Source organism: Myxine glutinosa, chromosome 1, assembly GCF_964187855.1.
Source record: "Myxine glutinosa chromosome 1, kmMyxGlut1.1, whole genome shotgun sequence".
Classification (NCBI taxonomy): domain Eukaryota; kingdom Metazoa; phylum Chordata; class Myxini; order Myxiniformes; family Myxinidae; genus Myxine; species Myxine glutinosa.
In genome coordinates, this window is record NC_136261.1 from 180,604,235 (window position 1) to 180,676,323 (window position 72,089).

Genomic DNA, 72,089 nt, shown 5'->3' on the forward strand with positions numbered 1-72,089 from the left:
GAAACGATTTACGAAATTAAAAGATTTACTAAATTAAATGATTTACTAAATGAAATGATTTACTAAATGAAAGGATTTACTAAATGAAAGGTTTTACTAAATGAAAGGATTTACTAAATGAAAGGATTTACTAAATGAAATGATTTTCTAAATGAAAGGATTTACTAAATGAAAGGATTTACTAAATGAAAGGATTTACTAAATTAAAGGTTTTACTAAATGAAACGATTTACTAAATTAAAAGATTTACTAAATTAAATGATTTACTAAATGAAACGATTTACTAAATTAAAGGATTTACTAAATGAAAGGTTTTACTAAATGAAACGATTTACTAAATGAAAGGATTTACTAAATGAAAGGATTTACGAGATGAAACGATTGACTAAATGAAATAATTTACTAAATGGAAATATTTACTAAATGAAACGATAAACTAAATGAAAGGATTTACTAAATTAAAGGATTTAATAAATGAAAGAATTTACTAAATGAAAGGATTTACTGAATGAAAGGATTTACTAAATTAAAGGTTTTACTAAATGAAACGATTTACTAAATTAAAAGATTTACTAAATTAAATGATTTACTAAATGAAACGATTTACTAAATGAAAGGATTTACTAAATGAAAGGTTTTACTAAATGAAAGGATTTACTAAATGAAAGGATTTACTAAATGAAAGGATTTACTAAATGAAATGATTTTCTAAATGAAAGGATTTACTAAATGAAAGGTTTTACTAAATGAAACAATTTACTAAATGAAAGGTTTTACTAAATGAAACGATTTACTAAATGAAAGGATTTACTAAATGAAATGATTTTCTAAATGAAAGGTTTTACTAAATGAAAGGATTTACTAAATGGCAGGATTTACTAAATGAAAGGATTTACTAAATGAAAGGCTTTACTAAATGAAAGGTTTTACTAAATGAAACGATTTACTAAATGAAAGGATTTACTAAATGAAATGATTTTCTAAATGAAAGGTTTTATTAAATGAAAGGATTTACTAAATGGCAGGATTTACTAAATGAAAGGATTTACTAAATGAAAGGATTTACTAAATGAAAGGATTTACTAAATGAAATGATTTTCTAAATGAAAGGATTTACTAAATGAAAGAATTTACTTAATGAAAAGATTTACTAAATGAAACGATTTACGAAATGAAAGGATTTACTGAATGAAAAGATTTACTAAATGAAACGATTTACTAAATGAAAGGATTTACTAAATGAAAGGATTTACTAAATGAAAGGATTTACTCAATGAAATGATTTTCTAAATGAAAGGATTTACTAAATGAAAGGTTTTACTAAATGAAAGGATTTACTGAATGAAAGGATTTACTAAATGAAAGGATTTACTAACTTAAAGGTTTTACTAAATGAAACGATTTACGAAATGAAAGGATTTACTAAATGAAAGGATTTACGAAATGAAAGGTTTTACTAAATGAAACGATTTACTAAATGAAATGATTTTCGAAATGAAAGGATTGATTAAATGAAATGATTTACTAAATTAAAGGATTTACTAAATGAAACGATTTACTCAATGAAAGGATTTACTAAATGAAACGATTTACTAAATCAAAAGATTTTCTAAATGAAAGGATTTACTAAATGAAAGGATTTACGAGATGAAACGATTTACTAAATGAAAGAATTTACTAAATGAAAAGATTTACGAAATGAAACGATTTACTAAATGAAAGGATTTACTAAATGAAAGGATTTAATAAATGAAAGAATTTACTAAATGAAAAGATTTACTAAATGAAACGATTTACTAAATGAAAGGATTTACTAAATGAAAAGATTTACTAAATGAAACGATTTACTAAATGAAACGATTTACGAAATGAAAGGATTTACTAAATGAAACGATTTACTAAATAAAAGAATTTACTAAATGAAACGATTTACTAAATGAAACGATTTACTAAATGAAACGATTTACTAATTGAAAGGATTTCCTAAATGAAAGGTCATTTATTGCAAATGAAAGATCTAAATTTTCTAATAATATGTAATGGTGTAATGATGTAAAGGTCTAACAAGGTGTAAAGGTCAAAAAGGTGTGGTCTAAAAATGTGTACGGTAATGATCTAAATTATCTAAAAAGGTGTAAATTGTCTGAAGGGCAAAGGTCTGAAGGAGGTATAAATGTGTAAAGGTCTGAAAAAGATGTTAATCTGTAAAGGTCTGAAAAAGGTGTAAATGGCTGAAAAGGTGTATGGATCTGAAAAGAGGTAAATGTGTAAGGTCTGAAAAGGGTGTAAATGGCTGAAAAGGTGTACGAATCTGAAAAGAGGTAAATGTGTAAAGGTCTGAAAAGGGTGTAAATGTCTGAAAAGGTGTGTGGGTCTGAAAAGGTGTATGGGTCTGAAAAAGGTGCAAAGGTCTGAAAAGGTGTATGGGTCTGAAATGGTGTGAATGTGTGAAGGTCTGAAAAGGGTGTAAAGGTCTAAAGAGGTCTGAGGGGTCTTAAAAGGGGTCTTAGAAAGGGTGTAAGGGGTCTGAATCGGTCTAGAGAGGAAAAGGGTAAGTTCCAATCGTACAATTAATAGACGTACTCATGTCAAACAGTATGTAATTAATAGACATACTTACTGTAAAGTAGATGGCGACTTAACCAGACATCAGCTGTTCAATACCACGTGATTCAGTGACTTTGGTGGATTAATCGATGCTTATACACCGCTTTCTCTTTCAGAATTTCTGATTGGCAGAACGCGCCTGTGTTCGCATGAAACCACGTGGTTTTATCCCAGTAAAATGATAATAAACTCCCATCCAGATTAGGATTCCCCCAATGTGCTATTGACAATGTGTAAACAACCCGGTTTCTGATGTCCAATTCCATTGGAATGTCGATCCAGAGACGAGAATGCCGCGTTTTTACACCTGGCGCGGCTCTGACTTCCCGAGGAAATCACGTGATGTTACAGCTCTCGCTCCCTCTTCCTGTTGTTCTTCATCCACTAAATCCTATATTTCTCCTAACATAAACAACATGAATATATCACATCGGAATTGTTTAATAGCAGAATATGGACGGAGGCTCGGAGCTGCAATGGAGGCGCCGAACGGGAGGACATTTCGAGGGAATTTGGATTTTCCCTGAATCGGCGCCGCTGAATAATAAAGGTGATCCTCATGGAAAAGGATTTTTGAATTATTTTTTAGTTATCGCTTCTCGGCCTTTTGGCTCAGATCAAGTGGAGCTCAAAGTGACCTTGCCTGGTTATCTGTGTGCCAATTGTTGCCATGTAGGGCTGTGCAAGCAGTAAGAGGTCATGTCTCCACCAATAAATGCCCATATATTGGATGTCATGAATCGGAGTCGGTTCGGCATTTTTGGTGGGATTGTGTTTTTGCTTCCTTAGTTTGGAATGAGGTTTTGTGTAAGTTTTTGTGCAAGTTAAAGGTTAAGTTTACTTTAAGTTGGGAAATTATTTTGTACGGTCCGTTTGGCAATCAATGTAAACCGAAACAAATCGTGTTCTGGAGAATACTGAATTGTTTGAAAATGGCCTTGTGGAAGGCGAGAGTCTCAGCATGTTATGGAATGCATAATTTTTCTATGAATTATGTTCTTGCCTTGTTTAAGAGAGAGATGTTTCTTTATGTGGATTTACGGAATATGTTGTAATTGTTGTGGAAGATCTTCAATTGAGCAATTGTGACTTGATTTGATGGTTGACACTTGTTTGCTGGTTTTAATTTTAATAAAAAATCGTCGTAGTATCTGTTCTTATTAGTTTAATAGCTGATATGTCCTGCAATGCGGGACTCGTCTATTAAATGGATTTTTGGTATCGGGAGTTGGATTTTAGGGGCTTGCTCCGTCCGCTCCACGTATCGACCCGGTATTGCAGTACCTCCGGGAATGGTGCACCCCCTTGGGGAAAATTGAAACAAAGAAAAGATACTGATGAAATGGAAAGTGTTTGTTGAAGTCTTTGTTTGTAATTAGCCTGCCCACAAGGAGCGAAAACTCAGTTAAGCATTCAGGTGCGTATGCAATACATGTCTGCATTTTAAAAATCATTTTCTCTGCAACTGTTGGCCCGATTGGCGCGAAATGTTACCATCGGAGTAACTCAGCTTGTATAATAAAAAAATGAAAAATATTTTTATTACGTCACAGGTCACGTGGTACAGGTGCCATCTTTGAAAAATCGAAAAAAGCTACATCTGTATCTCTGAAACCGCTCCATGGAATACATGGCTCATTGTCAAGTACTCTACGAGGGGAATAAGATATGTTAAGGATGATGCTATCGTTACCTTAATTATGACGTCATTTAAATGAAAGGTTTTATTAGATGAAACGATTTACGAAATGAAAGGATTTACTAAATGAAAGGATTTACTAAATGAAAGGTTTTACTAAATGAAGCGATTTACAAAATGAAAGGTTTTACTAAATGAAACGATTTACTAAATGAAAGGTTTTACTAAATGAAACGATTTACTGAATGAAAGGATTTACTAAATGAAAGGATTTACTAAATGAAAGGTTTCACTAAATGAAAGGATTTACTAAATGAAAGGATTTACTAAATGAAATGATTTTCTAAATGAAAGGTTTTACTAAATGAAAGGATTTACTAAATGAAAGGATTTACTAAATGAAAGGTTTTACTAAATGAAACAATTTACGAAATGAAAGGTTTTACTAAATGAAACGATTTACTAAATGAAAGGATTTACTAAATGAAAGGATTTACTAAATGAAAGGATTTACTGGATGAAACGATTTACTAAATGAAAGAATTTACTAAATGAAAAGATTTACTAAATGAAACGATAAACTAAATGAAACGATTTACTAAATGAAAGGATTTAATAAATGAAAGGATTTACTAAATGAAAGGATTTACTAAATGAAAGGATTTACTAAATGAAAGGATTTACTAAATGAAAGGTTTTACTAAATGAAACGATTTACTAAATCAAAGGATTTACTAAATGAAACGATTTACTAAATTAAAGGATTTACTAAATGAAAGGTTTTACTAAATGAAAGGATTTACTAAATGAAATGATTTTCTAAATGAAAGGTTTTACGAAATGAAAGGATTTACTAAATGGCAGGATTTACTAAATGAAAGGATTTACTAAATGAAAGGATTTACTAAATGAAAGGATTTACTAAATGAAAGGATTGACTAAATTAAAGGTTTTACTAAATGAAACGATTTACTAAATTAAAGGATTTACTAAATGAAACGATTTACTAAATGAAAGGTTTTACTAAATGAAACAATTTACTAAATGAAAGGTTTTACTAAATGAAACGATTTACTAAATGAAAGGATTTACTAAATGAAAGGATTTACTAGATGAAACGATTTACTAAATGAAAGAATTTACTAAATGAAAGGATTTAATAAATGAAAGAATTTACTAAATGAAAGGATTTACTAAATGAAAGGATTTACTAAATGAAAGGATTTACTAAATGAAAGGATTTACCAAATTAAAGGTTTTACGAAATGAAACGATTTACTAAATTAAAATATTTACTAAATGAAACGATTTACTCAATGAAAGGATTTACTAAATGAAACGATTTACGAAATCAAAAGATTTTCTAAATGAAAGGATTTACTAAATGAAAGGATTTACGAGATGAAACGATTTACTAAATGAAAGAATTTACTAAATGAAAGGATTTACTAAATGAAAGGATTTACTAAATGAAAGGATTTACTAAATGAAAGGTTTTACTAAATGAAACGATTTACTAAATTAAAGGATTTACTAAATGAAACGATTTACTAAATTAAAGGATTTACTAAATGAAAGGTTTTACTAAATGAAAGGATTTACTAAATGAAAGGATTTACTAAATGAAATGATTTTCTAAATGAAAGGTTTTACGAAATGAAAGGATTTACTAAATGGCAGGATTTACTAAATGAAAGGATTTACTAAATGAAAGGATTTACTAAATGAAAGGATTTACTAAATGAAAGGATTGACTAAATTAAAGGTTTTACTAAATGAAACGATTTACTAAATTAAAGGATTTACTAAATGAAACGATTTACTAAATGAAACGATTTACTAAATTAAAGGATTTACTAAATGAAAGGTTTTACTAAATGAAACGATTTACTAAATGAAAGGATTTACTAAATGAAAGGATTTACTAGATGAAACGATTTACTAAATGAAAGAATTTACTAAATGAAAGGATTTAATAAATGAAAGAATTTACTAAATGAAAGGATTTACTAAATGAAAGGATTTACTAAATGAAAGGATTTACCAAATTAAAGGTTTTACGAAATGAAACGATTTACTAAATTAAAATATTTACTAAATGAAACGATTTACTCAATGAAAGGATTTACTAAATGAAACGATTTACTAAATCAAAAGATTTTCTAAATGAAAGCATTTACTAAATGAAAGGATTTACGAGATGAAACGATTTACTAAATGAAAGAATTTACTAAATGAAAAGACTTACGAAATGAAACGATTTACTAAATGAAAGGATTTACTAAATGAAAGGATTTAATAAATGAAAGAATTTACTAAATGAAAATATTTACTAAATGAAACGATTTACTAAATGAAAGGATTTACTAAATGAAAAGATTTACTAAATGAAAGGATTTACTAAATGAAAGGATTTACTAAATGAAAGGTTTTACTAAATGAAAGGATTTACTAAATGAAATGATTTTCCAAATGAAAGGATTTACTAAATGAAAGGATTTACTAAATGGCAGGATTTACTAAATGAAAGGATTTACTAAATGAAAGGATTTACTAAATGAAAGGTTTTACTCAATGAAACGATTTACTAAATGAAAGGTTTTACTAAATGAAACGATTTACTAAATGAAAGGATTTACTAAATGAAAGGATTTACTAAATGAAAGGTTTTACTAAATGAAAGGATTTACTAAATGAAATGATTTTCCAAATGAAAGGATTTACTAAATGGCAGGATTTACTAAATGAAAGGATTTACTAAATGAAAGGATTTACTAAATGAAAGGTTTTACTCAATGAAACGATTTACTAAATGAAAGGTTTTACTAAATGAAACGATTTACTAAATGAAAGGATTTACTAAATGAAAGGGTTTAATAAATGAAAGAATTTACTTCATGAAAAGATTTACTAAATGAAACGATTTACGAAATGAAAGGATTTACTGAATGAAAAGATTTACTAAATGAAAGGTTTTACTAAATGAAACGATTTACTAAATGAAAGGTTTTACGAAATGAAAGGATTTAATAAATGAAAGAATTTGCGAAATGAAAGAATTTACTAAATGAAAGGTTTTACTCAATGAAACGATTAACTAAATGAAAGGTTTTACTAAACGAAACGATTTACTAAATGAAAGGATTTACTAAATGAAAGGGTTTAATAAATGAAAGAATTCACTTCATGAAAAGATTTACTAAATGAAACGATTTACGAAATGAAAGGATTTACTGAATGAAAAGATTTACTAAATGAAACGATTTACTAAATGAAAGGATTTACTAAATGAAAGGATTTACTAAATGGAAGGATTTACTAAATGAAAGGATTTACTAAATGAAAGGATTTACTAGATGAAACGATTTACTAAATGAAAGGATTTACTAAATGAAATGCTTTTCTAAATGAAAGGATTTACTAAATTAAAGGTTTTACTAAATGAAACGATTTACTAAATTAAAAGATTTACTAAATTAAATGATTTACTAAATGAAATGATTTACTAAATGAAAGGATTTACTAAATGAAAGGTTTTACTAAATGAAAGGATTTACTAAATGAAAGGATTTACTAAATGAAAGGATTTACTAAATGAAATGATTTTCTAAATGAAAGGATTTACTAAATGAAAGGATTTACTAAATGAAAGGATTTACTAAATTTAAGGTTTTACTAAATGAAACGATTTACTAAATGAAAGGATTTACTAAATGAAAGGTTTTACTAAATGGAACAATTTACTAAATGAAAGGTTTTACTAAATGAAACGATTTACTAAATGAAAGGATTTACTAAATGAAAGGATTTACGAGATGAAACGATTGACTAAATGAAATAATTTACTAAATGGAAATATTTACTAAATGAAACGATAAACTAAATGAAAGGATTTACTAAATTAAAGGATTTAATAAATGAAAGAATTTACTAAATGAAAGGCTTTACTGAATGAAAGGATTTACTAAATTAAAGGTTTTACTAAATGAAACGATTTACTAAATTAAAAGATTTACTAAATTAAATGATTTACTAAATGAAACGATTTACTAAATGAAAGGATTTACTAAATGAAAGGTTTTACTAAATGAAAGGATTTACTAAATGAAAGGATTTACTAAATGAAAGGATTTACCAAATGAAATGATTTTCTAAATGAAAGGATTTACTAAATGAAAGGTTTTACTAAATGAAACAATTTACTAAATGAAAGGTTTTACTAAATGAAAGGTTTTACTAAATGAAGCGATTTACAAAATGAAAGGTTTTACTAAATGAAACGATTTACTAAATGAAAGGTTTTACTAAATGAAACGATTTACTGAATGAAAGGATTTACTAAATGAAAGGATTTACTAAATGAAAGGTTTTACTCAATGAAAGGATTTACTAAATGAAAGGATTTACTAAATGAAAGGATTTACTAAATGAAATGATTTTCTAAATGAAAGGTTTTACTAAATGGCAGGATTTACTAAATGAAAGGATTTACTAAATGAAAGGTTTTACTAAATGAAACAATTTACGAAATGAAAGGTTTTACTAAATGAAACGATTTACTAAATGAAAGGATTTACTAAATGAAAGGATTTACTAAATGAAAGGATTTACTGGATGAAACGATTTACTAAATGAAAGAATTTACTAAATGAAAAGATTTACTAAATGAAACGATAAACTAAATGAAACGATTTACTAAATGAAAGGATTTAATAAATGAAAGAATTTACGAAATGAAAAGATTTACTAAATGAAAGGATTTACGAAATGAAAGGATTTACTAAATGAAAGGATTTACTAAATGAAAGGATTTACTAAATGAAAGGATTTACTAAATGAAAGGTTTTACTAAATGAAACGATTTACTAAATTAAAGGATTTACTAAATGAAACGATTTACTAAATTAAAGGATTTACTAAATGAAAGGTTTTACTAAATGAAAGGATTTACTAAATGAAATGATTTTCTAAATGAAAGGTTTTACGAAATGAAAGGATTTACTAAATGGCAGGATTTACTAAATGAAAGGATTTACTAAATGAAAGGATTTACTAAATGAAAGGATTTACTAAATGAAAGGATTGACTAAATTAAAGGTTTTACTAAATGAAACGATTTACTAAATTAAAGGATTTACTAAATGAAACGATTTACTAAATGAAAGGTTTTACTAAATGAAACAATTTACTAAATGAAAGGTTTTACTAAATGAAACGATTTACTAAATGAAAGGATTTACGAAATGAAAGGATTTACTAGATGAAACGATTTACTAAATGAAAGAATTTACTAAATGAAAGGATTTAATAAATGAAAGAATTTACTAAATGAAAGGATTTACTAAATGAAAGGATTTACTAAATGAAAGGATTTACTAAATGAAAGGATTTACCAAATTAAAGGTTTTACGAAATGAAACGATTTACTAAATTAAAATATTTACTAAATGAAACGATTTACTCAATGAAAGGATTTACTAAATGAAACGATTTACTAAATCAAAAGATTTTCTAAATGAAAGGATTTACTAAATGAAAGGATTTACGAGATGAAACGATTTACTAAATGAAAGAATTTACTAAATGAAAGGATTTACTAAATGAAAGGATTTACTAAATGAAAGGATTTACTAAATGAAAGGTTTTACTAAATGAAACGATTTACTAAATTAAAGGATTTACTAAATGAAACGATTTACTAAATTAAAGGATTTACTAAATGAAAGGTTTTACTAAATGAAAGGATTTACTAAATGAAAGGATTTACTAAATGAAATGATTTTCTAAATGAAAGGTTTTACGAAATGAAAGGATTTACTAAATGGCAGGATTTACTAAATGAAAGGATTTACTAAATGAAAGGATTTACTAAATGAAAGGATTTACTAAATGAAAGGATTGACTAAATTAAAGGTTTTACTAAATGAAACGATTTACTAAATTAAAGGATTTACTAAATGAAACGATTTACTAAATGAAAGGTTTTACTAAATGAAACAATTTACTAAATGAAAGGTTTTACTAAATGAAACGATTTACTAAATGAAAGGATTTACTAAATGAAAGGATTTACGAGATGAAACGATTTACTAAATGAAAGAATTTACTAAATGAAAGGATTTAATAAATGAAAGAATTTACTAAATGAAAGGATTTACTAAATGAAAGGATTTACTAAATGAAAGGATTTACTAAATGAAAGGATTTACCAAATTAAAGGTTTTACGAAATGAAACGATTTACTAAATTAAAATATTTACTAAATGAAACGATTTACTCAATGAAAGGATTTACTAAATGAAACGATTTACTAAATCAAAAGATTTTCTAAATGAAAGCATTTACTAAATGAAAGGATTTACGAGATGAAACGATTTACTAAATGAAAGAATTTACTAAATGAAAAGATTTACGAAATGAAACGATTTACTAAATGAAAGGATTTACTAAATGAAAGGATTTAATAAATGAAAGAATTTACTAAATGAAAAGATTTACTAAATGAAACGATTTACTAAATGAAAGGATTTACTAAATGAAAAGATTTACTAAATGAAAGGATTTACTAAATGAAAGGATTTACTAAATGAAAGGTTTTACTAAATGAAAGGATTTACTAAATGAAATGATTTTCCAAATGAAAGGATTTACTAAATGAAAGGATTTACTAAATGGCAGGATTTACTAAATGAAAGGATTTACTAAATGAAAGGATTTACTAAATGAAAGGTTTTACTCAATGAAACGATTTACTAAATGAAAGGTTTTACTAAATGAAACGATTTACTAAATGAAAGGATTTACTAAATGAAAGGGTTTAATAAATGAAAGAATTTACTTCATGAAAAGATTTACTAAATGAAACGATTTACGAAATGAAAGGATTTACTGAATGAAAAGATTTACTAAATGAAAGGTTTTACTAAATGAAACGATTTACTAAATGAAAGGTTTTACGAAATGAAAGGATTTAATAAATGAAAGAATTTACGAAATGAAAGAATTTACTAAATGAAAGGTTTTACTCAATGAAACGATTAACTAAATGAAAGGTTTTACTAAATGAAACGATTTACTAAATGAAAGGATTTACTAAATGAAAGGGTTTAATAAATGAAAGAATTCCCTTCATGAAAAGATTTACTAAATGAAACGATTTACGAAATGAAAGGATTTACTGAATGAAAAGATTTACTAAATGAAACGATTTACTAAATGAAAGGATTTACTAAATGAAAGGATTTACTAAATGGAAGGATTTACTAAATGAAAGGATTTACTAAATGAAAGGATTTACTAGATGAAACGATTTACTAAATGAAAGGATTTACTAAATGAAATGCTTTTCTAAATGAAAGGATTTACTAAATTAAAGGTTTTACTAAATGAAACGATTTACGAAATTAAAAGATTTACTAAATTAAATGATTTACTAAATGAAATGATTTACTAAATGAAAGGATTTACTAAATGAAAGGTTTTACTAAATGAAAGGATTTACTAAATGAAAGGATTTACTAAATGAAAGGATTTACTAAATGAAATGATTTTCTAAATGAAAGGATTTACTAAATGAAAGGATTTACTAAATGAAAGGATTTACTAAATTTAAGGTTTTACTAAATGAAACGATTTACTAAATGAAAGGATTTACTAAATGAAAGGTTTTACTAAATGAAACAATTTACTAAATGAAAGGTTTTACTAAATGAAACGATTTACTAAATGAAAGGATTTACTAAATGAAAGGATTTACGAGATGAAACGATTGACTAAATGAAATAATTTACTAAATGGAAATATTTACTAAATGAAACGATAAACTAAATGAAAGGATTTACTAAATTAAAGGATTTAATAAATGAAAGAATTTACTAAATGAAAGGATTTACTGAATGAAAGGATTTACTAAATTAAAGGTTTTACTAAATGAAACGATTTACTAAATTAAAAGATTTACTAAATTAAATGATTTACTAAATGAAACGATTTACTAAATGAAAGGATTTACTAAATGAAAGGTTTTACTAAATGAAAGGATTTACTAAATGAAAGGATTTACTAAATGAAAGGATTTACTAAATGAAATGATTTTCTAAATGAAAGGATTTACTAAATGAAAGGTTTTACTAAATGAAACAATTTACTAAATGAAAGGTTTTACTAAATGAAACGATTTACAAAATGAAAGGATTTACTAAATGAAATGATTTTCTAAATGAAAGGTTTTACTAAATGAAAGGATTTACTAAATGGCAGGATTTACTAAATGAAAGGATTTACTAAATGAAAGGCTTTACTAAATGAAAGGTTTTACTAAATGAAACGATTTACTAAATGAAAGGATTTACTAAATGAAATGATTTTCTAAATGAAAGGTTTTATTAAATGAAAGGATTTACTAAATGGCAGGATTTACTAAATGAAAGGATTTACTAAATGAAAGGATTTACTAAATGAAAGGATTTACTAAATGAAATGATTTTCTAAATGAAAGGATTTACTAAATGAAAGAATTTACTTAATGAAAAGATTTACTAAATGAAACGATTTACGAAATGAAAGGATTTACTGAATGAAAAGATTTACTAAATGAAACGATTTACTAAATGAAAGGATTTACTAAATGAAAGGATTTACTAAATGAAAGGATTTACTCAATGAAATGATTTTCTAAATGAAAGGATTTACTAAATGAAAGGTTTTACTAAATGAAAGGATTTACTGAATGAAAGGATTTACTAAATGAAAGGATTTACTAACTTAAAGGTTTTACTAAATGAAACGATTTACGAAATGAAAGGATTTACTAAATGAAAGGATTTACGAAATGAAAGGTTTTACTAAATGAAACGATTTACTAAATGAAAGGATTTACTAAATGAAACGATTTACTAAATCAAAAGATTTTCTAAATGAAAGGATTTACTAAATGAAAGGATTTACGAGATGAAACGATTTACTAAATGAAAGAATTTACTAAATGAAAAGATTTACGAAATGAAACGATTTACTAAATGAAAGGATTTACTAAATGAAAGGATTTAATAAATGAAAGAATTTACTAAATGAAAAGATTTACTAAATGAAACGATTTACTAAATGAAAGGATTTACTAAATGAAAAGATTTACTAAATGAAACGATTTACTAAATGAAAGGATTTACTAAATGAAAGGTTTTACTAAATGAAAGGATTTACTAAATGAAATGATTTTCCAAATGAAAGGATTTACTAAATGAAAGGATTTACTAAATGGCAGGATTTACTAAATGAAAGGATTTACTAAATGAAAGGATTTACTAAATGAAAGGTTTTACTCAATGAAACGATTTACTAAATGAAAGGTTTTACTAAATGAAACGATTTACTCAATGAAAGGATTTACTAAATGAAAGGGTTTAATAAATGAAAGAATTTACTTCATGAAAAGATTTACTAAATGAAACGATTTACGAAATGAAAGGATTTACTGAATGAAAAGATTTACTAAATGAAAGGTTTTACTAAATGAAACGATTTACTAAATGAAACGATTTACGAAATGAAAGGATTTACTAAATGAAACGATTTACTAAATAAAAGAATTTACTAAATGAAACGATTTACTAAATGAAACGATTTACTAAATGAAACGATTTACTAATTGAAAGGATTTCCTAAATGAAAGGTCATTTATTGCAAATGAAAGATCTAAATTTTCTAATAATATGTAATGGTGTAATGATGTAAAGGTCTAACAAGGTGTAAAGGTCAAAAAGGTGTGGTCTAAAAATGTGTACGGTAATGATCTAAATTATCTAAAAAGGTGTAAATTGTCTGAAGGGCAAAGGTCTGAAGGAGGTATAAATGTGTAAAGGTCTGAAAAAGATGTTAATCTGTAAAGGTCTGAAAAAGGTGTAAATGGCTGAAAAGGTGTATGGATCTGAAAAGAGGTAAATGTGTAAGGTCTGAAAAGGGTGTAAATGGCTGAAAAGGTGTACGAATCTGAAAAGAGGTAAATGTGTAAAGGTCTGAAAAGGGTGTAAATGTCTGAAAAGGTGTGTGGGTCTGAAAAGGTGTATGGGTCTGAAAAAGGTGCAAAGGTCTGAAAAGGTGTATGGGTCTGAAATGGTGTGAATGTGTGAAGGTCTGAAAAGGGTGTAAAGGTCTAAAGAGGTCTGAGGGGTCTTAAAAGGGGTCTTAGAAAGGGTGTAAGGGGTCTGAATCGGTCTAGAGAGGAAAAGGGTAAGTTCCAATCGTACAATAATAGACGTACTCATGTCAAACAGTATGTAATTAATAGACATACTTACTGTAAAGTAGATGGCGACTTAACCAGACATCAGCTGTTCAATACCACGTGATTCAGTGACTTTGGTGGATTAATCGATGCTTATACACCGCTTTCTCTTTCAGAATTTCTGATTGGCAGAACGCGCCTGTGTTCGCATGAAACCACGTGGTTTTATCCCAGTAAAATGATAATAAACTCCCATCCAGATTAGGATTCCCCCAATGTGCTATTGACAATGTGTAAACAACCCGGTTTCTGATGTCCAATTCCATTGGAATGTCGATCCAGAGACGAGAATGCCGCGTTTTTACACCTGGCGCGGCTCTGACTTCCCGAGGAAATCACGTGATGTTACAGCTCTCGCTCCCTCTTCCTGTTGTTCTTCATCCACTAAATCCTATATTTCTCCTAACATAAACAACATGAATATATCACATCGGAATTGTTTAATAGCAGAATATGGACGGAGGCTCGGAGCTGCAATGGAGGCGCCGAACGGGAGGACATTTCGAGGGAATTTGGATTTTCCCTGAATCGGCGCCGCTGAATAATAAAGGTGATCCTCATGGAAAAGGATTTTTGAATTATTTTTTAGTTATCGCTTCTCGGCCTTTTGGCTCAGATCAAGTGTAGTATCTGTTCTTATTAGTTTAATAGCTGATATGTCCTGCAATGCGGGACTCGTCTATTAAATGGATTTTTGGTATCGGGAGTTGGATTTTAGGGGCTTGCTCCGTCCGCTCCACGTATCGACCCGGTATTGCAGTACCTCCGGGAATGGTGCACCCCCTTGGGGAAAATTGAAACAAAGAAAAGATACTGATGAAATGGAAAGTGTTTGTTGAAGTCTTTGTTTGTAATTAGCCTGCCCACAAGGAGCGAAAACTCAGTTAAGCATTCAGGTGCGTATGCAATACATGTCTGCATTTTAAAAATCATTTTCTCTGCAACTGTTGGCCCGATTGGCGCGAAATGTTACCATCGGAGTAACTCAGCTTGTATAATAAAAAAATGAAAAATATTTTTATTACGTCACAGGTCACGTGGTACAGGTGCCATCTTTGAAAAATCGAAAAAAGCTACATCTGTATCTCTGAAACCGCTCCATGGAATACATGGCTCATTGTCAAGTACTCTACGAGGGGAATAAGATATGTTAAGGATGATGCTATCGTTACCTTAATTATGACGTCATTTAAATGAAAGGTTTTATTAGATGAAACGATTTACGAAATGAAAGGATTTACTAAATGAAAGGATTTACTAAATGAAGCGATTTACAAAATGAAAGGTTTTACTAAATGAAACGATTTACTAAATGAAAGGTTTTACTAAATGAAACGATTTACTGAATGAAAGGATTTACTAAATGAAAGGATTTACTAAATGAAAGGTTTTACTCAATGAAAGGATTTACTAAATGAAAGGATTTACTAAATGAAAGGTTTTACTCAATGAAAGGATTTACGAAATGAAAGGATTTACTAAATGAAAGGTTTTACTAAATGAAGCGATTTACAAAATGAAAGGTTTTACTAAATGAAACGATTTACTAAATGAAAGGTTTTACTAAATGAAACGATTTACTGAATGAAAGGATTTACTAAATGAAAGGATTTACTAAATGAAAGGTTTTACTCAATGAAAGGATTTACTAAATGAAAGGATTTACTAAATGAAAGGATTTACTAAATGAAATGATTTTCTAAATGAAAGGTTTTACTAAATGAAAGGATTTACTAAATGAAAGGATTTACTAAATGAAAGGTTTTACTAAATGAAACAATTTACGAAATGAAAGGTTTTACTAAATGAAACGATTTACTAAATGAAAGGATTTACTAAATGAAAGGATTTACTAAATGAAAGGATTTACTGGATGAAACGATTTACTAAATGAAAGAATTTACTAAATGAAAAGATTTACTAAATGAAACGATAAACTAAATGAAACGATTTACTAAATGAAAGGATTTAATAAATGAAAGAATTTACGAAATGAAAAGATTTACTAAATGAAAGGATTTACGAAATGAAAGGATTTACTAAATGAAAGGATTTACTAAATGAAAGGATTTACGAAATGAAAGGATTTACTAAATGAAAGGTTTTACTAAATGAAACGATTTACTAAATTAAAGGATTTACTAAATGAAACGATTTACTAAATTAAAGGATTTACTAAATGAAAGGTTTTACTAAATGAAAGGATTTACTAAATGAAATGATTTTCTAAATGAAAGGTTTTACGAAATGAAAGGATTTACTAAATGGCAGGATTTACTAAATGAAAGGATTTACTAAATGAAAGGATTTACTAAATGAAAGGATTTACTAAATGAAAGGATTGACTAAATTAAAGGTTTTACTAAATGAAACGATTTACTAAATTAAAGGATTTACTAAATGAAACGATTTACTAAATGAAAGGTTTTACTAAATGAAACAATTTACTAAATGAAAGGTTTTACTAAATGAAACTATTTACTAAATGAAAGGATTTACTAAATGAAAGGATTTACTCGATGAAACGATTTACTAAATGAAAGAATTTACTAAATGAAAGGATTTAATAAATGAAAGAATTTACTAAATGAAAGGATTTACTAAATGAAAGGATTTACTAAATGAAAGGATTTACTAAATGAAAGGATTTACCAAATTAAAGGTTTTACGAAATGAAACGATTTACTAAATTAAAATATTTACTAAATGAAACGATTTACTCAATGAAAGGATTTACTAAATGAAACGATTTACTAAATCAAAAGATTTTCTAAATGAAAGGATTTACTAAATGAAAGGATTTACGAGATGAAACGATTTACTAAATGAAAGAATTTACTAAATGAAAGGATTTACTAAATGAAAGGATTTACTAAATGAAAGGATTTACTAAATGAAAGGTTTTACTAAATGAAACGATTTACTAAATTAAAGGATTTACTAAATGAAACGATTTACTAAATTAAAGGATTTACTAAATGAAAGGTTTTACTAAATGAAAGGATTTACTAAATGAAAGGATTTACTAAATGAAATGATTTTCTAAATGAAAGGTTTTACGAAATGAAAGGATTTACTAAATGGCAGGATTTACTAAATGAAAGGATTTACTAAATGAAAGGATTTACTAAATGAAAGGATTTACTAAATGAAAGGATTGACTAAATTAAAGGTTTTACTAAATGAAACGATTTACTAAATTAAAGGATTTACTAAATGAAACGATTTACTAAATGAAAGGTTTTACTAAATGAAACAATTTACTAAATGAAAGGTTTTACTAAATGAAACGATTTACTAAATGAAAGGATTTACTAAATGAAAGGATTTACTAGATGAAACGATTTACTAAATGAAAGAATTTACTAAATGAAAGGATTTAATAAATGAAAGAATTTACTAAATGAAAGGATTTACTAAATGAAAGGATTTACTAAATGAAAGGATTTACTAAATGAAAGGATTTACCAAATTAAAGGTTTTACGAAATGAAACGATTTACTAAATTAAAATATTTACTAAATGAAACGATTTACTCAATGAAAGGATTTACTAAATGAAACGATTTACTAAATCAAAAGATTTTCTAAATGAAAGCATTTACTAAATGAAAGGATTTACGAGATGAAACGATTTACTAAATGAAAGAATTTACTAAATGAAAAGATTTACGAAATGAAACGATTTACTAAATGAAAGGATTTACTAAACTAGGGCATGCCCGTACTATATCTATATCTAAAATTATATCCCCCCCCTCTATTTACATGAAATGGTTTGGTCCAAAGCGAACGGCTTCGGAGTTTGGTAAAGAAATCGCCATAGCGTGCCCAAACGCGCAGGAAAGCGAAAGAATCGCAAATTTAAGGAAATGCCCGCACTTCCGTAAGGAAGAGAAAAGAAATGAAAAGGAAAAACATTCCAAACCGCGAGGGAAAACAACACGGCACGTCGACACAACAACGTGTCCTGTGATTGGCCGTACGTCGCTGCCAGTAGCTGCCCCCAAAAAAAAGCTTTCACCGTCCGGCGACTGAATTTAAGGGGAAAAATAAAACGCTCTTCGCTTAAAACAACGCCCTTCGCTCTGACTGAATTGGGACAATGTTTTTATGTTTTTAATTGAATTACTATCCGTAATGGCGCACGCTCTCACGGGAGCTCCGGAAGGTCGTATATCGCAGTTACGATGAATCGCAAATTAGTTTTTATTAGTTTTAAAACATAGTTTAACGCCAACATAGCGCCAACATAGTTTGCAAACGTGAAATAAATGAATACGCTCTCAAATGTGCCGTCCGAGGCAGAGTCTGTTCGCCACGTTCGGCACACGTGATAGCTCGCTGCTCTCTGATTGGTTGAATCGTTTTTTGGACATAGCTCGGTAACTGCTTGTCCGATTAATTTCAAACCTTGAAAAGGCACATCCACGGGTCCCCAGCAATATACCTGGCAAGTTTCAAGTATATCGGACCGGTAGTTGTCGAGAAACAGCGGTCACAGACAAACATACATACAAACATACAAACATACAAACATACAAACATACTGTTGTGGATTTGAGGACTGTATATATTTTTTTGATTGTGTGCTGTATTATTATTATTATTGTTGTTGTTGTTGTGCTGTGCCTCCTGCCTCCGGAGCTGTGTAAGATCAAAAGGGCGTCCCATAGTTCACAAGCATACATGTCAGCCAATCATAGGATATTCATGTTCGATAGTTATATCTTATTCTGTGTATTAGTGTAAGGCTGTGTCTTCCATTAATTGAAATACTCCATTGCACCAGTAAAAGAGATAGATTCCCTTCATTCCCATTCCCACAACCTCCATTCCCCCTTTTCGTCGTTTGGCAATTACCTCCCCTCCAAAACCGCCATTGAACCTGTGCTCGGGTCGGAGAAGAAAGGCATGCCCGCCCGTCGTCATCAAGGGCGGAGCCAGAGGGTCGCGCGACCAACCAGGGCCGAGGTGAGCACCCCCGATGGGCGTGTCCAAAGCGCCGGGGGGCGTGATCGCTGGGGGCGCTATAAAAGGGCGCAACCGGAAGTGAGCTGAGAGAGATGCACTCTGGGTTGGTCGGAGAAAGAGAGAGGAGGAGTTGGTCGCACCGAGAAAGAGAGAGAGAAGAGTTGGTCTGAGTCGGTTGCAAAAGGAGGGTCAGTGGTCACAGTTGGTTGCGGTGGTGAGGAGTCGGTGGTGAAAAGCGAGTGAGACAAGTCCTGGGAACGCAGCGGACGGAGGCCGCAGCCGCAAGACCACCCAACCGCCAAAGGGGGCCTGAACGGCGGTTTGGAGCAGGGCCAAAGAGGAACGGCGGCTGCTGAACGCGCCGGTTGTGCTGCGGGACCCCCTTTGGACCTCTCCCTCTCCCTCCAGCCATCCACCTTCTGCCATTCCTGGCATCCCCCGCGTGAGTCAGCGTTCTGTTTGTTCTGTCCTGGGATAAGTTAAGCCTGTAGGTAAGCTAAATTTGCACTGTCACCTGCGTCTTATGTGTTGTAAATAAAACTTGATTGCTCCTTTTTGCTTGTGTGTGTAAATAATAAAACCCATTACTCGTCTGTACGTCTTCTCGTTTTATTCCTTTTCCTCTTTGCATTCGTCGTTTTTGTCTTTTCCCCTCATTGAGCAGCTGCGGTGCGATCCGGCCAAAGTCTGGGTGAATCGGGTGAGTTTTGTTAGGTCGCGGTCTTACACCACCGCTCGGTCTATAACATCTGTCCGCGACCTGTAACAATTGGTTGTCAGGAGTTGGATTCGAACCTGGGACTAAATTTATTTAGCCCAAATTTTGGAACACCAATTGTACTATTAGAGTAACAATTGGTGTCGAGGAGTTGGATTCGGACCCGGGACTAAATTAGTTAGGCCCAAATTTTGGGAGGGAAAATCGATTCGGAGCGCGTACTGCGCTCGACGAAATCGATCCGGAGCGCGGTTACTGCGCTCGCCGAAATTATAACGAAAAAAAAAAATATATATTTGGATTTGTTTTACGAAACTCGAATTTTGCAAGTCGCGCTATGGCGGATCAAGACGGCTGGGGTCCGGTAGGGGAGAGTGAAGCAGGGTCGGTCCAGGACCAAATTGAGGGACATGAGGAGAGCGAAGCAGTGAGGGCGGCAGGTTCGCAAAATAGCGCCGTCACGCACGAAGTAGCGGGCGCGCAAAATGGCGCGCTCGCTCACGTGGTTGAAGGGTCCCAAAATAGCCGCGCCGCGGAGGGCGAGCCTGCGGTGGCGGCTGGGGACGCTGGGCAAACCGGGTTTGACCTCAGATTATTCTTGACCCAACTGAATGCAAAAATGGATAGGATGGAGGGCCAAATGAGGGTTGATAGTGGGCGATTAGAGGGCCAAATGAGGAGTACCGGTGAGGGATTAGAAAAGAAATTTGAGGGGTTAGACAACGGGATAAAAGAAGTAAAGAATGGGTTAACGGGGGTAGAAAACAGAATGGCCGCTCAAGAGAATCAGATAGAGGGAGTGAAACATGGGTTAACGGGGGTAGAAAACAGAATGGCCGCTCAAGAGAATCAGATAGAGGGAGTGAAACATGGGTTAACGGGGGTAGAAAACAGAATGGCCGCTCAAGAGAATCAGATAGAGGGAGTGAAACATGGGTTAACGGGGGTAGAAAACAGAATGGCCGCTCAAGAGAATCAAATAGAGGGAGTGAAAAATGGGTTAGAGGGGTTAGAAAACAGTATGGAAGGCAAATTGAGGGACATGAGGGACCAAGCGGAAAGGGAAGTTAAACAAATGGAGCAGCAGATAGAGGGGGTCAGAATGGGGGTAGAAACCAAACTGGATGCTCACAGGGAGGAAATGGAGCAGATGAGGGTGGCATCTGGGCAGGAGATGCAAGTGATGGGAGAAGAGATCAGAAGAGGTGTGAGTGAGGAGGTCGGAGGAGTGCGCGAGGAGGTGAGGCACTGTAAGGAGCACATGGAGAAGGAGGTGAGAAAGGGGACTGTAAAGTTACAAGGGGGCATAGAGGTCCTGACGCAGGAGGTGGAGCAGCTGACGGTGGGACAAACGGAGTTAGTGGAGCAGGTTCAAAGGAACACTGCGGTATTAGGAGGTTTAAAAGCGACACAAAACGACATAAAAAAGACTTAATAGCGACAAAGAGGGAATGTCAGATGGTACGTGAGGGACTGACAACGAGGTTGGACGAGGTGATAGAGGTAATGGAGACGAAGGACCGGCAGGTGAGGACGCACCTGGAAACGGTCAAGGTAGCCTTAGAGGATGAGCTTGAGGAGACGTACCGGGGAATAAAAGAGGTGAAGCACAAATTAGAAGAAGTGGAAGAAGGGATGAGCGAAATTAAGAAGCGACGGAGAGGGGATAAGAAAGAGATAAAAGAGGAGATAAAAGAATTGGTCCAAAGTCTGTGTTTGGATCGTGATGATGTGCTCATTAACCGGATGAGGGATTCGCAGGTGATGGAGGAGAAGCGAAGAGGAAGAGGACCCGGTGTAAGTGGTGACCAATATGGTCGTGCGTATGATGCGCCAGGGGATTTAAGAAGCTTGGGGGTCGAGATAGACCCGGGTGTTCGTGAGAGGCCGTTGGTGAAGTGTGCGACAGGTCTGGTGTGCGAAAGAGGAGGTGTGCGAGAAAGTCCGACTCTGGGGTGTGTGAGGAAAAAGTGTGTGCCAAGGAGTGAGGGTGCTGGCGAGAGTGAGTCGGTCGTAGCGCGTGTGCGAGGGAGCACATGGAAGCGGGCTGTGGTGAGTGTTACAGAGGGTGTGACGGGAGAGTGTGCGCGAGGAAGGTGTGTGACGGACAGGTGCATGGGGAAAGGGTGCGCTGTCAAAGGCAAGGAAGAATGCACACCTGTGGTGAGTGTTACAGAGGGTGTAACGGGAGAGTGTGCGCGAGAAAGGTGTGTGACCGACAGGTGCATGAGGAAAGAGTGCGCTGTCAGAAGTAAGGAAGAGTGTCCACCTGTGGTGAGTGTTACAGAGGGTGTAACGGGAGAGTGTGCGCGAGAAAGGTGTGTGACCGACAGGTGCATGAGGAAAGAGTGCGCTGTCAGAAGTAAGGAAGAGTGTCCACCTGTGGTGAGTGTTACAGAGGGTGTAACGGGAGAGTGTGCGCGAGAAAGGTGTGTGACGGACAGGTGCATGGAGAAAGAGTGTGCTGTCAAGAGTAAGGGTGAGTGCGTTGTCACGAGTGGAGGTGAGAGTAGTGAGAGTAGTGAGAGTGACGAGGAGCGTGAGTTGGTTGTGACAGGTGAGCGAGGATGTACACCTGGGATGGAAGGATGCACACCTGGAATGGTAGAGCGTGAGTGGGAATGCACGCTGGAGTTGGTGGTGAGGCACGTGGATGGGTGTGCGAATGAGGGCACACCTGTGATTGTCACAGAGGAGGTGACAGAGGAGGGGGCGCGAAGCGGTGTATTGGTGAGGTGTGCTACCAACGGATGTGTGCCAAAGTGTTCGGTGGTCAGGTGTGTGACCAAGGCTGTGAGTGGAATGGGTGTGCCTGGGTGTGTAAGGAACGGTACAAGGAGCATGGAAACGGCTGGAGGTGTGAGCAAGGAACGGGCTGCGGGGTGTAAGCAAGCAGGTGAAGCATCGACGGTGACCGGGTTAAAGGTTAGGTCGACTTTTAGCCGAAGTGGGCCCTCGGTGCGTGCCGGGTTTCGCGTGCCGCGAGAACCAGCGGGGATCCGAGCCACGGCGGGTTCGAAAGGACCGCCGTGCGCGATCCGTGCTGGGCCTCGCTTTGAACGTCCGTGCTCCACTAGGCGGAGCGGGCGGCCCGATAGAAAGAGTCGTCATGGCGACCACTTTTTGTTGAGGAATTCCGGCAGGTCGAGATCGGGACATTGGATGGTTCCGTGCCGAGAAGGTGCGTGGGATCTCGGGCCTGGTAAACCTCCTTCCCTGCACCGAGTGCCGGACGTATCCAACCGCTGGCACAGAACAACCAGCATTCATGGCTTGGCTTTACGAAGCCTGGCTTTGAACGGGAATTGGCGCACCGAGAGGTATTAGTGAGTAGACTGGGTGATGAAGTTAGTGTTTTGGACCCAAAATTAGAGAAAAACAAAATTTGATGATTGGCAAAGGATTGGCAGTAGTGATTGGCAGATGATGGGTAGTGATTGGCAAATTTTTAATTTGTTGAAATTTGATGTGCAAAAATTGGTAGGAGCGATAGGCCCGGTGGGTAAGGGGGGGCATCCTTGCCACCCTTCCCATGTGGGGCAAATGAGCAATAGCTTATGGGGTGTATGGCAGTGAAAACTAGCCCGGGTGGGTTAGGATATGGTGTGTAGGGATCTAGCGAGGATTGACATTAGGTGACGTTAAGTTTAGTTAGTGACTGATACCTGTAGTGGGGACGCAGGTAGATTAGTATGGATGATAATGACGAGGGAGCGCAATAGTTTAAAAGGGACGACTGGGAAGCGCGAGTTTCAGAGGGGAGTAGTTAGCTGAGATGATGCCGTGTGAGTGAGAATTGAACAGGTGTGATTGCACAGGTGTGCAACTGGACAGGTGTGATTGCACAGGTGTGCAACTGGACAGGTGTGTGGAGCAGTGTGTGAGTAGTGAGTGTGTGGATCAGCGCGAATGCGCTTGGGGAGAGAAGGGTGCAGGTGGCACCAGGTGTGAGAGCACAGGTGTGCAGGTACAGGTGTGTGGAGAGAGTTGGAGTAGGTGGTACGGAGTGGTGTGCATGGTGCGAAGGTGTGGATGGGGGAAGAGTGGACCCCTTTCACGAGTACCCGGGGCGGGTAGTGTAAGTGCTGGGTAGAGGGTACAGGTAAATTGTGGTTGGATATTGGCATCTGTGGTGCGGTTGCAGAATGGTGTTGTGGATGGGTGCATTAGTGTTGTGGAAATGGCTGGGCGTGTAGCCTGTTAGTGTGTGTAGTTGGTTGGGCACTCCACCACTGTGAGGATGTCGGCCAGGTGAGGCCGCAGGTGGGCTCTGGGAGCCGGTAGTTGTGAGTGGGTGCCTGAGGATCCCGGGTGTGGATCGGGCAGCCCAGTGCCAGAGAGGGCACCGAGTGGGGAGAGTGCCAGAGGGCCTTCCCCAGGTAGTTAGGTTAGGGTAAGGAGCAGGTAAGCTCGGAGGCAACTGCAGTGGTGGAGGTGTGCAGGTGGGTAGACCCACTGGGAGAGGTACACGCCACAGCCCAGAAATTGTACGAGGGCACCGGGAGATGAATCGGGGGAGTGAGACCCCAAATTGAAAAGCACCACAGTTTGGCCAATGGGAATTGGTTTTTAGAACCCATAGTGTAAGAGGGCCAATGGTTTGGCCGGAGAAAGACCCCGGGTAGTGTAAAGTGTGTTAAAATCATTTAGAGGATAGTTAGGATGAAGGATCTCCTCGCACCATCTGCATCCACTCACCTGAGGTGACAGGTACTCCACACCATGCCATGTTTAATTATTTTTACTGTGCAAATGTTTGGAATGTGAGACGCATCATGACGTGGGTGTGACATTGTGCGTAATTCCATCTCTTCCTCCTTATGAGGATTGATGATGAATTGATGATGGCAAATTTTTGAAGTAGAGGGATTGTGGTGACGAATTTGGTATAGGGGAAATATGGGGAAGACGTGACAGTAGTGACGAATTGGTAATGTGTAGGTTTTGTACATATGGGGTAAGGGCAAGGGTGGGCTAGGTAACAGGGGGGTGACGTACGGTAGGGACGAGCTTTCTCACTTCGCCCTCCGTACGCATTTCGCCTTGCATTGCCTTATTGATGTGTACCCTTGTGACCTTACCCCTCGCTCAATTGTCTTTCTTTTGTCTCCCACATGACCTGTGCGCCGTTGGGCGCCGAGGGGAGCGTGCGTGGGTCGGCCATTGTGCGCCCGAAATTCCCAGAACCAGCTGTCTGCATCGATGCACCACATTATGGACCACATGCCTGTGGCCGAGCACCACTTATAGACCCCATGGGTTGGGGCATGGCCCCTCTGCTGGAACCGGCCATGAGGGCCCGAAATCTTGCTGGCGGACCTTGGCCACAGGGCACCGATGCCCCACAGGTGAACCACACTAGTCGGCCCTGTGGGCCATAAATAAAATAAATAAGAAGGACACATTGGGCACACTTTATTGCAAATAGGCCGCCAGTAAGCAAAGCAAAAGAGAATGACAACATCTGGAAGACAAATAATAATAACCAGCAGAGGGAGCCGAAGAAGCAAGAGACACCTGCAGGGTTAGGGGTTGTTGAATTTATTTTATTGATGAACAGTGGTGACTGCACTGATTGGTGCTTGAGGGTGTGTTGGTGCGTTATAGGTGCGTTCATGGTGCATTGATGCAGAGCAGACTGTCTCCCCCCCAGAAAGAACAATTACAGGTCCTGGGTTAGTTTTGTAAATAAAAATAGCGTCAGTGTAAATAATGCTCCCCACCGTCAGTGTATAGTTTGAAGACCATTCCGCAATTCGGTTAACTGTGGGCGAAAGTCTGTTAGGCAGGGTGCAATGGAGCAGCGGGACACTTATTTATGTTTAAACTGTCGCACTCAGGGTCAGGTTAAAAATAGAGGGAACTACACCTACGTGTCACGCTAAAGATAAAAGTTGTAGGCCCGGGACGTGCCTAAGAGGAGGAGGGTGCAGTGTTGTGGATTTGAGGACTGTATATATTTTTTTGATTGTGTGCTGTATTATTATTATTATTGTTGTTGTTGTTGTGCTGTGCCTCCTGCCTCCGGAGCTGTGTAAGATCAAAAGGGCGTCCCATAGTTCACAAGCATACATGTCAGCCAATCATAGGATATTCATGTTCGATAGTTATATCTTATTCTGTGTATTAGTGTAAGGCTGTGTCTTCCATTAATTGAAATACTCCATTGCACCAGTAAAAGAGATAGATTCCCTTCATTCCCATTCCCACAACCTCCATTCCCCCTTTTCGTCGTTTGGCAATTACCTCCCCTCCAAAACCGCCATTGAACCTGTGCTCGGGTCGGAGAAGAAAGGCGTGCCCGCCCGTCGTCATCAAGGGCGGAGCCAGAGGGTCGCGCGACCAACCAGGGCCGAGGTGAGCACCCCCGATGGGCGTGTCCAAAGCGCCGGGGGGCGTGATCGCTGGGGGCGCTATAAAAGGGCGCAACCGGAAGTGAGCTGAGAGAGATGCACTCTGGGTTGGTCGGAGAAAGAGAGAGGAGGAGTTGGTCGCACCGAGAAAGAGAGAGAGAAGAGTTGGTCTGAGTCGGTTGCAAAAGGAGGGTCAGTGGTCACAGTTGGTTGCGGTGGTGAGGAGTCGGTGGTGAAAAGCGAGTGAGACAAGTCCTGGGAACGCAGCGGACGGAGGCCGCAGCCGCAAGACCACCCAACCGCCAAAGGGGGCCTGAACGGCGGTTTGGAGCAGGGCCAAAGAGGAACGGCGGCTGCTGAACGCGCCGGTTGTGCTGCGGGACCCCCTTTGGACCTCTCCCTCTCCCTCCAGCCATCCACCTTCTGCCATTCCTGGCATCCCCCGCGTGAGTCAGCGTTCTGTTTGTTCTGTCCTGGGATAAGTTAAGCCTGTAGGTAAGCTAAATTTGCACTGTGTCACCTGCGTCTTATGTGTTGTAAATAAAACTTGATTGCTCCTTTTTGCTTGTGTGTGTAAATAATAAAACCCATTACTCGTCTGTACGTCTTCTCGTTTTATTCCTTTTCCTCTTTGCATTCGTCGTTTTTGTCTTTTCCCCTCATTGAGCAGCTGCGGTGCGATCCGGCCAAAGTCTGGGTGAATCGGGTGAGTTTTGTTAGGTCGCGGTCTTACACCACCGCTCGGTCTATAACATCTGTCCGCGACCTGTAACAATACAAACATACAAACATACACACAGAGATTGCTGGAATTATAGATAGATGAAAGGATTTAATAAATGAAAGAATTTACTAAACTAGGGCATTGCCCGTACTATATCTATATCTAAAATTATATCCCCCCCCTCTATTTACATGAAATGGTTTGGTCCAAAGCGAACGGCTTGCGAGTACGGTGACAATCCCCCCCCTCTATTTACATGCAATGGTTTGGTCCAAAGCGAACGGCTTCCGGAGTTTGGTAAAGAAATCGCCATCGCGTGCACAAACGCGCAGGAAAGCGAATGAATCGCAAATTCGGTTTTATTAGTTTTAAAACATAGTTTAACGCCAACATAGTTTGCAAACGTGAAATAAATGAATACGCTCTCAAATGTGCCATCCGAGGCAGAGTGTGTCCTCCACGTTCGGCACACGCGATCGTTCGCTGCTCTCTGATTGGTTGAATCGTTTTTTGGACATAGCTCGGTAAGTAATTGTCCGATTAATATGAAACCTTGAAAAGGCACATCCTCGGGTCCCCAGCAATATACCTGGCAAGTTTCAAGTATATCGGACCGGTAGTTGTCGAGAAACAGCGGTCACAGACAAACAAACAAACGTACAGACGTACAGAGATTACTGGAATTATAGATAGATGAAAAGATTTACTAAATGAAACGATTTACTAAATGAAAGGATTTACTAAATGAAAAGATTTACTAAATGAAAGGATTTACTAAATGAAAGGATTTACTAAATGAAAGGTTTTACTAAATGAAAGGATTTACTAAATGAAATGATTTTCCAAATGAAAGGATTTACTAAATGAAAGGATTTACTAAATGGCAGGATTTACTAAATGAAAGGATTTACTAAATGAAAGGTTTTACTCAATGAAACGATTTACTAAATGAAAGGTTTTACTAAATGAAACGATTTACTAAATGAAACGATTTACTAAATGAAAGGATTTACTAAATGAAAGGATTTACTAAATGAAAGGTTTTACTAAATGAAAGGATTTACTAAATGAAATGATTTTCCAAATGAAAGGATTTACTAAATGAAAGGATTTACTAAATGGCAGGATTTACTAAATGAAAGGATTTACTAAATGAAAGGATTTACTAAATGAAAGGTTTTACTCAATGAAACGATTTACTAAATGAAAGGTTTTACTAAATGAAACGATTTACTAAATGAAAGGATTTACTAAATGAAAGGGTTTAATAAATGAAAGAATTTACTTCATGAAAAGATTTACTAAATGAAACGATTTACGAAATGAAAGGATTTACTGAATGAAAAGATTTACTAAATGAAAGGTTTTACTAAATGAAACGATTTTACTAAATGAAAGGTTTTACGAAATGAAAGGATTTAATAAATGAAAGAATTTACGAAATGAAAGAATTTACTAAATGAAAGGTTTTACTCAATGAAACGATTAACTAAATGAAAGGTTTTACTAAACGAAACGATTTACTAAATGAAAGGATTTACTAAATGAAAGGGTTTAATAAATGAAAGAATTCACTTCATGAAAAGATTTACTAAATGAAACGATTTACGAAATGAAAGGATTTACTGAATGAAAAGATTTACTAAATGAAACGATTTACTAAATGAAAGGATTTACTAAATGAAAGGATTTACTAAATGGAAGGATTTACTAAATGAAAGGATTTACTAAATGAAAGGATTTACTAAATGAAAGGATTTACTAGATGAAACGATTTACTAAATGAAAGGATTTACTAAATGAAATGCTTTTCTAAATGAAAGGATTTACTAAATTAAAGGTTTTACTAAATGAAACGATTTACTAAATTAAAAGATTTACTAAATTAAATGATTTACTAAATGAAATGATTTACTAAATGAAAGGATTTACTAAATGAAAGGTTTTACTAAATGAAAGGATTTACTAAATGAAAGGATTTACTAAATGAAAGGATTTACTAAATGAAATGATTTTCTAAATGAAAGGATTTACTAAATGAAAGGATTTACTAAATGAAAGGATTTACTAAATTTAAGGTTTTACTAAATGAAACGATTTACTAAATGAAAGGATTTACTAAATGAAAGGTTTTACTAAATGGAACAATTTACTAAATGAAAGGTTTTACTAAATGAAACGATTTACTAAATGAAAGGATTTACTAAATGAAAGGATTTACGAGATGAAACGATTGACTAAATGAAATAATTTACTAAATGGAAATATTTACTAAATGAAACGATAAACTAAATGAAAGGATTTACTAAATTAAAGGATTTAATAAATGAAAGAATTTACTAAATGAAAGGATTTACTGAATGAAAGGATTTACTAAATTAAAGGTTTTACTAAATGAAACGATTTACTAAATTAAAAGATTTACTAAATTAAATGATTTACTAAATGAAACGATTTACTAAATGAAACGATTTACTAAATGAAAGGTTTTACTAAATGAAAGGATTTACTAAATGAAAGGATTTACTAAATGAAAGGATTTACTAAATGAAATGATTTTCTAAATGAAAGGATTTACTAAATGAAAGGTTTTACTAAATGAAACCATTTACTAAATGAAAGGTTTTACTAAATGAAACGATTTACTAAATGAAAGGATTTACTAAATGAAATGATTTTCTAAATGAAAGGTTTTACGAAATGAAAGGATTTACTAAATGGCAGGATTTACTAAATGAAAGGATTTACTAAATGAAAGGCTTTACTAAATGAAAGGTTTTACTAAATGAAACGATTTACTAAATGAAAGGATTTACTAAATGAAATGATTTTCTAAATGAAAGGTTTTATTAAATGAAAGGATTTACTAAATGGCAGGATTTACTAAATGAAAGGATTTACTAAATGAAAGCATTTACTAAATGAAAGGATTTACTAAATGAAATGATTTTCTAAATGAAAGGATTTACTAAATGAAAGAATTTACTTAATGAAAAGATTTACGAAATGAAACGATTTACGAAATGAAAGGATTTACTGAATGAAAAGATTTACTAAATGAAACGATTTACTAAATGAAAGGATTTACTAAATGAAAGGATTTACTAAATGAAAGGATTTACTCAATGAAATGATTTTCTAAATGAAAGGATTTACTAAATGAAAGGTTTTACTAAATGAAAGGATTTACTAAATGAAAGGATTTACTAAATGAAAGGATTTACTAACTTAAAGGTTTTACTAAATGAAACGATTTACGAAATGAAAGGATTTACTAAATGAAAGGATTTACGAAATGAAAGGTTTTACTAAATGAAACGATTTACTAAATGAAATGATTTTCTAAATGAAAGGATTGATTAAATGAAATGATTTACTAAATTAAAGGATTTACTAAATGAAACGATTTACTCAATGAAAGGATTTACTAAATGAAACGATTTACTAAATCAAAAGATTTTCTAAATGAAAGGATTTACTAAATGAAAGGATTTACGAGATGAAACGATTTACTAAATGAAAGAATTTACTAAATGAAAAGATTTACGAAATGAAACGATTTACTAAATGAAAGGATTTACTAAATGAAAGGATTTAATAAATGAAAGAATTTACTAAATGAAAAGATTTACTAAATGAAACGATTTACTAAATGAAAGGATTTACTAAATGAAAATATTTACTAAATGAAACGATTTACTAAATGAAAGGATTTACTAAATGAAAGGTTTTACTAAATGAAAGGATTTGCTAAATGAAATGATTTTCCAAATGAAAGGATTTACTAAATGAAAGGATTTACTAAATGGCAGGATTTACTAAATGAAAGGATTTACTAAATGAAAGGATTTACTAAATGAAAGGTTTTACTCAATGAAACGATTTACTAAATGAAAGGTTTTACCAAATGAAACGATTTACTCAATGAAAGGATTTACTAAATGAAAGGGTTTAATAAATGAAAGAATTTACTTCATGAAAAGATTTACTAAATGAAACGATTTACGAAATGAAAGGATTTACTGAATGAAAAGATTTACTAAATGAAAGGTTTTACTAAATGAAACGATTTACTAAATGAAACGATTTACGAAATGAAAGGATTTACTAAATGAAACGATTTACTAAATAAAAGAATTTACTAAATGAAACGATTTACTAAATGAAACGATTTACTAAATGAAACGATTTACTAATTGAAAGGATTTCCTAAATGAAAGGTCATTTATTGCAAATGAAAGATCTAAATTTTCTAATAATATGTAATGGTGTAATGATGTAAAGGTCTAACAAGGTGTAAAGGTCAAAAAGGTGTGGTCTAAAAATGTGTACGGTAATGATCTAAATTATCTAAAAAGGTGTAAATTGTCTGAAGGGCAAAGGTCTGAAGGAGGTATAAATGTGTAAAGGTCTGAAAAAGATGTTAATCTGTAAAGGTCTGAAAAAGGTGTAAATGGCTGAAAAGGTGTATGGATCTGAAAAGAGGTAAATGTGTAAGGTCTGAAAAGGGTGTAAATGGCTGAAAAGGTGTACGAATCTGAAAAGAGGTAAATGTGTAAAGGTCTGAAAAGGGTGTAAATGTCTGAAAAGGTGTGTGGGTCTGAAAAGGTGTATGGGTCTGAAAAAGGTGCAAAGGTCTGAAAAGGTGTATGGGTCTGAAATGGTGTGAATGTGTGAAGGTCTGAAAAGGGTGTAAAGGTCTAAAGAGGTCTGAGGGGTCTTAAAAGGGGTCTTAGAAAGGGTGTAAGGGGTCTGAATCGGTCTAGAGAGGAAAAGGGTAAGTTCCAATCGTACAATAATAGACGTACTCATGTCAAACAGTATGTAATTAATAGACATACTTACTGTAAAGTAGATGGCGACTTAACCAGACATCAGCTGTTCAATACCACGTGATTCAGTGACTTTGGTGGATTAATCGATGCTTATACACCGCTTTCTCTTTCAGAATTTCTGATTGGCAGAACGCGCCTGTGTTCGCATGAAACCACGTGGTTTTATCCCAGTAAAATGATAATAAACTCCCATCCAGATTAGGATTCCCCCAATGTGCTATTGACAATGTGTAAACAACCCGGTTTCTGATGTCCAATTCCATTGGAATGTCGATCCAGAGACGAGAATGCCGCGTTTTTACACCTGGCGCGGCTCTGACTTCCCGAGGAAATCACGTGATGTTACAGCTCTCGCTCCCTCTTCCTGTTGTTCTTCATCCACTAAATCCTATATTTCTCCTAACATAAACAACATGAATATATCACATCGGAATTGTTTAATAGCAGAATATGGACGGAGGCTCGGAGCTGCAATGGAGGCGCCGAACGGGAGGACATTTCGAGGGAATTTGGATTTTCCTGAATCGGCACCGCTGAATAATAAAGGTGATCCTCATGGAAAAGGATTTTTGAATTATTTTTTAGTTATCGCTTCTCGGCCTTTTGGCTCAGATCAAGTGTAGTATCTGTTCTTATTAGTTTAATAGCTGATATGTCCTGCAATGCGGGACTCGTCTATTAAATGGATTTTTGGTATCGGGAGTTGGATTTTAGGGGCTTGCTCCGTCCGCTCCACGTATCGACCCGGTATTGCAGTACCTCCGGGAATGGTGCACCCCCTTGGGGAAAATTGAAACAAAGAAAAGATACTGATGAAATGGAAAGTGTTTGTTGAAGTCTTTGTTTGTAATTAGCCTGCCCACAAGGAGCGAAAACTCAGTTAAGCATTCAGGTGCGTATGCAATACATGTCTGCATTTTAAAAATCATTTTCTCTGCAACCGTTGGCCCGATTGGCGCGAAATGTTACCATCGGAGTAACTCAGCTTGTATAATAAAAAAATGAAAAATATTTTTATTACGTCACAGGTCACGTGGTACAGGTGCCATCTTTGAAAAATCGAAAAAAGCTACATCTGTATCTCTGAAACCGCTCCATGGAATACATGGCTCATTGTCAAGTACTCTACGAGGGGAATAAGATATGTTAAGGATGATGCTATCGTTACCTTAATTATGACGTCATTTAAATGAAAGGTTTTATTAGATGAAACGATTTACGAAATGAAAGGATTTACTAAATGAAAGGATTTACTAAATGAAAGGTTTTACTAAATGAAGCGATTTACAAAATGAAAGGTTTTACTAAATGAAACGATTTACTAAATGAAAGGTTTTACTAAATGAAACGATTTACTGAATGAAAGGATTTACTAAATGAAAGGATTTACTAAATGAAAGGTTTTACTCAATGAAAGGATTTACTAAATGAAAGGATTTACTAAATGAAAGGATTTACTAAATGAAATGATTTTCTAAATGAAAGGTTTTACTAAATGAAAGGATTTACTAAATGAAAGGATTTACTAAATGAAAGGTTTTACTAAATGAAACAATTTACGAAATGAAAGGTTTTACTAAATGAAACGATTTACTAAATGAAAGGATTTACTAAATGAAAGGATTTACTAAATGAAAGGATTTACTGGATGAAACGATTTACTAAATGAAAGAATTTACTAAATGAAAAGATTTACTAAATGAAACGATAAACTAAATGAAACGATTTACTAAATGAAAGGATTTAATAAATGAAAGAATTTACGAAATGAAAAGATTTACTAAATGAAAGGATTTACGAAATGAAAGGATTTACTAAATGAAAGGATTTACTAAATGAAAGGATTTACGAAATGAAAGGATTTACTAAATGAAAGGTTTTACTAAATGAAACGATTTACTAAATTAAAGGATTTACTAAATGAAACGATTTACTAAATTAAAGGATTTACTAAATGAAAGGTTTTACTAAATGAAAGGATTTACTAAATGAAATGATTTTCTAAATGAAAGGTTTTACGAAATGAAAGGATTTACTAAATGGCAGGATTTACTAAATGAAAGGATTTACTAAATGAAAGGATTTACTAAATGAAAGGATTTACTAAATGAAAGGATTGACTAAATTAAAGGTTTTACTAAATGAAACGATTTACTAAATGAAAGGTTTTACTAAATGAAACAATTTACTAAATGAAAGGTTTTACTAAATGAAAGGATTTACTAAATGAAAGGATTGACTAAATTAAAGGATTTACTAAATGAAACGATTTACTAAATGAAAGGTTTTACTAAATGAAACAATTTACTAAATGAAAGGTTTTACTAAATGAAACGATTTACTAAATGAAAGGATTTACTAAATGAAAGGATTTACTCGATGAAACGATTTACTAAATGAAAGAATTTACTAAATGAAAGGATTTAATAAATGAAAGAATTTACTAAATGAAAGGATTTACTAAATGAAAGGATTTACTAAATGAAAGGATTTACTAAATGAAAGGATTTACCAAATTAAAGGTTTTACGAAATGAAACGATTTACTAAATTAAAATATTTACTAAATGAAACGATTTACTCAATGAAAGGATTTACTAAATGAAACGATTTACTAAATCAAAAGATTTTCTAAATGAAAGGATTTACTAAATGAAAGGATTTACGAGATGAAACGATTTACTAAATGAAAGAATTTACTAAATGAAAGGATTTACTAAATGAAAGGATTTACTAAATGAAAGGATTTACTAAATGAAAGGTTTTACTAAATGAAACGATTTACTAAATTAAAGGATTTACTAAATGAAACGATTTACTAAATTAAAGGATTTACTAAATGAAAGGTTTTACTAAATGAAAGGATTTACTAAATGAAAGGATTTACTAAATGAAATGATTTTCTAAATGAAAGGTTTTACGAAATGAAAGGATTTACTAAATGGCAGGATTTACTAAATGAAAGGATTTACTAAATGAAAGGATTTACTAAATGAAAGGATTTACTAAATGAAAGGATTGACTAAATTAAAGGTTTTACTAAATGAAACGATTTACTAAATTAAAGGATTTACTAAATGAAACGATTTACTAAATGAAAGGTTTTACTAAATGAAACAATTTACTAAATGAAAGGTTTTACTAAATGAAACGATTTACTAAATGAAAGGATTTACTAAATGAAAGGATTTACTAGATGAAACGATTTACTAAATGAAAGAATTTACAAAATGAAAGGATTTAATAAATGAAAGAATTTACTAAATGAAAGGATTTACTAAATGAAAGGATTTACTAAATGAAAGGATTTACTAAATGAAAGGATTTACCAAATTAAAGGTTTTACGAAATGAAACGATTTACTAAATTAAAATATTTACTAAATGAAACGATTTACTCAATGAAAGGATTTACTAAATGAAACGATTTACTAAATCAAAAGATTTTCTAAATGAAAGCATTTACTAAATGAAAGGATTTACGAGATGAAACGATTTACTAAATGAAAGAATTTACTAAATGAAAAGATTTACGAAATGAAACGATTTACTAAATGAAAGGATTTACTAAATGAAAGGATTTAATAAATGAAAGAATTTACTAAATGAAAAGATTTACTAAATGAAACGATTTACTAAATGAAAGGATTTACTAAATGAAAAGATTTACTAAATGAAAGGATTTACTAAATGAAAGGATTTACTAAATGAAAGGTTTTACTAAATGAAAGGATTTACTAAATGAAATGATTTTCCAAATGAAAGGATTTACTAAATGAAAGGATTTACTAAATGGCAGGATTTACTAAATGAAAGGATTTACTAAATGAAAGGATTTACTAAATGAAAGGTTTTACTCAATGAAACGATTTACTAAATGAAAGGTTTTACTAAATGAAACGATTTACTAAATGAAAGGATTTACTAAATGAAAGGGTTTAATAAATGAAAGAATTTACTTCATGAAAAGATTTACTAAATGAAACGATTTACGAAATGAAAGGATTTACTGAATGAAAAGATTTACTAAATGAAAGGTTTTACTAAATGAAACGATTTACTAAATGAAAGGTTTTACGAAATGAAAGGATTTAATAAATGAAAGAATTTACGAAATGAAAGAATTTACTAAATGAAATGTTTTACTCAATGAAACGATTAACTAAATGAAAGGTTTTACTAAATGAAACGATTTACGAAATGAAAGGATTTACTGAATGAAAAGATTTACTAAATGAAACGATTTAGTAAATGAAAGGATTTACTAAATGAAAGGATTTACTAAATGGAAGGATTTACTAAATGAAAGGATTTACTAAATGAAAGGATTTACTAGATGAAACGATTTACTAAATGAAAGGATTTACTAAATGAAATGCTTTTCTAAATGAAAGGATTTACTAAATTAAAGGTTTTACTAAATGAAACGATTTACTAAATTAAAAGATTTACTAAATTAAATGATTTACTAAATGAAATGATTTACTAAATGAAAGGATTTACTAAATGAAAGGTTTTACTAAATGAAAGGATTTACTAAATGAAAGGATTTACTAAATGAAAGGATTTACTAAATGAAATGATTTTCTAAATGAAAGGATTTACTAAATGAAAGGATTTACTAAATGAAAGGATTTACTAAATTTAAGGTTTTACTAAATGAAACGATTTACTAAATGAAAGGATTTACTAAATGAAAGGTTTTACTAAATGAAACAATTTACTAAATGAAAGGTTTTACTAAATGAAACGATTTACTAAATGAAAGGATTTACTAAATGAAAGGATTTACGAGATGAAACGATTGACTAAATGAAATAATTTACTAAATGGAAATATTTACTAAATGAAACGATAAACTAAATGAAAGGATTTACTAAATTAAAGGATTTAATAAATGAAAGAATTTACTAAATGAAAGGATTTACTGAATGAAAGGATTTACTAAATTAAAGGTTTTACTAAATGAAACGATTTACTAAATTAAAAGATTTACTAAATTAAATGATTTACTAAGTGAAACGATTTACTAAATGAAAGGATTTACTAAATGAAAGGTTTTACTAAATGAAACGATTTACTAAATGAAAGGATTTACTAAATGAAAGGATTTACGAGATGAAACGATTGACTAAATGAAATAATTTACTAAATGGAAATATTTACTAAATGAAACGATAAACTAAATGAAAGGATTTACTAAATTAAAGGATTTAATAAATGAAAGAATTTACTAAATGAAAGGATTTACTGAATGAAAGGATTTACTAAATTAAAGGTTTTACTAAATGAAACGATTTACTAAATTAAAAGATTTACTAAATTAAATGATTTACTAAATGAAACGATTTACTAAATGAAAGGATTTACTAAATGAAAGGTTTTACTAAATGAAAGGATTTACTAAATGAAAGGATTTACTAAATGAAAGGATTTACTAAATGAAATGATTTTCTAAATGAAAGGATTTACTAAATGAAAGGTTTTACTAAATGAAACAATTTACTAAATGAAAGGTTTTACTAAATGAAACGATTTACTAAATGAAAGGATTTACTAAATGAAATGATTTTCTAAATGAAAGGTTTTACTAAATGAAAGGATTTACTAAATGGCAGGATTTACTAAATGAAAGGATTTACTAAATGAAAGGCTTTACTAAATGAAAGGTTTTACTAAATGAAACGATTTACTAAATGAAAGGATTTACTAAATGAAATGATTTTCTAAATGAAAGGTTTTATTAAATGAAAGGATTTACTAAATGGCAGGATTTACTAAATGAAAGGATTTACTAAATGAAAGGATTTACTAAATGAAAGGATTTACTAAATGAAATGATTTTCTAAATGAAAGGATTTACTAAATGAAAGAATTTACTTAATGAAAAGATTTACTAAATGAAACGATTTACGAAATGAAAGGATTTACTGAATGAAAAGATTTACTAAATGAAACGATTTACTAAATGAAAGGATTTACTAAATGAAAGGATTTACTAAATGAAAGGATTTACTCAATGAAATGATTTTCTAAATGAAAGGATTTACTAAATGAAAGGTTTTACTAAATGAAAGGATTTACTGAATGAAAGGATTTACTAAATGAAAGGATTTACTAACTTAAAGGTTTTACTAAATGAAACGATTTACGAAATGAAAGGATTTACTAAATGAAAGGATTTACGAAATGAAAGGTTTTACTAAATGAAACGATTTACTAAATGAAATGATTTTCTAAATGAAAGGATTGATTAAATGAAATGATTTACTAAATTAAAGGATTTACTAAATGAAACGATTTACTCAATGAAAGGATTTACTAAATGAAACGATTTACTAAATCAAAAGATTTTCTAAATGAAAGGATTTACTAAATGAAAGGATTTACGAGATGAAACGATTTACTAAATGAAAGAATTTACTAAATGAAAAGATTTACGAAATGAAACGATTTACTAAATGAAAGGATTTACTAAATGAAAGGATTTAATAAATGAAAGAATTTACTAAATGAAAAGATTTACTAAATGAAACGATTTACTAAATGAAAGGATTTACTAAATGAAAAGATTTACTAAATGAAACGATTTACTAAATGAAAGGATTTACTAAATGAAAGGTTTTACTAAATGAAAGGATTTACTAAATGAAATGATTTTCCAAATGAAAGGATTTACTAAATGAAAGGATTTACTAAATGGCAGGATTTACTAAATGAAAGGATTTACTAAATGAAAGGATTTACTAAATGAAAGGTTTTACTCAATGAAACGATTTACTAAATGAAAGGTTTTACTAAATGAAACGATTTACTCAATGAAAGGATTTACTAAATGAAAGGGTTTAATAAATGAAAGAATTTACTTCATGAAAAGATTTACTAAATGAAACGATTTACGAAATGAAAGGATTTACTGAATGAAAAGATTTACTAAATGAAAGGTTTTACTAAATGAAACGATTTACTAAATGAAACGATTTACGAAATGAAAGGATTTACTAAATGAAACGATTTACTAAATAAAAGAATTTACTAAATGAAACGATTTACTAAATGAAACGATTTACTAAATGAAACGATTTACTAATTGAAAGGATTTCCTAAATGAAAGGTCATTTATTGCAAATGAAAGATCTAAATTTTCTAATAATATGTAATGGTGTAATGATGTAAAGGTCTAACAAGGTGTAAAGGTCAAAAAGGTGTGGTCTAAAAATGTGTACGGTAATGATCTAAATTATCTAAAAAGGTGTAAATTGTCTGAAGGGCAAAGGTCTGAAGGAGGTATAAATGTGTAAAGGTCTGAAAAAGATGTTAATCTGTAAAGGTCTGAAAAAGGTGTAAATGGCTGAAAAGGTGTATGGATCTGAAAAGAGGTAAATGTGTAAGGTCTGAAAAGGGTGTAAATGGCTGAAAAGGTGTACGAATCTGAAAAGAGGTAAATGTGTAAAGGTCTGAAAAGGGTGTAAATGTCTGAAAAGGTGTGTGGGTCTGAAAAGGTGTATGGGTCTGAAAAAGGTGCAAAGGTCTGAAAAGGTGTATGGGTCTGAAATGGTGTGAATGTGTGAAGGTCTGAAAAGGGTGTAAAGGTCTAAAGAGGTCTGAGGGGTCTTAAAAGGGGTCTTAGAAAGGGTGTAAGGGGTCTGAATCGGTCTAGAGAGGAAAAGGGTAAGTTCCAATCGTACAATAATAGACGTACTCATGTCAAACAGTATGTAATTAATAGACATACTTACTGTAAAGTAGATGGCGACTTAACCAGACATCAGCTGTTCAATACCACGTGATTCAGTGACTTTGGTGGATTAATCGATGCTTATACACCGCTTTCTCTTTCAGAATTTCTGATTGGCAGAACGCGCCTGTGTTCGCATGAAACCACGTGGTTTTATCCCAGTAAAATGATAATAAACTCCCATCCAGATTAGGATTCCCCCAATGTGCTATTGACAATGTGTAAACAACCCGGTTTCTGATGTCCAATTCCATTGGAATGTCGATCCAGAGACGAGAATGCCGCGTTTTTACACCTGGCGCGGCTCTGACTTCCCGAGGAAATCACGTGATGTTACAGCTCTCGCTCCCTCTTCCTGTTGTTCTTCATCCACTAAATCCTATATTTCTCCTAACATAAACAACATGAATATATCACATCGGAATTGTTTAATAGCAGAATATGGACGGAGGCTCGGAGCTGCAATGGAGGCGCCGAACGGGAGGACATTTCGAGGGAATTTGGATTTTCCTGAATCGGCGCCGCTGAATAATAAAGGTGATCCTCATGGAAAAGGATTTTTGAATTATTTTTTAGTTATCGCTTCTCGGCCTTTTGGCTCAGATCAAGTGTAGTATCTGTTCTTATTAGTTTAATAGCTGATATGTCCTGCAATGCGGGACTCGTCTATTAAATGGATTTTTGGTATCGGGAGTTGGATTTTAGGGGCTTGCTCCGTCCGCTCCACGTATCGACCCGGTATTGCAGTACCTCCGGGAATGGTGCACCCCCTTGGGGAAAATTGAAACAAAGAAAAGATACTGATGAAATGGAAAGTGTTTGTTGAAGTCTTTGTTTGTAATTAGCCTGCCCACAAGGAGCGAAAACTCAGTTAAGCATTCAGGTGCGTATGCAATACATGTCTGCATTTTAAAAATCATTTTCTCTGCAACCGTTGGCCCGATTGGCGCGAAATGTTACCATCGGAGTAACTCAGCTTGTATAATAAAAAAATGAAAAATATTTTTTATTACGTCACAGGTCACGTGGTACAGGTGCCATCTTTGAAAAATCGAAAAAAGCTACATCTGTATCTCTGAAACCGCTCCATGGAATACATGGCTCATTGTCAAGTACTCTACGAGGGGAATAAGATATGTTAAGGATGATGCTATCGTTACCTTAATTATGACGTCATTTAAATGAAAGGTTTTATTAGATGAAACGATTTACGAAATGAAAGGATTTACTAAATGAAAGGATTTACTAAATGAAAGGTTTTACTAAATGAAGCGATTTACAAAATGAAAGGTTTTACTAAATGAAACGATTTACTAAATGAAAGGTTTTACTAAATGAAACGATTTACTGAATGAAAGGATTTACTAAATGAAAGGATTTACTAAATGAAAGGTTTTACTCAATGAAAGGATTTACTAAATGAAAGGATTTACTAAATGAAAGGATTTACTAAATGAAATGATTTTCTAAATGAAAGGTTTTACTAAATGAAAGGATTTACTAAATGAAAGGATTTACTAAATGAAAGGTTTTACTAAATGAAACAATTTACGAAATGAAAGGTTTTACTAAATGAAACGATTTACTAAATGAAAGGATTTACTAAATGAAAGGATTTACTAAATGAAAGGATTTACTGGATGAAACGATTTACTAAATGAAAGAATTTACTAAATGAAAAGATTTACTAAATGAAACGATAAACTAAATGAAACGATTTACTAAATGAAAGGATTTAATAAATGAAAGAATTTACGAAATGAAAAGATTTACTAAATGAAAGGATTTACGAAATGAAAGGATTTACTAAATGAAAGGATTTACTAAATGAAAGGATTTACGAAATGAAAGGATTTACTAAATGAAAGGTTTTACTAAATGAAACGATTTACTAAATTAAAGGATTTACTAAATGAAACGATTTACTAAATTAAAGGATTTACTAAATGAAAGGTTTTACTAAATGAAAGGATTTACTAAATGAAATGATTTTCTAAATGAAAGGTTTTACGAAATGAAAGGATTTACTAAATGGCAGGATTTACTAAATGAAAGGATTTACTAAATGAAAGGATTTACTAAATGAAAGGATTTACTAAATGAAAGGATTGACTAAATTAAAGGTTTTACTAAATGAAACGATTTACTAAATGAAAGGTTTTACTAAATGAAACAATTTACTAAATGAAAGGTTTTACTAAATGAAAGGATTTACTAAATGAAAGGATTGACTAAATTAAAGGATTTACTAAATGAAACGATTTACTAAATGAAAGGTTTTACTAAATGAAACAATTTACTAAATGAAAGGTTTTACTAAATGAAACGATTTACTAAATGAAAGGATTTACTAAATGAAAGGATTTACTCGATGAAACGATTTACTAAATGAAAGAATTTACTAAATGAAAGGATTTAATAAATGAAAGAATTTACTAAATGAAAGGATTTACTAAATGAAAGGATTTACTAAATGAAAGGATTTACTAAATGAAAGGATTTACCAAATTAAAGGTTTTACGAAATGAAACGATTTACTAAATTAAAATATTTACTAAATGAAACGATTTACTCAATGAAAGGATTTACTAAATGAAACGATTTACTAAATCAAAAGATTTTCTAAATGAAAGGATTTACTAAATGAAAGGATTTACGAGATGAAACGATTTACTAAATGAAAGAATTTACTAAATGAAAGGATTTACTAAATGAAAGGATTTACTAAATGAAAGGATTTACTAAATGAAAGGTTTTACTAAATGAAACGATTTACTAAATTAAAGGATTTACTAAATGAAACGATTTACTAAATTAAAGGATTTACTAAATGAAAGGTTTTACTAAATGAAAGGATTTACTAAATGAAAGGATTTACTAAATGAAATGATTTTCTAAATGAAAGGTTTTACGAAATGAAAGGATTTACTAAATGGCAGGATTTACTAAATGAAAGGATTTACTAAATGAAAGGATTTACTAAATGAAAGGATTTACTAAATGAAAGGATTGACTAAATTAAAGGTTTTACTAAATGAAACGATTTACTAAATTAAAGGATTTACTAAATGAAACGATTTACTAAATGAAAGGTTTTACTAAATGAAACAATTTACTAAATGAAAGGTTTTACTAAATGAAACGATTTACTAAATGAAAGGATTTACTAAATGAAAGGATTTACTAGATGAAACGATTTACTAAATGAAAGAATTTACAAAATGAAAGGATTTAATAAATGAAAGAATTTACTAAATGAAAGGATTTACTAAATGAAAGGATTTACTAAATGAAAGGATTTACTAAATGAAAGGATTTACCAAATTAAAGGTTTTACGAAATGAAACGATTTACTAAATTAAAATATTTACTAAATGAAACGATTTACTCAATGAAAGGATTTACTAAATGAAACGATTTACTAAATCAAAAGATTTTCTAAATGAAAGCATTTACTAAATGAAAGGATTTACGAGATGAAACGATTTACTAAATGAAAGAATTTACTAAATGAAAAGATTTACGAAATGAAACGATTTACTAAATGAAAGGATTTACTAAATGAAAGGATTTAATAAATGAAAGAATTTACTAAATGAAAAGATTTACTAAATGAAACGATTTACTAAATGAAAGGATTTACTAAATGAAAAGATTTACTAAATGAAAGGATTTACTAAATGAAAGGATTTACTAAATGAAAGGTTTTACTAAATGAAAGGATTTACTAAATGAAATGATTTTCCAAATGAAAGGATTTACTAAATGAAAGGATTTACTAAATGGCAGGATTTACTAAATGAAAGGATTTACTAAATGAAAGGATTTACTAAATGAAAGGTTTTACTCAATGAAACGATTTACTAAATGAAAGGTTTTACTAAATGAAACGATTTACTAAATGAAAGGATTTACTAAATGAAAGGGTTTAATAAATGAAAGAATTTACTTCATGAAAAGATTTACTAAATGAAACGATTTACGAAATGAAAGGATTTACTGAATGAAAAGATTTACTAAATGAAAGGTTTTACTAAATGAAACGATTTACTAAATGAAAGGTTTTACGAAATGAAAGGATTTAATAAATGAAAGAATTTACGAAATGAAAGAATTTACTAAATGAAAGGTTTTACTCAATGAAACGATTAACTAAATGAAAGGTTTTACTAAATGAAACGATTTACGAAATGAAAGGATTTACTGAATGAAAAGATTTACTAAATGAAACGATTTAGTAAATGAAAGGATTTACTAAATGAAAGGATTTACTAAATGGAAGGATTTACTAAATGAAAGGATTTACTAAATGAAAGGATTTACTAGATGAAACGATTTACTAAATGAAAGGATTTACTAAATGAAATGCTTTTCTAAATGAAAGGATTTACTAAATTAAAGGTTTTACTAAATGAAACGATTTACTAAATTAAAAGATTTACTAAATTAAATGATTTACTAAATGAAATGATTTACTAAATGAAAGGATTTACTAAATGAAAGGTTTTACTAAATGAAAGGATTTACTAAATGAAAGGATTTACTAAATGAAAGGATTTACTAAATGAAATGATTTTCTAAATGAAAGGATTTACTAAATGAAAGGATTTACTAAATGAAAGGATTTACTAAATTTAAGGTTTTACTAAATGAAACGATTTACTAAATGAAAGGATTTACTAAATGAAAGGTTTTACTAAATGAAACAATTTACTAAATGAAAGGTTTTACTAAATGAAACGATTTACTAAATGAAAGGATTTACTAAATGAAAGGATTTACGAGATGAAACGATTGACTAAATGAAATAATTTACTAAATGGAAATATTTACTAAATGAAACGATAAACTAAATGAAAGGATTTACTAAATTAAAGGATTTAATAAATGAAAGAATTTACTAAATGAAAGGATTTACTGAATGAAAGGATTTACTAAATTAAAGGTTTTACTAAATGAAACGATTTACTAAATTAAAAGATTTACTAAATTAAATGATTTACTAAGTGAAACGATTTACTAAATGAAAGGATTTACTAAATGAAAGGTTTTACTAAATGAAACGATTTACTAAATGAAAGGATTTACTAAATGAAAGGATTTACGAGATGAAACGATTGACTAAATGAAATAATTTACTAAATGGAAATATTTACTAAATGAAACGATAAACTAAATGAAAGGATTTACTAAATTAAAGGATTTAATAAATGAAAGAATTTACTAAATGAAAGGATTTACTGAATGAAAGGATTTACTAAATTAAAGGTTTTACTAAATGAAACGATTTACTAAATTAAAAGATTTACTAAATTAAATGATTTACTAAATGAAACGATTTACTAAATGAAAGGATTTACTAAATGAAAGGTTTTACTAAATGAAAGGATTTACTAAATGAAAGGATTTACTAAATGAAAGGATTTACTAAATGAAATGATTTTCTAAATGAAAGGATTTACTAAATGAAAGGTTTTACTAAATGAAACAATTTACTAAATGAAAGGTTTTACTAAATGAAACGATTTACTAAATGAAAGGATTTACTAAATGAAATGATTTTCTAAATGAAAGGTTTTACTAAATGAAAGGATTTACTAAATGGCAGGATTTACTAAATGAAAGGATTTACTAAATGAAAGGCTTTACTAAATGAAAGGTTTTACTAAATGAAACGATTTACTAAATGAAAGGATTTACTAAATGAAATGATTTTCTAAATGAAAGGTTTTATTAAATGAAAGGATTTACTAAATGGCAGGATTTACTAAATGAAAGGATTTACTAAATGAAAGGATTTACTAAATGAAAGGATTTACTAAATGAAATGATTTTCTAAATGAAAGGATTTACTAAATGAAAGAATTTACTTAATGAAAAGATTTACTAAATGAAACGATTTACGAAATGAAAGGATTTACTGAATGAAAAGATTTACTAAATGAAACGATTTACTAAATGAAAGGATTTACTAAATGAAAGGATTTACTAAATGAAAGGATTTACTCAATGAAATGATTTTCTAAATGAAAGGATTTACTAAATGAAAGGTTTTACTAAATGAAAGGATTTACTGAATGAAAGGATTTACTAAATGAAAGGATTTACTAACTTAAAGGTTTTACTAAATGAAACGATTTACGAAATGAAAGGATTTACTAAATGAAAGGATTTACGAAATGAAAGGTTTTACTAAATGAAACGATTTACTAAATGAAATGATTTTCTAAATGAAAGGATTGATTAAATGAAATGATTTACTAAATTAAAGGATTTACTAAATGAAACGATTTACTCAATGAAAGGATTTACTAAATGAAACGATTTACTAAATCAAAAGATTTTCTAAATGAAAGGATTTACTAAATGAAAGGATTTACGAGATGAAACGATTTACTAAATGAAAGAATTTACTAAATGAAAAGATTTACGAAATGAAACGATTTACTAAATGAAAGGATTTACTAAATGAAAGGATTTAATAAATGAAAGAATTTACTAAATGAAAAGATTTACTAAATGAAACGATTTACTAAATGAAAGGATTTACTAAATGAAAAGATTTACTAAATGAAACGATTTACTAAATGAAAGGATTTACTAAATGAAAGGTTTTACTAAATGAAAGGATTTACTAAATGAAATGATTTTCCAAATGAAAGGATTTACTAAATGAAAGGATTTACTAAATGGCAGGATTTACTAAATGAAAGGATTTACTAAATGAAAGGATTTACTAAATGAAAGGTTTTACTCAATGAAACGATTTACTAAATGAAAGGTTTTACTAAATGAAACGATTTACTCAATGAAAGGATTTACTAAATGAAAGGGTTTAATAAATGAAAGAATTTACTTCATGAAAAGATTTACTAAATGAAACGATTTACGAAATGAAAGGATTTACTGAATGAAAAGATTTACTAAATGAAAGGTTTTACTAAATGAAACGATTTACTAAATGAAACGATTTACGAAATGAAAGGATTTACTAAATGAAACGATTTACTAAATAAAAGAATTTACTAAATGAAACGATTTACTAAATGAAACGATTTACTAAATGAAACGATTTACTAATTGAAAGGATTTCCTAAATGAAAGGTCATTTATTGCAAATGAAAGATCTAAATTTTCTAATAATATGTAATGGTGTAATGATGTAAAGGTCTAACAAGGTGTAAAGGTCAAAAAGGTGTGGTCTAAAAATGTGTACGGTAATGATCTAAATTATCTAAAAAGGTGTAAATTGTCTGAAGGGCAAAGGTCTGAAGGAGGTATAAATGTGTAAAGGTCTGAAAAAGATGTTAATCTGTAAAGGTCTGAAAAAGGTGTAAATGGCTGAAAAGGTGTATGGATCTGAAAAGAGGTAAATGTGTAAGGTCTGAAAAGGGTGTAAATGGCTGAAAAGGTGTACGAATCTGAAAAGAGGTAAATGTGTAAAGGTCTGAAAAGGGTGTAAATGTCTGAAAAGGTGTGTGGGTCTGAAAAGGTGTATGGGTCTGAAAAAGGTGCAAAGGTCTGAAAAGGTGTATGGGTCTGAAATGGTGTGAATGTGTGAAGGTCTGAAAAGGGTGTAAAGGTCTAAAGAGGTCTGAGGGGTCTTAAAAGGGGTCTTAGAAAGGGTGTAAGGGGTCTGAATCGGTCTAGAGAGGAAAAGGGTAAGTTCCAATCGTACAATAATAGACGTACTCATGTCAAACAGTATGTAATTAATAGACATACTTACTGTAAAGTAGATGGCGACTTAACCAGACATCAGCTGTTCAATACCACGTGATTCAGTGACTTTGGTGGATTAATCGATGCTTATACACCGCTTTCTCTTTCAGAATTTCTGATTGGCAGAACGCGCCTGTGTTCGCATGAAACCACGTGGTTTTATCCCAGTAAAATGATAATAAACTCCCATCCAGATTAGGATTCCCCCAATGTGCTATTGACAATGTGTAAACAACCCGGTTTCTGATGTCCAATTCCATTGGAATGTCGATCCAGAGACGAGAATGCCGCGTTTTTACACCTGGCGCGGCTCTGACTTCCCGAGGAAATCACGTGATGTTACAGCTCTCGCTCCCTCTTCCTGTTGTTCTTCATCCACTAAATCCTATATTTCTCCTAACATAAACAACATGAATATATCACATCGGAATTGTTTAATAGCAGAATATGGACGGAGGCTCGGAGCTGCAATGGAGGCGCCGAACGGGAGGACATTTCGAGGGAATTTGGATTTTCCCTGAATCGGCGCCACTGAATAATAAAGGTGATCCTCATGGAAAAGGCTTTTTGAATTATTTTTTAGTTATCGCTTCTCGGCCTTTTGGCTAAGATCAAGTGGTCGAGGATGGAGGATCGTGGTGGTGCGATCAATGATGCAATAACGGTGGCAGCTGCGGACGAGTCGGTGTTGCCAGCTGGGATATCGGAGGCATTTAATGAGATGTTGGAGACTTTGAGTGGAGAGACCTCGGAGGTGGTGGAAGAGTTTTCTCAAGACTCTGCTCGGATGGTGGTGGTGGATACTCCCGACTTGCACGTGCCCCAAGATAATTCCGGTGCGGAGGCTGCGCAGGGTGAGAAGGCGAGGGCGTGGTCGGACCAAGTTGTGGTGGAGGATTGGGGGAGCATGGAAGTGGAGTCGGCGGCGGAGGGCACCTCGGTTTTGGCGGATGGATTGGGAGCTTCCCAGCCGGAGCCGGCAGTGGCCGGTCCTTCGGGCCTTCATAGGGAATCGTGGCGGAGTTCTGCTGGATTTTGGGAAGGAGGTCGGGTGAAGGGAAAATTCCCAATCCCGTGTTCTGGGGAACCTGCGGTTGCGCCGCGGAGCGATGTACACATCGACGGGAGTCGCGGTGCGAATGCCGGGACCCGCCTTCGTGCGGATACGGAACGCCCGAGTCGTGGGGAAATTCCGGTGCCGAACCGGCAGGGAGCGGCGAGTGGAGCAGCCGTGCTTGGTGGAAGAACTCGGCGTCCGGCAGGGGCGGCGGCACAATGGTTTCAGCCTGCAAATGTTCCCAGGAAGAACGCGGTCCGCTTTACCATTAAAGAAGACTTGGATTTTGATATGGACCAACTTCGGTTTTGCAAGTTGGTGTTGATCCAAGAGTTGGGATTCTCAGCAAGCCAGTTGGATTTTGTTTTCGCTTTACCAGGGGGGAAAAGTTTTGAGGTGGTTTTCACGAACATTGTGATTTATCTATCCTTTTGGGAAAAGTGGGAAAAGGTGAAAAGTAAAAAGCCACTTTCTTCCTTTTGTGTGGAAAGTTTGTGTGAAAGGGGAGTAGTAAATGTTACCATCCAAATGTATTGTGAGAGTGTAAAGGGTGAGGATGTTGTATTGTGGTTGAGTAGGTTTTGTAGGCCTCTAGGGTCCATCGACAACGTTAAGAATGCGTTGGGGATCAAGACTGGGGCAATGAGGGTGAAGGCGCAGCTGCGGGATGACCTGAGCAAGCCTGGCAGCTTTGTACACATCCCCAATCGGATTAGTATTGGCCCTTTTCGAGGATTCGCGTTCTATCCCGGCCAAGTCCGGAGGTGCAACAGATGCAATGAGGTTGGACACCTCAGCTCTGGCTGCCTGAACCCTCGATGTCCTCGCTGTGGGCAGGTGGGGCATGTGGTTCGTGACTGCATGGAGAGTGTCACCTGCAACTTATGCGGGGGAGCAGGGCATGTGTTTAGGAACTGCCCCAAATCCTTTGCAAATGCCTTGAGGCGTTCCCAAGATGACAGGGAGGGGGAACGGAGAACAGCACCGAGTGGGCAAGTGGCGGAACGGGCCACTGTGAGTGGGCAAGTGGCGGAACGGGCCGCTGTGAGTGGGCAAGTGGCGGAACGGGCCGCTGTGAGTGGGCAGGTGGCGGAACTGGCCGCTGTGAGTGAGAAAGTGGCGGAACGGGCCGCTGTGAGTGGGCAAGTGGCGGAACGGGCCGCTGTGAGTGGGCAAGTGGTGGAACGGGCCGGTGCGGCAGAACGGGCCACGGAGGGGGAACAGGGAATAGCTGAGCCGGCTGGAGCATTGAAGGATGCTGGGGTAGGGTGGGGGCTGGTATCTCCAGTATTGGAGGTGAAAGGGGGTTTTGGGACACAGGAAGGTGCAGAGGAATTGGAGGAGCAGATGGACAAGGGGAATGAACCCGATCCAATGAGGGTGGTGCGGCGAAAGGGCAAACGGGCGGCAAAGGTAACCCCTGTGGGTATCGTGAAAAAGACCTGGCTAAGTGGTGATGGTCAATCTATTTTCGATGAGCGGATGTTTCAAAAGGCAGATAAAGGGAAGTGTGTGAGGAAATCGCTCCGGGTTTCCGCAAAGGTGGATCCATTGGAGAGAGACCTCACTTCGGATGACGAAGGTTGAATTGAGGGTGGGGTCGGTGAATGTGAGGAGTATTCTTGGTGAGAGTCGGTGTCAGCGCATATTTGCTGAGCTAAAAATATGGAATTTAGACGTGTTATTTTTGCAGGAATGTTTTTTGCCAGGTGGTGCTGAGTATAAACAATGGGAGCAGGCATGGGGGGGTCTGTGCCATTTTTCAGGTAGTGGGAAAAACAAAAATGATGGTGTGGCGGTGCTCTTTGGGGGTAGATTAGCATGGAGGGTGGTGAAGGTGGTGGATGTAGAGCCAGGGAGAATCTGTATCGTGGACGCAGAGATTCAAGGAAAGCACTTTCGGTTCGTCAATATGTACCTCCCTCAGCAGCCGTGGGAGAAGAAGAAATTGCTGGAGCGGGTGAAACCATGGCTCTGCACCAACAAAGTTTTGGTTGTGGGTGGGGATTTGAACATCTCATTGGAGGAACCTACCAGTCGTGCAGTGGCAAAATGGGTGACGGAATTAATAGAGATTTTTAAGTTAAAAGATGTCTTTTGTGACTTCTTTAGTGGAGATCCGGGGTTCACATGGACGAATGTGGGGGGCTCACAGCTGTCAAGATTGGATTACGTGTTTGTTTCCAGCGAAGTAACAACGGTTGAAGCGCAGAGGATTTGGAACAGTTTTTCTGATCATTGTTTACTCAAAGTAGTTTTTTCGTTTGATGAGTTTTTATTTGGAGGTAAAGGGGTTTGGAGGCTAAATACCTCATTGTTGAAGAGTCCTGGGATAAGGGAGATGATTTCTGGCCGAATTAAAGCTTGGAAGGAGTTGATTCCTCTTTTTAGTTCAGTGAGGGAATGGTGGGAAGAGGTGAAACATCGGATTAAGGATATGTGTCAGAGGGTCTCAAGGGTACAGAGTGAGAGGGCTCTCAGGTCCTTTCGAGCTAAGTCGGCGTGCTTACAGAGATTGGGTAGGCTTCGTGTGCATGGGTTTGATGTGGGTGGAGAGATAAGTCAGTTGAAGCAGCAGATTAATAAATTTTTTCTGCAGCAATTTAACAGGGTTCAGTTTAGGAGTGGTTTGAGGAGGGAGAGGGACGAGCCTTGCTCGTCACCGTTCTTTCGGAAGTTAGTGAAGAACAAGATGGTTATGAAGGGATTGCTCAATGAAGGGGTATTGTATGAGTCGTGGTCAGGCATGGAGGAAGTCGTGAAGAGTTATTTTTCGGATTTCTTTTCCCAAGTTCCAGGGGATCTGGATAGGAGGGAGGTGTTCCTGTCAGGTTGGAATCATGACCCTGTGAATGGGGAGCCACTCACAGCTTTCTCTATTGAAGAGGTGGAGCGGGTGGTTCGAGATGGGAAGAAGGGGTCTGCTCCAGGGCCAGATGGATTGCCCTTGGAATTTTATAGGTGTTTTTGGGAAGAGCTAAAAGACCCACTTGTCGAGTTGTTTAATGAGGTTTTACTTGAGGGTGAGTGTCCAGCCTCTTGGGCCGAGTGCAATATTGTCTTGATACCCAAAAAAGGGGATCTGCACTGCTTGACTAATTGGAGGCCGATTTCACTATTAAATGGGGATTATAAGATTCTGGCGAAGGTTTTGCTGGGGAGGCTTCAGGTAGCTTTAGGAGATCGGTTGGGTGGGTTCCAGAGATGTGGAGTCAAAGGGCGAAGGACTACGGACGTGTTGCTTCTCCTTCGGGATTTGATTACGTCGGTGGAAATCAGGGGACGTTCAGCAGGGTTTTTAAGCTTGGACTTTGCGAAGGCGTATGACACTTTATCCAGGGAATATTTGTTCTCCATTCTAGCAGAATGGGGTTTTGGAGAGTCTGTGGTCAAGTTGATCAAAACACTGTATACCACTTCAGTTGGGCGAGTGAAGGTGAATGGGCGGTTATCGCGGCCGTTTGCGATTTCCCGGGGGGTTCGACAGGGATGTCCATTATCCCCCTTGTTGTTTGTTCTTGCGTTGGATCCCTTGCTATATAGGTTTTCTTTGCGCGTTAGCGGGGTATTGGTGCCAGGTTCGGGGGGTTCTAGGGTCCCATGTTTAGCTTATATGGACGATGTGGTAGTTTGTGTTGCTCAGAGTGGGGAACTGGAGGAGATTATGCGGGTGTGCGAGGACTTTGCAAGTTCCAGTGGACTGCATGTGAATTTTGATAAATCAAATTTGTTGGTGGTGGGAGGGGGGTCATGGGAGGAGGCCCTCTTGCAAAGATTTCGGGTCGTGGAGGGTTGCCTCCAAGTGCTGGGAGTGTGGCTGGGGACCGGCAGCAGTATAGCAAAGAATTGGGAAGAAAAACTAAGTTTGGTTAAAAATTTGTTGAGTGAATGGGGGCAGAGAACCCTCTCGTCAGTGGAGAGGGGCACTGTTGTTAAAGGGCAGATTTTTCCTTTGCTTCGGTTTTTAGCAGAGGTGTTCCCTCCAGCAGAAAGAATTGCTGCAAGGTTAAGGAGTTTGGTTTTTCAGTTTATGTGTAAGCCATGGTTTTATCGGCCTTCTCAGCACCGGCTAGGTGTCGGACAACTGGAAGGGGGAAGGGGCGGCCCAGACTTGGTAGCTAGTTTAAGAGCAGCCTTCGTGGCACTGCACATGACGATGGCGGGGAAGGCATCAGACCTTTTCTCTGCAGCCGTTGGGTATTATATTCTGCCTGAGTTGAACAGGGTTCGGGGGAAGCGTGTGGGGTTGGGTAGACCATATGATTGGAATCCCAAGTATCCCTATTCGGTATTGAAAGAATTTGTTCGGGAGGGTAGTTTTGGGGATGATTTTGAGTGGAGTTTTCGTAACTTGATGAAGGAGAAGAAAGTACAAGAGGTGTTACCGATAGGTGGTCTTCAAAGGGAAAGAACTTTGGCGGTGTGGCGGAATGTTTCGTCCCAGGCCCTTACTGGAGCTCAAAGTGACCTTGCCTGGTTATCTGTGTGCCAATTGTTGCCATGTAGGGCTGTGCAAGCAGTACGAGGTCATGTCTCCACCAATAAATGCCCATATATTGGATGTCAAGAATCGGAGTCAGTTCGGCATTTTTGGTGGGATTGTGTTTTTGCTTCCTTAGTTTGGAATGAGGTTTTGTGTAAGTTTTTGTGCAAGTTAAAGGTTAAGTTTACTTTAAGTTGGGAAATGATTTTGTACGGTCCGTTTGGCAATCAATGTAAACCGAAACAAATCGTGTTCTGGAGAATATTGAATTGTTTGAAAATGGCCTTGTGGAAGGCGAGGGTCTCAGCATGTTATGGGATGCATCATTTTTCTATGAATTATGTTCTTGCCTTGTTTAAGAGAGAGATGTTTCTTTATGTGGATTTACGGAATATGTTGTAATTGTTGTGGAGGATCTTCAATTGAGCAATTGTGACTTGCTTTGATGGTTGACACTTGTTTGCTGGTTTTCATTTTAATAAAAAATCGTCGTAGTATCTGTTCTTATTAGTTTAATAGCTGATATGTCCTGCAATGCGGGACTCGTCTATTAAATGGATTTTTGGTATCGGGAGTTGGATTTTAGGGGCTTGCTCCGTCCGCTCCACGTATCGACCCGGTATTCAGTACCTCCGGGAATGGTGCACCCCCTTGGGGAAAATTGAAACAAAGAAAAGATACTGATGAAATGGAAAGTGTTTGTTGAAGTCTTTGTTTGTAATTAGCCTGCCCACAAGGAGCGAAAACTCAGTTAAGCATTCAGGTGCGTATGCAATACATGTCTGCATTTTAAAAATCATTTTCTCTGCAACTGTTGGCCCGATTGGCGCGAAATGTTACCATGGGAGTAACTCAGCTTGTATAATAAAAAAATGAAAAATATTTTTATTACGTCACAGGTCACGTGGTACAGGTGCCATCTTTGAAAAATCGAAAAAAGCTACATCTGTATCTCTGAAACCGCTCCATGGAATACATGGCTCATTGTCAAGTACTCTACGAGGGGAATAAGATATGTTAAGGATGATGCTATCGTTACCTTAATTATGACGTCATTTAAATGAAAGGTTTTATTAGATGAAACGATTTACGAAATGAAAGGATTTACTAAATGAAAGGATTTACTAAATGAAAGGTTTTACTAAATGAAGCGATTTACAAAATGAAAGGTTTTACTAAATGAAACGATTTACTAAATGAAAGGTTTTACTAAATGAAACGATTTACTGAATGAAAGGATTTACTAAATGAAAGGATTTACTAAATGAAAGGTTTTACGAAATGAAAGGATTTAATAAATGAAAGAATTTACGAAATGAAAGGATTTACTAAATGAAAGGTTTTACTAAATGAAACGATTTATTAAATTAAAGGATTTACTAAATGAAACGATTTACTAAATTAAAGGATTTACTAAATGAAAGGTTTTACTAAATGAAAGGATTTACTAAATGAAATGATTTTCTAAATGAAAGGTTTTACGAAATGAAAGGATTTACTAAATGGCAGGATTTACTAAATGAAAGGATTTACTAAATGAAAGGATTTACTAAATGAAAGGATTTACTAAATGAAAGGATTGACTAAATTAAAGGTTTTACTAAATGAAACGATTTACTAAATTAAAGGATTTACTAAATGAAACGATTTACTAAATGAAAGGTTTTACTAAATGAAACAATTTACTAAATGAAAGGTTTTACTAAATGAAACGATTTACTAAATGAAAGGATTTACTAAATGAAAGGATTTACTCGATGAAACGATTTACTAAATGAAAGAATTTACTAAATGAAAGGATTTAATAAATGAAAGAATTTACTAAATGAAAGGATTTAATAAATGAAAGAATTTACTAAATGAAAGGATTTACTAAATGAAAGGATTTACTAAATGAAAGGTTTTACGAAATGAAAAGATTTACTAAATGAAAGGATTTACGAAATGAAAGGATTTACTAAATGAAAGGATTTACTAAATGAAAGGATTTACTAAATGAAAGGATTTACTAAATGAAAGGATTTACTAAATGAAAGGATTTACTAAATGAAAGGTTTTACTAAATGAAACGATTTACTAAATTAAAGGATTTACTAAATGAAACGATTTACTAAATTAAAGGATTTACTAAATGAAAGGTTTTACTAAATGAAAGGATTTACTAAATGAAATGATTTTCTAAATGAAAGGTTTTACGAAATGAAAGGATTTACTAAATGGCAGGATTTACTAAATGAAAGGATTTACTAAATGAATGGATTTACTAAATGAAAGGATTGACTAAATTAAAGGTTTTACTAAATGAAACGATTTACTAAATTAAAGGATTTACTAAATGAAACGATTTACTAAATGAAAGGTTTTACTAAATGAAACAATTTATTAAATGAAAGGTTTTACTAAATGAAACGATTTACTAAATGAAAGGATTTACTAAATGAAAGGATTTACTAGATGAAACGATTTACTAAATGAAAGAATTTACCAAATGAAAGGATTTAATAAATGAAAGAATTTACTAAATGAAAGGATTTACTAAATGAAAGGATTTACTAAATGAAAGGATTTACTAAATGAAAGGATTTACCAAATTAAAGGTTTTACGAAATGAAACGATTTACTAAATTAAAATATTTACTAAATGAAACGATTTACTCAATGAAAGGTGAAAGGATTTACTAAATGATTACTAAATCAAAAGATTTTCTAAATGAAAGGATTTACTAAATGAAAGGATTTACGAGATGAAACGATTTACTAAATGAAAGAATTTACTAAATGAAAGGATTTACTAAATGAAAGGATTTACTAAATGAAAGGATTTACTAAATGAAAGGTTTTACTAAATGAAACGATTTACTAAATTAAAGGATTTACTAAATGAAACGATTTACTAAATTAAAGGATTTACTAAATGAAAGGTTTTACTAAATGAAAGGATTTACTAAATGAAAGGATTTACTAAATGAAATGATTTTCTAAATGAAAGGTTTTACGAAATGAAAGGATTTACTAAATGGCAGGATTTACTAAATGAAAGGATTTACTAAATGAAAGGATTTACTAAATGAAAGGATTTACTAAATGAAAGGATTGACTAAATTAAAGGTTTTACTAAATGAAACGATTTACTAAATTAAAGGATTTACTAAATGAAACGATTTACTAAATGAAAGGTTTTACTAAATGAAACAATTTACTAAATGAAAGGTTTTACTAAATGAAACGATTTACTAAATGAAAGGATTTACTAAATGAAAGGATTTACTAGATGAAACGATTTACTAAATGAAAGAATTTACTAAATGAAAGGATTTAATAAATGAAAGAATTTACTAAATGAAAGGATTTACTAAATGAAAGGATTTACTAAATGAAAGGATTTACTAAATGAAAGGATTTACCAAATTAAAGGTTTTACGAAATGAAATGATTTACTAAATTAAAATATTTACTAAATGAAACGATTTACTCAATGAAAGGATTTACTAAATGAAACGATTTACGAAATCAAAAGATTTTCTAAATGAAAGCATTTACTAAATGAAAGGATTTACGAGATGAAACGATTTACTAAATGAAAGAATTTACTAAATGAAAAGATTTACGAAATGAAACGATTTACTAAATGAAACGATTTACTAAATGAAAGGATTTACTAAATGAAAAGATTTACTAAATGAAAGGATTTACTAAATGAAAGGATTTACTAAATGAAAGGTTTTACTAAATGAAAGGATTTACTAAATGAAATGATTTTCCAAATGAAAGGATTTACTAAATGAAAGGATTTACTAAATGGCAGGATTTACTAAATGAAAGGATTTACTAAATGAAAGGATTTACTAAATGAAAGGTTTTACTCAATGAAACGATTTACTAAATGAAAGGTTTTACTAAATGAAACGATTTACTAAATGAAAGGATTTACTAAATGAAAGGATTTACTAAATGAAAGGTTTTACTAAATGAAAGGATTTACTAAATGAAATGATTTTCCAAATGAAAGGATTTACTAAATGAAAGGATTTACTAAATGGCAGGATTTACTAAATGAAAGGATTTACTAAATGAAAGGATTTACTAAATGAAAGGTTTTACTCAATGAAACGATTTACTAAATGAAAGGTTTTACTAAATGAAACGATTTACTAAATGAAAGGATTTACTAAATGAAAGGGTTTAATAAATGAAAGAATTTACTTCATGAAAAGATTTACTAAATGAAACGATTTACGAAATGAAAGGATTTACTGAATGAAAAGATTTACTAAATGAAAGGTTTTACTAAATGAAACGATTTACTAAATGAAAGGTTTTACGAAATGAAAGGATTTAATAAATGAAAGAATTTACGAAATGAAAGAATTTACTAAATGAAAGGTTTTACTCAATGAAACGATTAACTAAATGAAAGGTTTTACTAAACGAAACGATTTACTAAATGAAAGGATTTACTAAATGAAAGGGTTTAATAAATGAAAGAATTCACTTCATGAAAAGATTTACTAAATGAAACGATTTACGAAATGAAAGGATTTACTGAATGAAAAGATTTACTAAATGAAACGATTTACTAAATGAAAGGATTTACTAAATGAAAGGATTTACTAAATGGAAGGATTTACTAAATGAAAGGATTTACTAAATGAAAGGATTTACTAGATGAAACGATTTACTAAATGAAAGGATTTACTAAATGAAATGCTTTTCTAAATGAAAGGATTTACTAAATTAAAGGTTTTACTAAATGAAACGATTTACTAAATTAAAAGATTTACTAAATTAAATGATTTACTAAATGAAATGATTTACTAAATGAAAGGATTTACTAAATGAAAGGTTTTACTAAATGAAAGGATTTACTAAATGAAAGGATTTACTAAATGAAAGGATTTACTAAATGAAATGATTTTCTAAATGAAAGGATTTACTAAATGAAAGGATTTACGAAATGAAAGGATTTACTAAATTTAAGGTTTTACTAAATGAAACGATTTACTAAATGAAAGGATTTACTAAATGAAAGGTTTTACTAAATGGAACAATTTACTAAATGAAAGGTTTTACTAAATGAAACGATTTACTAAATGAAAGGATTTACTAAATGAAAGGATTTACGAGATGAAACGATTGACTAAATGAAATAATTTACTAAATGGAAATATTTACTAAATGAAACGATAAACTAAATGAAAGGATTTACTAAATTAAAGGATTTAATAAATGAAAGAATTTACTAAATGAAAGGATTTACTGAATGAAAGGATTTACTAAATTAAAGGTTTTACTAAATGAAACGATTTACTAAATTAAAAGATTTACTAAATTAAATGATTTACTAAATGAAACGATTTACTAAATGAAAGGATTTACTAAATGAAAGGTTTTACTAAATGAAAGGATTTACTAAATGAAAGGATTTACTAAATGAAAGGATTTACTAAATGAAATGATTTTCTAAATGAAAGGATTTACTAAATGAAAGGTTTTACTAAATGAAACAATTTACTAAATGAAAGGTTTTACTAAATGAAACGATTTACTAAATGAAAGGATTTACTAAATGAAATGATTTTCTAAATGAAAGGTTTTACTAAATGAAAGGATTTACTAAATGGCAGGATTTACTAAATGAAAGGATTTACTAAATGAAAGGCTTTACTAAATGAAAGGTTTTACTAAATGAAACGATTTACTAAATGAAAGGATTTACTAAATGAAATGATTTTCTAAATGAAAGGTTTTATTAAATGAAAGGATTTACTAAATGGCAGGATTCACTAAATGAAAGGATTTACTAAATGAAAGGATTTACTAAATGAAAGGATTTACTAAATGAAATGATTTTCTAAATGAAAGGATTTACTAAATGAAAGAATTTACTTAATGAAAAGATTTACTAAATGAAACGATTTACGAAATGAAAGGATTTACTGAATGAAAAGATTTACTAAATGAAACGATTTACTAAATGAAAGGATTTACTAAATGAAAGGATTTACTAAATGAAAGGATTTACTCAATGAAATGATTTTCTAAATGAAAGGATTTACTAAATGAAAGGTTTTACTAAATGAAAGGATTTACTAAATGAAAGGATTTACTAAATGAAAGGATTTACTAACTTAAAGGTTTTACTAAATGAAACGATTTACGAAATGAAAGGATTTACTAAATGAAAGGATTTACGAAATGAAAGGTTTTACTAAATGAAACGATTTACTAAATGAAATGATTTTCTAAATGAAAGGATTGATTAAATGAAATGATTTACTAAATTAAAGGATTTACTAAATGAAACGATTTACTCAATGAAAGGATTTACTAAATGAAACGATTTACTAAATCAAAAGATTTTCTAAATGAAAGGATTTACTAAATGAAAGGATTTACGAGATGAAACGATTTACTAAATGAAAGAATTTACTAAATGAAAAGATTTACGAAATGAAACGATTTACTAAATGAAAGGATTTACTAAATGAAAGGATTTAATAAATGAAAGAATTTACTAAATGAAAAGATTTACTAAATGAAACGATTTACTAAATGAAAGGATTTACTAAATGAAAAGATTTACTAAATGAAACGATTTACTAAATGAAAGGATTTACTAAATGAAAGGTTTTACTAAATGAAAGGATTTACTAAATGAAATGATTTTCCAAATGAAAGGATTTACTAAATGAAAGGATTTACTAAATGGCAGGATTTACTAAATGAAAGGATTTACTAAATGAAAGGATTTACTAAATGAAAGATTTTACTCAATGAAACGATTTACTAAATGAAAGGTTTTACTAAATGAAACGATTTACTCAATGAAAGGATTTACTAAATGAAAGGGTTTAATAAATGAAAGAATTTACTTCATGAAAAGATTTACTAAATGAAACGATTTACGAAATGAAAGGATTTACTGAATGAAAAGATTTACTAAATGAAAGGTTTTACTAAATGAAACGATTTACTAAATGAAACGATTTACGAAATGAAAGGATTTACTAAATGAAACGATTTACTAAATAAAAGAATTTACTAAATGAAACGATTTACTAAATGAAACGATTTACTAATTGAAAGGATTTCCTAAATGAAAGGTCATTTATTGCAAATGAAAGATCTAAATTTTCTAATAATATGTAATGGTGTAATGATGTAAAGGTCTAACAAGGTGTAAAGGTCAAAAAGGTGTGGTCTAAAAATGTGTACGGTAATGATCTAAATTATCTAAAAAGGTGTAAATTGTCTGAAGGGCAAAGGTCTGAAGGAGGTATAAATGTGTAAAGGTCTGAAAAAGATGTTAATCTGTAAAGGTCTGAAAAAGGTGTAAATGGCTGAAAAGGTGTATGGATCTGAAAAGAGGTAAATGTGTAAGGTCTGAAAAGGGTGTAAATGGCTGAAAAGGTGTACGAATCTGAAAAGAGGTAAATGTGTAAAGGTCTGAAAAGGGTGTAAATGTCTGAAAAGGTGTGTGGGTCTGAAAAGGTGTATGGGTCTGAAAAAGGTGCAAAGGTCTGAAAAGGTGTATGGGTCTGAAATGGTGTGAATGTGTGAAGGTCTGAAAAGGGTGTAAAGGTCTAAAGAGGTCTGAGGGGTCTTAAAAGGGGTCTTAGAAAGGGTGTAAGGGGTCTGAATCGGTCTAGAGAGGAAAAGGGTAAGTTCCAATCGTACAATAATAGACGTACTCATGTCAAACAGTATGTAATTAATAGACATACTTACTGTAAAGTAGATGGCGACTTAACCAGACATCAGCTGTTCAATACCACGTGATTCAGTGACTTTGGTGGATTAATCGATGCTTATACACCGCTTTCTCTTTCAGAATTTCTGATTGGCAGAACGCGCCTGTGTTCGCATGAAACCACGTGGTTTTATCCCAGTAAAATGATAATAAACTCCCATCCAGATTAGGATTCCCCCAATGTGCTATTGACAATGTGTAAACAACCCGGTTTCTGATGTCCAATTCCATTGGAATGTCGATCCAGAGACGAGAATGCCGCGTTTTTACACCTGGCGCGGCTCTGACTTCCCGAGGAAATCACGTGATGTTACAGCTCTCGCTCCCTCTTCCTGTTGTTCTTCATCCACTAAATCCTATATTTCTCCTAACATAAACAACATGAATATATCACATCGGAATTGTTTAATAGCAGAATATGGACGGAGGCTCGGAGCTGCAATGGAGGCGCCGAACGGGAGGACATTTCGAGGGAATTTGGATTTTCCCTGAATCGGCGCCGCTGAATAATAAAGGTGATCCTCATGGAAAAGGATTTTTGAATTATTTTTTAGTTATCGCTTCTCGGCCTTTTGGCTCAGATCAAGTGTAGTATTTGTTCTTATTAGTTTAATAGCTGATATGTCCTGCAATGCGGGACTCGTCTATTAAATGGATTTTTGGTATCGGGAGTTGGATTTTAGGGGCTTGCTCCGTCCGCTCCACGTATCGACCCGGTATTGCAGTACCTCCGGGAATGGTGCATCCCCTTGGGGAAAATTGAAACAAAGAAAAGATACTGATGAAATGGAAAGTGTTTGTTGAAGTCTTTGTTTGTAATTAGCCTGCCCACAAGGAGCGAAAACTCAGTTAAGCATTCAGGTGCATATGCAATACATGTCTGCATTTTAAAAATCATTTTCTCTGCAACTGTTGGCCCGATTGGCGCGAAATGTTACCATCGGAGTAACTCAGCTTGTATAATAAAAAAATGAAAAATATTTTTATTACGTCACAGGTCACGTGGTACAGGTGCCATCTTTGAAAAATCGAAAAAAGTTACATCTGTATCTCTGAAACCGCTCCATGGAATACATGGCTCATTGTCAAGTACTCTACGAGGGGAATAAGATATGTTAAGGATGATGCTATCGTTACCTTAATTATGACGTCATTTAAATGAAAGGTTATATTAGATGAAACGATTTACGAAATGAAAGGATTTCCTAAATGAAAGGATTTACTAAATGAAAGGTTTTACTAAATGAAACGATTTACTGAATGAAAGGATTTACTAAATGAAAGGATTTACTAAATGAAAGGTTTTACTCAATGAAAGGATTTACTAAATGAAAGGATTTACTAAATGAAAGGATTTACTAAATGAAATGATTTTCTAAATGAAAGGTTTTACTAAATGGCAGGATTTACTAAATGAAAGGATTTACTAAATGAAAGGTTTTACTAAATGAAACAATTTACGAAATGAAAGGTTTTACTAAATGAAACGATTTACTAAATGAAAGGATTTACTGGATGAAACGATTTACTAAATGAAAGAATTTACTAAATGAAAAGATTTACTAAATGAAACGATAAACTAAATGAAACGATTTACTAAATGAAAGGATTTAATAAATGAAAGAATTTACGAAATGAAAAGATTTACTAAATGAAAGGATTTACGAAATGAAAGGATTTACTAAATGAAAGGATTTACTAAATGAAAGGATTTACTAAATGAAAGGATTTACTAAATGAAAGGTTTTACTAAATGAAACGATTTACTAAATTAAAGGATTTACTAAATGAAACGATTTACTAAATTAAAGGATTTACTAAATGAAAGGTTTTACTAAATGAAAGGATTTACTAAATGAAAGGATTTACTAAATGAAATGATTTTCTAAATGAAAGGTTTTACGAAATGAAAGGATTTACTAAATGGCAGGATTTACTAAATGAAAGGATTTACTAAATGAAAGGATTTACTAAATGAAAGGATTGACTAAATTAAAGGTTTTACTAAATGAAACGATTTACTAAATTAAAGGATTTACTAAATGAAACGATTTACTAAATGAAAGGTTTTACTAAATGAAACAATTTACTAAATGAAAGGTTTTACTAAATGAAACGATTTACTAAATGAAAGGATTTACTAAATGAAAGGATTTACTAGATGAAACGATTTACTAAATGAAAGAATTTACTAAATGAAAGGATTTAATAAATGAAAGAATTTACTAAATGAAAGGATTTACTAAATGAAAGGATTTACAAAATGAAAGGATTTACTAAATGAAAGGATTTACCAAATTAAAGGTTTTACGAAATGAAACGATTTACTAAATTAAAATATTTACTAAATGAAACGATTTACTCAATGAAAGGATTTACTAAATGAAACGATTTACTAAATCAAAAGATTTTCTAAATGAAAGGATTTACTAAATGAAAGGATTTACGAGATGAAACGATTTACTAAATGAAAGAATTTACTAAATGAAAAGATTTACGAAATGAAACGATTTACTAAATGAAAGGATTTACTAAATGAAAGGATTTAATAAATGAAAGAATTTACTAAATGAAAAGATTTACGAAATGAAACGATTTACTAAATGAAAGGATTTACTAAATGAAAAGATTTACTAAATGAAACGATTTACTAAATGAAAGGATTTACTAAATGAAAGGTTTTACTAAATGAAAGGATTTACTAAATGAAATGATTTTCCAAATGAAAGGATTTACTAAATGAAAGGATTTACTAAATGGCAGGATTTACTAAATGAAAGGATTTACTAAATGAAAGGATTTACTAAATGAAAGGTTTTACTCAATGAAACGATTTACTAAATGAAAGGTTTTACTAAATGAAACGATTTACTAAATGAAAGGATTTACTAAATGAAAGGGTTTAATAAATGAAAGAATTTACTTCATGAAAAGATTTACTAAATGAAACGATTTACGAAATGAAAGGATTTACTGAATGAAAAAATTTACTAAATGAAAGGTTTTACTAAATGAAACGATTTACTAAATGAAAGGTTTTACGAAATGAAAGGATTTAATAAATGAAAGAATTTACAAAATGAAAGAATTTACTAAACTAGGGTGTGCCCGCACGTACGTGCTTGCCCGTACGTGCGTGCAAAAAAACATGCGTGCAAACAACAACAACAAAAAAAAACTTTGAAACCACGTGGCAGTAACGACCACAGAACCCCCCCTCTATTTACATGAAATGGTTTGGTCCATTCGCAAAGCCAAAGCGAACGGCTTGCACGTGGCAGTAACGACCACAGAACCCCCCCCCCCCCCTCTATTTACATGAAATGGTTTGGTCCATTCGCAAAGCCAAAGCGAACGGCTTGCGAGTACGGTGACCATACCTTGGGAACCACTTGTCCGATTAATTTCAAACCTTGAAAAGGCACATCCTCGGGTCCCCAGCAATATACCTGGCAAGTTTCAAGTATATCGGACCGGTAGTTGTCGAGAAACAGCGGTCGCAGACAAACACACACACACACACACACACACAGACACACACACATACACACAGAGATTACTGGAATTATAGATAGACTAGGGCGTGCCCGTACGTGGGTGCAAAAAAACATGCGTGCAAACAACAACAACAAAAAAAAACTTTGAAACCACGTGGCAGTAACGACCACAGAACCCCCCCCCCCCCTCTATTTACATGAAATGGTTTGGTCCATTCGCAAAGCCAAAGCGAACGGCTTGCGAGTACGGTAGAACCCCCCCCCCCTCTATTTACATGAAATGGTTTGGTCCATTCGCAAAGCCAAAGCGAACGGCTTGCGAGTACGGTGACCATACCTTGGGAACCACTTGTCTGATTAATTTCAAACCTTGAAAAGGCACATCCTCGGGTCCCCAGCAATATACCTGGCAAGTTTCAAGTATATCGGACCCGTGGTTGTCGAGAAACAGCGGTCACAGACAAACACACACACATACACACAGAGATTACTGGAATTATAGATAGACTAGGGCGTGCCCGTACGTGGGTGCAAAAAAACATGCGTGCAAACAACAACAACAAAAAAAAACTTTGAAACCACGTGGCAGTAACGACCACAGAACCCCCCCCCCTCTATTTACATGAAATGGTTTGGTCCATTCGCAAAGCCAAAGCGAACGGCTTGCGAGTACGGTAGAACCCCCCCCCCCCTCTATTTACATGAAATGGTTTGGTCCATTCGCAAAGCCAAAGCGAACGGTTGGTAAATAAATCGCCATAGCTCGGTAACTACTTCTCCGATTAATATGAAACCTTGAAAAGGCACATCCTCAGGTCCCCAGCAATATACCTGGCAAGTTTCAAGTATATCGGACCCGTGGTTGTCGAGAAACAGCGGTCACAGACACACAGACACACAGACACACACACATACACACACACATACACACAGATATTACTGGAATTATAGATAGACTAGGGCATGCCCGTACTATATATATATCTAAAATTATATCCCCCCCCTCTATTTACATGAAATGGTTTGGTCCATTCGCAAAGCCAAAGCGAACGGCTTGCGAGTACGGTGACAATCCCCCCCCTCTATTTACATGAAATGGTTTGGTCCATTCGCAAAGCCAAAGCGAACGGCTTGCGAGTACGGTGACAATCCCCCCCCCCCCCTCTATTTACATGAAATGGTTTGGTCCAAAGCGAACGGCTTGCGGAGTTTGGTAAATAAATCGCCATAGCTCGGTAACTACTTCTCCGATTAATATGAAACCTTGAAAAGGCACATCCTCGGGTCCCCAGCAATATACCTGGCAAGTTTCAAGTATATCGGACCCGTGGTTGTCGAGAAACAGCGGTCACAGACAAACGACACACAGACACACAGACACACATGTCGGATCGAGACTTAAATTTAGGACTCAGAAGACTCAGAGGAAAGGAGCAACGGATATATTTATTAGAACTCGATTACACAAGCTTGCGGGAGCAGGTGTTGCTGGAAGGTTCACATGGAATGACCAACGCTACAACAAGATGCTCTGAAATCATTCAATAAACCTTGCTTTATATAAGGAAGATCAGGGGTGGGGTTAGCTCACAAGAAACAGAGACAGAATGGGCTCATTGGTCCTCCCACCATAGTCCCATCCTGTTGTTCAGTTAATTAAAGGAAGTTCATCCAAGGCCAGTCATGGGTTAGCTCAGATAAGGAGATGGTCAGCATTATGTGGCAACATGTTTACAACTTTCTGTATAGAAAGCTTGCTTGGGAAAGTACAAAGGGAGTGGACACTCATAAAACTGTCAACTTGCAGGATATTGGTAAAGTCTTCAAGGGAGGCAGAGAGATAACAGTTGTCTCCAAGGCCAGAGAAGGGAAACTAGAGATTGTGCCCACACAGCAGACCAGAGCTCACAGGAAAAGAACTCCTTATTAGGATATTACACATCCTCAATGCACAAGAAAGAACAGAGTATTAAGAAAGAGTACAGCAGTCAGTCAAAACAAACCGTATAATTGGTTATACTTGGTAATTGGTAAAGCAGTAAGGATATACAAAGGGGGAGGGGCATTACAGCTCCCAACATACCGCCCTTTTGGATCTAAGATACAAAGTTATCTACGAGCCAATCAAAGGCCTTTATTTCAAACAGCAGAAACAAAGTAATCAAAAATCATTCAACATATCACGCGAAGGCAGCCCCGTAAGCATGTCCCGTACCAAAGCACCACACACACTCAGTAGGATGATTCGCGTCTGTATGTGAGTATGCAATGTAAGTCCGTAAAAGCAGGATGATAAAATGGCACACAAAATCCACCAAGAGAGGTGAGAGAGACAGTGTAAAGGGTTCACTAAACATAACGTACCACGCGAATGCAACCCAGTGAGCATGTCCCGTACCCAGTACCGCACATCGCACTCAGCAGGATGATCCGCGGGGGTGTGGTGCAAGTGGGTGTAAGTGGATGTATGATGTAAGTCAGGTGTAGATGGGTGTATGAGGTGAGACCGTAGAGACATGAAGATCGAATAGCGCGCCAAATCCACAACGAAGACCTCTGGTTCCACCGGGGTCCACACCCAGGAAGATCTCCAACCCACCCTTTGCCCACAGAGGTGCAGCCGGACTCCCCCCTGACTGGAGCTCGCCCAGGCTTCCCCAGGTGAAATCCTTGTAGATCTTCAGCGCTCAATCGATATTCATGTTCATGAGGTCTCTTACATGCTGGTGATCTGGGGAAGACACAACATCGTCAGTATCAGGTGGCTCAAACCTATGGCCATAAAATAAAGCATAACGGTCCAAAGGTGGGAGAGAAACTTCCTTTGGGTCAAAGTCGAGATCGTCCGAGGCGATGCTGCTTGCATCGCTGCTATCCACGGGCGTATCTCCAAAACAATCAGATTCGGAACTCAGAGTATCTCCACGATCGAGTTCCTCTCCATCCGGGCTTGGGGTTGCAGCTGGGTCCAAATCCCGGACTGGGTCAGTGGCGTTTGACTCACTGTGGGCTTGTGAGACATAAAGGTGAGCTCGTGAAACATGGAGAGGCAAAGCCTGCATTGAAATATAAACATCAGTCGGGGACCCTTGCAAGTGGCCCACATCATCATTGGTAACATCATCAGTAACATTATTCTCAGGTGGCGTAGGCCTGCGGCGTCGACGGCCACCAATAGTCACGGCCTTGCACATCGAGAAGAAACGAGAGGAGTCCTTCAGGAACTCGTCGACTTCTGCATGCGACGTGTTGGGGCCCAAAGTAAACGGCCTCCTGGCAGCCTGAAATGCTTCGAGGTCCGCATAAGTGTACTCGACATCATTATCGGTAATATCAACAATGGAAGAACAATCTTCGGAAGCGGAGATCTCATTGTCGCGGCCCAGTGGCTCGTTCGGGTCGTCGTTCCAGGATCCGCAGCCTGCAGTCACGTCGACGGCCAGTGTGTCATCTGGGCCCGCGGTCAGCTTTTCGAGCATTACCATGGCCTTTTCTGTTGTCGTCTTCAACGTCCATCCTGTGGAAAACTTTCTCACACACGCAAGGACTAAAGCCTTGATTATCACACAACAAACCACGATTCCAAGGACTATTGCCAAGGCGGTTAGTACCCACTTAACAATCGTGCCTGTCCACCCTTTGAACCAGTCGGTAAGCCACTGGTGGGAGGCTTCCCGATCCATTCGATCCCTTGTCAATGTATGAGCGCTTTCCCTTAACCTTATAATAGCAGCACTGACGCCCTGTGAGGGGTCAGGAATAAAAGTGCAACATCTACCCTCAATTATCCCACATACCCCTCCTCGTTCTGCCAATAGCATATCTAAAGCAACCCTATTTTGCATAACCATTGTACGCAGGTGGACGACTGTGTCCAACATTTCGTCGTGTGCTGTAGCGGTCGCGTTGGCCACAGTTTCTAAGATTAACGCAATTTTGTCAATGCGGTAACTGCTCATGACCGTCCCAGCCCATGGGAAAAAGAAACTAACGGCCTTCTCCCAATCAGCGCCATGTAAGGTGGTGGTGCCGTCGTCGTTCCAATAGGTGCTTCGCTGTGTCCTTATGAGTGCAGGGGTTTTATACAAGTGTTGTCGCATTTCCATCTCTGGGAAAACTGATCCTAGATAGCAACTTCCTCCCCAATTATCAGGTAAATACGGGTAAGCTTTGTTCCCGCATACAAACATGGTTCCGTGTAGAGCCACTAAATGAGTGGTCATGCAAGTGCGAAGGTCTGCGATAGTGTTTGTTCCGTTTACCCCTTCCCATGCCAACTGGAGGTGTGTGAGGTTATGTGAGGGCGAACTTGTAACATTTACTAACAGCATGTGTTTCCCTTCCCTAGGGTCCGCGAGGAGGGTATCTCTACACACAGATTTGCCTACCGTTAATTGGCCCTTTCCTTCTAAGCAGAGGGCCCCCATAGCCGGCTTAACCCAAACCGGCGCCGGACGTTCCTCAAAATGTCGGGGTTGGATGGGGGGCGAGTACTGGAAAACTCGTTTACACGCAGTTCCGTCAGAACCTTGGCTTGTCAGGGTTGTACTAAGGCATTTGGTGTCTAGTGGCTTTGAGCACAAATCATTGAGTGATAGGGGTAACGCTACCATTGGTATTCCTGTTGTGCTGGTGCGGGGAAGGTGCATACACATCCAACACCGTGTCCTATTCTGTAATGTGGCCATATGCCGTGCGACCTTCCAGTATGTGTTCTCCTCTGGCTTCTTTCTTACTTCCTGGGCAGGCGGGGTTTTAATGACGTAAGCGGCGCAACTAGGTCGTAAGTAGGGTGTAGTTCCATTTGGGATTGTCGTGCGAGGGGGCCATATTCCACATTCAAGTATCATTGTTGTATCCGGACCAATGGGGGTATAATGTAACATGAGGGTAGTATTCTCAATGCCCTTGCCCCATCCATATCCTGGGGCATATCGGCTGCTTATGTTCCCATATGTTCCATTTTCCACTTTCCTAACCTTAGTCAGGACTAGGCGTGTACTGGTCATGCGTGCCTGTGGTGTGTTATTGTGTACCACTATAGCTTCCACCCATCTTACAGATAACCACTTAAAGCTTGTTTCCAGGTTACAGCAATTCACCGCTATTTTGTCTCCCCAGCGAGCCGTTATATACTTGACGGGGTAGAGGGGAAATGCTGAATAGTTGTCGGGTCCTGGATACTTGGGGAGGTCCTTTCTCGATAGTTCGAAGTTCAAGAGCCTATCTCCGACAGGGGGTTTGAGGCAGCTACCCAGAATTCCCATCATCATGACCGTCATCGCCGCCCTTAGGAGGCTGTGGTGCCCTAGACGGAGCATTGTCTTCAGCAGTGTGAGGTGCGGTGTCTTCAGCAGTGAGAGGTGCGGTGTCTTCTGTGACTTGTGGTGCGGGAATGGACAACTTACAATGGGTGGCGTGGATCCACGAAGGTTTACCCTCGCAGAAGACTGCCGTCGGTGTGACCAGTAGCACCTGGAATGGTCCCTTCCACTGTGGCTCCAAAGCAGCCTTGCGGGTGAAGTGCTTTACGAGCACCCAGTCGCCGGCCTGGAAGTCGTGGATGGCGTGGCCTATTGGTTCAGGCAGCGCCTCTCGTACTCGAGCATGAATGCTGCGTGCCACATTGGACAAGCCTATGCAAAATCTCAAAAGCATGTCATCCATTACTGGCAAAGCAAGGGTGGACATGTCTGTTGGTGCTGAAACGGGCAAGCTCATAGGTCGTCCCATTAATATTTCGTGGGGGGAAAGGCCCGTAGTGCGACCCGGGGTGGAACGAATGCTCATCAACGCAAGCGGGAGGGCCTCTGGCCACCTCAAGCCCGTGTCTGCGCAAAGTTTCGCTAGTTTATTTTTTAAAGTCTTATTCGTTCGTTCCACAAGTCCCGATGACTGTGGGTGGTAAACGCAATGGAAGGATTGTTTAACGCCCAACGCCTTCAGGATGCCCTTAACCACCTGCGCCGTGAAATGGCCTCCTTGATCTGACGAAATTATCTGGGGAATGCCAAATCTGCACATAAAATCCCGCACGAGGCGCTTCACTACTGTCGGAGCATCGGACCTGACGCATGGGTATGCTTCGACCCATTTGGTGAACGTATCTACAATCACCAACACATAGCGAAACGACATGCTTGGTTCCAATTCTGTAAAATCGAACTCGATAGTTGCGAACGGCCCACTAGGCGGGGGCCGTCCCCCATCATGTGCATGTCTCGGCGGCGCCCCTCTATTGTGTTGCTGGCAGACCACGTACGATCGGCACACTTCGGATACAATCCGTGACAGTCCTGGCGCTGCCCAAGTGTAGTTTATCTGTCCCATTACCCCCCTCTGGCACACATGACCATTCTGATGAGCCATGCGTGCCAGCCAAGGCAGTAAAGCCTGGGGTGCTATGGGTTTCTCGTCAAGGGTCCATATTTCTCCTGGCCCGGGGCGTATCGCCCCTCGCTTGAGCCAGTCCTGGTGTTCGGCCGTTGGTGCAGCGTTCTGCAAATTTATGATATCGTCCTTAGTTGGTGTGGCGGGTGGTCCCGCGGTCGGTATGTCAGCAATCTGTGCGGCTGTCTTCTGTGCTCGTGTCACCATCGGCATGTTGCGTTCTATCTGTTGGTTGGCGGCCTTTCCTGCCGCCTCGTCCGCCCTTGCATTGCCCCGGGCAACGTCAGTGTCCGCCCGTTGGTGGCCACGACACTTAATTACCGCGATAGCGCGGGGAAGTAAAATACTTCGGAGGAGCCCTTCTACCAACGCGCCGTTCTTTATCACTGAACCGGCAGATGTGAGAAAACCTCTCATCTTCCAGATGGCTCCTTTATCGTGGACTACGCCATGAGCGTAGGCCGAATCTGTGTAAATGTTGACAGCAAGGCCTTCCGCCAAGCTGCACGCTCGGGTCAAGGCGCACAGCTCCGCCTGCTGTGCGGAAAATGTAGGTGGAAGACGCCCGCTTTCTACCGTTTCGCTATCCGAGCACACGGCGTACCCGGACAACAGGGACCCGTCCCATGCGCGCCTAGCTGATCCATCGACATAATATGTACAGTCGGGGTATTCTAAAGGATTGTCCTTTAAATCCGATCGCACCGTGGAGACTAGCTGCACAACGTCGGTGCACACATGGGGTTCGCCCTCCTCAGGAGTGGGCATCAGTGAGGCTGGGTTGAGTGTCGTGCAACGTTCGATCGTAATGTTGGCTGCAGTGATCAGTGCGGATTCGTATTGCATTAATCTAGTGTTAGACAAATGCTGTGTGCTTCGCTGTAACAACAGCGAAGTGACGCAATGCGGTACCCGTAGCTTTACTGGGTGTCCCATAACGATGTCCGCTGTCCTTTCTACTGCATACCTGGCCGCTGCCACGGCTTGCAGGCACACCGGAAACCCACGTTCGACCGGGTCTAACCTTTTACTGAAGTAGGCCACCGGCCGCTCCTTATCCCCGTGAGTCTGTGTCAAAACTGACTGGGCGAAACCCCCCACGGCGTGAGTGTAAAGGGTAAATGGTTTCGCATAATCCGGGAGTCCTAAGGACGGGGCCGTGACCAGCGCCTTTTTCAGCCCGTCAAAACATCGCCTCAATTCCTCCGTCCATACCAATTCGTCCGAGGCGGTTGATCTGGTCGCCTCGTATAGTGGCTTAGCCAGCAGCGCAAAATCAAGTATCCAAGTGCGGCAATATCCCGTCATACCTAGGAAGCGCAG

At 34.7% G+C, this 72,089-nt stretch overlaps 6 non-coding genes across 6 annotated transcripts; all 6 read left to right on the plus strand.

Annotated features, from left to right (window-relative positions):
* The first annotated feature begins 3,719 nt into the window (after positions 1-3,719).
* On the plus strand, positions 3,720-3,913 carry LOC144889933 (U2 spliceosomal RNA). Its single transcript, XR_013622150.1, has one exon. It is a non-coding gene; the product is annotated as a U2 spliceosomal RNA (small nuclear RNA).
* Positions 3,914-15,119: 11,206 nt separating this feature from the next.
* Positions 15,120-15,313, plus strand: LOC144889929 (U2 spliceosomal RNA). Its single transcript, XR_013622147.1, has one exon. It is a non-coding gene; the product is annotated as a U2 spliceosomal RNA (small nuclear RNA).
* Positions 15,314-32,718: 17,405 nt separating this feature from the next.
* Positions 32,719-32,912, plus strand: LOC137419656 (U2 spliceosomal RNA). The gene has a single exon (XR_010982964.2). It is a non-coding gene; the product is annotated as a U2 spliceosomal RNA (small nuclear RNA).
* A 7,533-nt stretch (positions 32,913-40,445) lies between these two features.
* Positions 40,446-40,639, plus strand: LOC137419653 (U2 spliceosomal RNA). The gene has a single exon (XR_010982961.2). It is a non-coding gene; the product is annotated as a U2 spliceosomal RNA (small nuclear RNA).
* Positions 40,640-53,591: 12,952 nt separating this feature from the next.
* On the plus strand, positions 53,592-53,781 carry LOC137419663 (U2 spliceosomal RNA). The gene has a single exon (XR_010982971.2). It is a non-coding gene; the product is annotated as a U2 spliceosomal RNA (small nuclear RNA).
* A 7,654-nt stretch (positions 53,782-61,435) lies between these two features.
* Positions 61,436-61,629, plus strand: LOC137419641 (U2 spliceosomal RNA). Its single transcript, XR_010982950.2, has one exon. It is a non-coding gene; the product is annotated as a U2 spliceosomal RNA (small nuclear RNA).
* Positions 61,630-72,089: the final 10,460 nt, after the last annotated feature.